General features: G+C 41.8%; 2 protein-coding genes across 2 annotated transcripts; both read right to left on the reverse strand.

The window, feature by feature from the left end:
• Nucleotides 1-20978: 20978 nt before the first annotated feature.
• LOC148836625 (alkaline phosphatase-like) lies at nucleotides 20979-44593 on the reverse strand. The gene is made up of 11 exons (XM_088914423.1): nucleotides 43417-44593; nucleotides 42532-42648; nucleotides 41780-41895; nucleotides 37289-37463; nucleotides 35564-35736; nucleotides 32991-33131; nucleotides 32243-32312; nucleotides 30724-30858; nucleotides 29595-29786; nucleotides 24032-24148; nucleotides 20979-21642 (listed from the first exon to the last, which is right to left on the reverse strand). The coding sequence occupies exons 1-11, from the start codon at nucleotides 43493-43495 to the stop codon at nucleotides 21347-21349; spliced, it is 1611 nt and encodes a 536-aa protein (XP_088770549.1). The 5' UTR covers nucleotides 43496-44593; the 3' UTR covers nucleotides 20979-21346.
• An 823-nt stretch (nucleotides 44594-45416) lies between these two features.
• Nucleotides 45417-60472, reverse strand: LOC148836626 (alkaline phosphatase-like). The gene is made up of 11 exons (XM_088914424.1): nucleotides 60394-60472; nucleotides 58508-58624; nucleotides 57256-57371; nucleotides 56061-56235; nucleotides 54569-54744; nucleotides 53811-53951; nucleotides 53639-53708; nucleotides 52521-52655; nucleotides 51384-51575; nucleotides 50272-50391; nucleotides 45417-48451 (listed from the first exon to the last, which is right to left on the reverse strand). The coding sequence occupies exons 1-11, from the start codon at nucleotides 60470-60472 to the stop codon at nucleotides 48132-48134; spliced, it is 1641 nt and encodes a 546-aa protein (XP_088770550.1). The 3' UTR covers nucleotides 45417-48131.
• Nucleotides 60473-60948: the final 476 nt, after the last annotated feature.

Genomic DNA, 60948 nt, shown 5'->3' on the forward strand with positions numbered 1-60948 from the left:
CATATGACAGGGTCGCCTGTGGCTCGGTGTTTAGTGTAGACTACTCACATGATTGAGATGGCAGTGATTTAACGATAAAAACAATTTACATCGAATTGGGATCCATCGATCACAGAGAGGAATATATTTATGGGACCTGAAGAACAACAGAGACCACGTGGTACCCGAAGGTACCGTTTAAGGACAGTGAATCACAGCATAACATGTAATTGTTATGAAATAGTGTGGAATAATTCTCCGACCACTGTTTATTTCATGAAGTGGACCCCCTCCACCCTGCCTGCCGGTTCACACGGCCCGTTGCGAGGTACAGTATAAGGAGGAGAAGAGCCGCCTGTGCACAGCGAGAGCACACCGCACAACACAAACAACACCAGCTGCAACAGACAGGCAGGCAGGGCAAGAAGCGCCCCACGGTTCAGCACTTGGACAGCTCCGGGGGCTCCGATTACTCTTCTTCAGACAACTCGTACTGCTGACACGTTTTTTTTTTAAGCAGCATGCAAGCATTGTCAAGCACAAACATTCACCACAAACCAGTCTAACTCGGTATATACAGCACATTAGATAATGATGTAGTAATTTTGAGATACCCCAGTGACTTCTTCCGCAACCACACCACTGATTCGATCAGAAAACAGCAGCCTTTCCATAGACGAAACGCCGTAAGCACAGTCCCTCCTAGCGAACATGCCACGTAGCCGTATCGCCTGCTTTGCTGTCTCCCTCTCTCCCGGCTTCGCCGTGGAGCGGATGTCTGTGACTCCCAACTTTATGCGAAAGGTGTATTTCTATAGCAACCCGTCACCATGGAATGATTTCTCCCAGGATACGCGGAGTGATTTGCAGATGACGTAACATGCGGCACATTGGGTGGTTACTGCTGCCTGCTGCAACTCCCTTCGCATCTCCTCGGCAGTCTCTTTTTCCCCGAGCCGCCTGGACGTGAAGACCTGTGTGCTGTTACTAGGAGGTCTGCACGGTTCAGATACCGAACTAGTGGTAATTTGTGTATCAGTGCCTGTTCAACATATGAAGGAAGGTTTGCAGCAAGTACTGTACCACTGCTTCGCTTGTACTGCAGACGCCAGTCAGCCCCTCTAAGTCTTAGCTCCTAATCGTACAGGCTATGTTAAACTAAGTGGTAAGCAAGCATATGGCTAGCTCGATTTAAGCGGCTCCGGACTGCCGGACTGATGCACTTTTGTAGAAGATCCTCATTAGGTTTAACGCGCGAGCCGCCTAGTTGCCGTATGGTCCCCTCCAAGGCGATCTTATTTTCCCAGAAGGCTTTGTCGTACAACAAATGGACAACCCCACACACCTACAGTTTTGTCCTTTCATCGTATTATCTCACTTTGACCGCTTTGATTTATCTTGCTTTTTTATAGACAGAACGGATTTCATTCTTCCCTTAGCGCAAATTGTGTCTCTTCTTCTTTGATTCAAAATAAACTCCAGCCTAATTTCCCTGAAGGAAATACGAAAAAACGAAGACGAGTTTTTTTTTGTTCTCTGGAATAGCTACACCGTGTCATCCAACATTAGAAGACATTAGTTTAAATAAAATAACAGGAAGCAATAAGGGTTCAGAGGGGAGGAGAGAAATAGGAGGAGATGACGAACCTTTTCAATATATAGTAACTCTTCAAGGAAAACAATGTAATCTGCAGGCTAACTTCTCCCAAAGTCAGGAGAGCAAAGCGATGCAATAACCAACAGCACAAACCATCTTCTATTCAAGTCTATTTAAAATGTCAATCAAAAATGTTTGAATCCAAAGGAAATATGAGAATCTCACTCTTGTTCTTTTTGTTTTTGTTGTTGTTCAACGTGTTATGCCGAGTTTGACCCTTCTTCACTAGCATGCCAGACTGCGGGATCGGCGAGTCACGGTTTTCATCCTCTGTTACAAGCGTTTCGGAATACAGGAATCTGAAACATGTTGTTTTTTAAGGTGCAAACTTACATTATTTGCTTAAATAATATTTCCAATATTTCCATTTTTGTTGTTGTTATTATTATTATTAGTGGTGGTTATAGCACCTGTTGTAGTAGCAGCAGTAGCTGCAGCAGTAGTTCTTATTCATTTCAGTGCGTCTCTGTAAATATAAATTTGGCTTTAAAATGTACAGTATTCCGATGTTGTGGTTAGCTTCCCTGTCGAACCTGGAGTGCTACAGATATATTGCTTGCGAATTGTCTGTGCAGAAGCCGATACAGGCTGAGACTGGGTGACGAAAAACGCACCGTGATGAGGCCTGACAGTCTTTCAGCGCTTGTTTTCAGCGCCGGGCAGGGTTTTGAGCAGATATCCGCTTAAGAATATAAACGGCTTTATCAGGCACACGAAGTTGAGAAGCAGGTTTCACTGATGAGGCATAACGTGTTGCTGTGGTAGATGCTCCCATAATTGCTGTTAGCAACATTTGCGTGGCGGGTGATTTTTTTAATGCGCCTGTGCGATAAAAAGAAAATGCCATAAAATATGATTTCATCACGAGAAGCATCTGTTGTGAGTTCGGCAAGCCTTGCTGCATATCCACTTCGTTTTTCTTTTCTTTCTTTGTAATAATTTGTTCTAGCAAAATATACTGCAAATTGGATTCAACAGAAAATGTATTGAATTTCATAAAGGCTGTGAATGGAATGAGATAATCCATTAGGACAAGGGTGAACAACTGTATCTCCCATTCCACTGCAGTTCCAATCTTCTTAGTTATTGGCCGTCTACATAAGCGAAGTCTAGTGACTAAAAGCAGTACAGCAGAGGTTTTTGGTCAGGTTGAAGTTATACAGTGATCTGCCAATGTTCCTTACCTAGACATCAGAAGATGGCCACTTCTCTACAGCAAAAATCCTATTTGCGAACCACCACAATCTGGAGGATTACAATAGATCCATCCTTCTACAAGGAATCTCATACAGTAGGGTTTATTCTTCTTGAGAGGAGAGGGAGTGAGGTTGCAGATCTCATGTGTGCCTCCAGCTGTGGCTCTACACAGTACGATGTCTGGATTAACCCTCACAGTCATAGTCGGACACTATATCCTCTCACCGTTCATGTGCCACCTCTTTCTCTCCTTTATCCATTCTTGGAAAATGAAAACAAATAGACACTGGTCTAGTTACAAATCCAGGACATTTCAGTTGGCACTACCGCATTAGCATATCAAAAATATTTCCACCCTGTCTTATGTTAATGTGATGCTTCTAAATTAGAATAAAATATAAGAGAGTGTTAGGCTAATGTGGTGTCAGGAGTTTCATGAAAATGGTCTTCAGAGTTGGAGCTCAGGGATAGTGAGGGATTGATTAAATCTGACTAATGCATTCCGGAAATGGACTGGGGCTGATAAATCGTTATAATGTCCATTTAAGAGACTTCAAACATTGAAATTAACTTCCAGTTCAGCCAAATTCAAAAACCATATGCTGCATGTGCTCTCATCAACCAAGTGAAAACCAAAGATCACCAACTACAATTCCCAAATCTTTATATTAATGGTAGGAAATACTGTCCTTTGGGAAAACTTGTCCTCCTAGATCAGTTTTCATTGAATATCATATATATCACGATGACATTAAAATATGCCAAACTAGTCCTGTCATTACTGCAGAAAGCTAATTTTAATAAATTATGTCAAGGTAGTATCTAAATACACAAGCATATTTAAAGTAAAAAGAAAAATACTGTACTATCAGTTAGCTATTTCTACTGTATGTTCTATTGATAAAATATATGTTGTGAGGTGACATTAAGTTAAAAGGGCGTACTCTTATGAGTATTGCCCTAAACATAATGAGGTAGTAATTAGTTTCTAATGATAGTGTGGAACCCTCTGATCATAGTCATTTAATTACATCACTGTACAGTCTCTATGATTACAAGATAAAACAATCAGTTTACTAAAGTGATGTGAAGAAACGTCAACATCTTGATATCTGACAACTGGTCTTTTTGTTATTTTGGACTCTTATCATGTATCACTCTTATCTGGGACAAAACAAAATTGAGGTGTAACCCAAAAAGGGAATGTCTGGGTCTCAGCAGCAGAACTATGTAGCTGTTTTGCATTGGAAGCAAGAACCATTAAATGCAAAAACATTAAAACTTTGTTTTTTTATTTAAAACTTGAATGTTTATCAATTGGAGAAGAGATATGATTTAAAGGGTCCTGAACTGTTGACTGTTGACTTTTGAAGAAAACTGGAATTAGGAACCCATGCTGAATAACTCTTCAATAGCAATACTCCGTGGCTAAATTGGTCATTAGGAAAACATGAAAAACAAAAATATGGACTTATTCCTATCTTCTCTATGTTTCACTGCATACAGCCCTGCAAATTGTTTCGTTTTCTGTCTTTTAGTGTCACGTCTCTGAAGCAGGTACAGTATGCAAAAGATATGCCAAGAGCAGCATTTAGTTATTTTCCTACATGTTTACATTTTTCACAAGCCAAAACTTCCTTTCTGGTACTAGAACACACTGAAGCAAGGGCCCGGAAAACTGCCGTTCAGCAGCCCTGGTTGTGTTTCATTTCTGGGATTAAAAAAGTGTTAACAGATAACAAACGGTAGGTTGAGGGCTCATAAAAATCACAGCTGTTGGAAATAAAGTGAGGAAGCCTCTTCCTTTGTCTGTGCAGGACAGAAGAGATTTTATCACACTCATACTTACTCTCCACCACCATCACTATGATTTTAGATACTACATGTCTCTTGATAATTTATTTGATATAGTCGGTTAACATGTAAGACCCTGAGATCTAGTTGGCTAACTGTTATATCTGCAAGCCCTGTCCTTTGAACCCAGTGTGTTCTTTCCCTGCTCAGCAACTGCACACACCTTTTTTGCAAAAACCACAGTCAACACAAACAGAACACTTTCTCTGAGCAGGTCGGAGCAGCAATACACAGTCTCACTGGTCTCTCAGAAATTGTACAACAGGGAGAAGCGACTCAAAAGTAAAATCAGCACCTCAGCATGGTCCTGGCTGCCTAGTGATGTCTGGTGCAAAAGTCTCTGCATGACACAGGTCCGAGTGTTCCCCAAGAGAGAGAGGTCAGAGAAAGAGCTCGCTGGGCTCCAGTCCACACGCAAAGTACTGTCAACTGACACTGTAGGGGAAAGACAACGCAGTTCAGCTGCCACATGTAAACTCCATCTCCCTCCACACCCCCTCCAATACATAGTATACTGTATGTAACTGCTAATATATTATACATGTTTGTACGTCATTTAAATCAGCCCTTCCATAGAAGCCACACAATCTGTAATTCCCTGTTTCATGCAGGAAAAATGACTTTGATTTCCCATCCACCAAAATGAGTGAGGAGGCAATGAATTCCAGGTTTTTCTGAGAGAATTACAGTAAGAGGCGCTACGACAATGCTTCAGAAACAACTTCCTCGGTCTGGGCTTTGGGACTATAGTAAACCCTCGGTTAATAAACTGATGGGAGGAAGGGTGGAGGTCTGTTATTGAAGGATGTCTATTAAGTCACGAATTATAGTTTTTCTTTCCAAACGTAAACGCTTATATGAGAAAAATATTTCTGGATCTATTGGTTTATTTTTTAACAATTGTTTTTTTTAACAAGTGATTTTTTTAACACATCCAATGAAAATTGTTCCTGTGCCTTTTTATAATAAAATTACAAGCTATTTATTTCATATTTCATACATGTATTGTTTAAAATTCACAAAACAATATGAAACGCAAACAACACCGGCCAATGGACCCAGCCTTATGGGGCACCATTGATATTCATCTGTTTAAAATTATTTAATAGTAATTTTTATCTTGTTTTATTATTTGTGCTTTTTAAAGAGCTTTTTTCATATATTGTTAGTATTTTAGTGTATTTTTTCAAAATTCTTTTTATTGTTTTTTAAAAATCACTAAAGCATACGAAACACAAACAACACAGTAAGCAATTCTATCCTGACACTAATTTCATTGGACAGCATTGATTCATGCTTTGTAGACCTACTGTATTTAAAGGTATGTTGTACAAAAGACATTATTTATTGTTTTAGTTTTTATACTTTACTGAACTTTCTTACAGATTTGTCTCATTTTAGTGTACAATATTGCAATTCAATTATTTTTTGTAAATGTATAGAGTATTGTGTCATGTTATGTACACGCTTTTCCAATTTCAAACCAGGTAGTTTACTTAACAAGTACTTTAACAATATTGTACATTAAATGTATTTTACATCTCATTTATACTTTTATTTCTTCTGTTTTGCCCTATTTTAAAAAATAAACCAAGCCTGTTCTCTGGACTAGTTACTGCTTGTATAATGTAGTATAATTTCTGATTCCCTTCCCTTTAAAATTTCCTTTAGCAGATTTTGTCTTTTAAATTTGATGTCCGTTAAAGCAAAGTCTGTTAAACCGAGGGTTTACTGTACAGTGTCTCCTGGCTTTTATTCCAAGCGAGCTCTCAGTTATTACCATTAACTAAATATACTGTAAATTGCTTAATTAGATATTATTAACATGAACTGTATGGATACTGGAAGTCACTTGGGATAAAGGCATCTGCTAAGCAAACAAGTAAATAAATAATGATCTTTTTAGCCAAATAACAACTGGTACAGTTAAACAGTAAATGCAAAACAAAATGTTTTCATGAGCAAATCATAGGTTCAAACTAAAACCTTTGAGATCATTTTAGGCATCACCAGTGAAAATGGTACATATTTTTACGTTGCACAGGAAATTCCTGGAGTGTGGGCTATTATTGATTAGATAAGGTTTTCCAAGATGACGTAAAAGGGGTGTGCAAACTGAAAAACTTTGCAAAGCACACTCCTGTGGAAGGGGTCAGTGAAGAGGCTGACTCCGTGTGGGCAGAGCCAGAGGAAAGGTCAGTAGGACGGCGTGCTCTCTTGTGCTCAGTCATGCTTTGCCATGCAGGTGACTTGCAGTGGTGTGTGCCACAGGCTAGTTTAGGAATTACACCTTTACTGTTTGAATCTATTGTACTCAGACACCATGCCGCGCAGAGACATAACTGCTGCCGAACAGCCCCATGCTTTCCAAGATAGACCTAGAGATGAGTGGAATCTCTCAGCAAATAATCTAACATTCTTATTCCCATTTTGTTGCAACGTGCAAATGTTTGATAGTTTAAAAATGTCTGTCTACCATCACAAACAACCTATGTCTGGATATAACAAATATCCATGTCTGTAAGTCAGAGACAAATAGTCCTCAGTTACTTTATCTACCTCCTCTCAGTTACCTTTCTGTTTAACTACAATCAATTAAAAAAACAAAAATAAGGAATAGATTACACTTTTTCAAAAGGAGCTCCTGTTTGTTTTTTTTTAACACTTTCCTCCAACTCCCTGTCAAGTGTATTTTAAAACTGTAACAGCCTTTAAAATTCCAAGATGCTTTTTTACCACACCGCATACTGGTTCAGAAAGGCTAGGGCGCAATCCAATAAAATAATAGAATTATCCAGCTGTTTGGTGCCGGTGGCTGTGCTGTGACAGATGTTCCTAATAAAGATATGGCACAGTATATGATCTGTCTGGTTAGACATTAGGCTCTTCTTCTAATATGCAATCAATATGCACATTAAAGCAATTATCCACCCCCAACACTCGATTTGATAGGGTTTCTGTTGCCGAAAAAGGGGAACTATTGTATTTTCTAGTCCCACTAAAGGCATTTTTGGGATGATAACTAAACCAAATGCATGACAGCTTTCACACTGTTCACACAGTAAACAGTTTGTAAATGGTGTGTTGCAATGAGTCATTCTTTTACCCCATTACTTTGCGAGTAGACAATCTCCTTTGCTATATCACCCTGCAACTCACAACTGGCAACCCATTGAAGCTACACAGGTGTGAGCCTGGCCAGTAACTGGTCTGGAGACCCAATGGAAAAGCTAAAGCTGCTACTGGAAGTGGTGTTAGTGGGGCCAGTAGGGGGCACTTGCCCCCGCAGCCTGTGTGGGTCCTAATGCCCCAATATAGTGATGGGGACACTATTCCATTAAAAATGGAGCCATCCTTCAGATGAGATGTAAAACCATGATCACAAATCTCTGTGGTCATTAAAATCCCGGGGTGTTTCTTGAAAAGAGTAGTGGTGCCAAATTTCTCATTGGCCTTTACATATCATGGCCTCCCAATAGTCCCCATCTATAAAGTGGCTTCATTTCTCTGTTCTCCTCCCTGCTGAAAGCTGATGTGCGGTGGGCGTACTGGCGCACTATGGCTGCCATCGCATCATTCAGGTGGCGCTACACATTGATGGTGATGGAGGAGAGTCCCCGTCATGTGTAAAGTGCTTTGAGTGGAGTGTCCAAAAAAAAGCTGTACAAGTGTAAGAATTACCATTGTTGCTGTATTTCAAGATTGTACAATTGATTTTGCTAAGTAATTGTGAGCAATTTACAATGAATTATGGACTAATAAGGAAATAAAAGCTGTAGCTGTTATTGCAATGGACGAAAAGTATGTAAACAGCACACAGAGTGATGCAGAGCACCCTGTTAAAGTCTGTTTTATCACACAGCTTCATTCGTCGTTAAACGCTCAGCTGGAGGTTTTGCTGTTGTGCCCCGCGCCACGCCGGCAGGATTCGGAGTCATCCCGGCTCGCACGCTGAGACCCAGCGCATCGCTCCCACGTCCCCTTGCCTCCAATTCATGTCGCTATGGCAACACATCGATCTGCTGCTACGACTGTGTGGCTCAAAATTAGCAAGTCAGTAACACAAATATTAGCCCTTAACTACCGCCGAGCGCTACCAATATACATGCAAACATCCTTTTCTCTCTGAATTCCATTTATTAAATGCGTTTTAGAGTAAATAGTTGTATTATTGGTGGCATTTGACCCTATATAAAATAAGATTTTTAAAATAATCTGCTGGTGTTATTAAAAAAAATCCCCTATGAAATTAATTACCCGTGTCCATTGTCTGTATCCTGTATTTTTATTTGCATACATACAGTAGGACTATGTGTTTGAATATATGATTATTTATATATTATATGTGTATGTCTGTAATATGTATGAATACTATTTGGCGCAGACCGTTTCACAGTGCTGAAAAGCAAAACCGTCTTGTGCTTTGCGGCAACATATAAAAGTATAATATGTTATACTCAATGTATAAAATACCATGTATCGCGTATACTATATACAATATATCGACTCAGATGTTTGAGCAAAAAGAGATTCATTGTTCGTTTTCAATACATTTTTTTTTCTGTGTCCTATCAACAGGCGTGTAGTGTCAGAGAATTTCAGCAAAATACATTGTTTTCCTGTGGCGTGCTAAGTAAATAAGATAACATCACAAATATAATCCATTAGCTGCGCTCCTTTGTAGCAGTTCAGCTTCCTGCTCGCTGTTCAGACACATCTGCCGGGGGGCTGGGGCAGGTGCCGTTGTGCGAGATCACACCGCAGCGGCGAAAGGAGCGAGCGGCCGACGGGGAAGACGGGGACAAGGTAAACCATGCATGACGTCATGTAAAGGCAAGGAACGAGAAAGCGTTGCTAAACCGTTTAGTCAAGAAGGTTTGACATAATCCGAGCTGGTTCCTTTGTCAACCCTGCACGGCTTAATCCCCCCCGTTACCGGAGGCTTGGGTTCAGCGCTAACGAGTTTGGCGGACTCTCTCTGTGGCCGTAGCGCCCGGTGCGTCTGAGACTGCGGGGCGGCCGGGCATTAGATACCAGTAATTGGAGCGAGGTGTTTCCCTCTGTACTGGTCCAGATCGCTACAGTGACCTCATACGGAAGCCTAATGTTTCACGCTTGTAATTAACCCGTTTTCCTTTTAATCTATTGTACACTATATGATACCTAGCCATATTTTACGAACAGCATTTCTCTCATTTGCAGGGGTTCTTGATCGTGCTCCTGCTGTTGCCATGGTAATGGCAAAGGTCCTCCCTGAAAACTCCAATTTAACATCAGGTTAAAAAAAAGAGAAAAACCGGGTCACTCTGAACTGCCCCACACCTTTTAATGATGACTAAAAGACGGTAACAGGGTTTGAAACACTGTTAAATCTGTGTAGCGCTTCAACAGCATCAGCCTCATTTGAAACAAGAAAGTAAAGTCACTGTGCCACTGATAAGACCAGCACAGCTCACCAGTTGCTGCTCTTTTATGAAAGTGCGAAACTTGCCGAGCGCGCCAACGTGGCATTTTCACAATAACGGAGTATCGGGAGCCTGTAACGAAATAGTCATTGCACATTTAATCCAAGTAGTTTAACTACTTTGTTACTGTTGTTAACAACAACACGGATTATTTTTAGAAGTATATATTCAACATAACATTGTTTTGAAAAGAAGCCGAAAAGTTCACCTGTAACATTATGGACATATTTTGCTATTCTATAACAGACACTCGCAGCTGTAGTCTCCGGGCTCCTACGCAATTCAAAAGTGAGTACACGAGTTAGACATGGAGTTCACGCAGTATTTCTGCACTTTACACTTTAATCGGTATTTTCGTTAGATTTCGGCACACATTTAATCTTCATCCACTAAACTAAACAATAAAAATCAGTGAACGCATTGCGTATAATTGTTAATTACTATGGAAGTCTTAGGAATTGATTGGACGGCGTTTAGCATATTTTTACGTAACAAAGCTTTGTTCAACAGGAGCTGTTATAAATACAAGCTGTCATGATATGAACATTCCAGTACAAAATGATACTGCCCTGTACACACGCTGTACTACGTAGGCATAACTGTACTATTGTCCTGAAAATCAAGTCTGATTGTATTTTGTATTTCATCGTCTGTTATGAATCAATGTTTCATGTCAGTACTGAGGCGCCTGGCCACTAAAGACCGCCGCACACTCCAGAAGCTAAACTAATTGTACAATCTACTGTGTTATGATATTTAACACCATTGTCTCTTCTAAAGACTAGGAGAAAAAGGACTGTGTGGCGGGAGGTGGAGTAGGGGATAGGCTTTAATGGTCTCAGGAGCTCACATGCTCGTGCAATGCAAAACCCAGACACATGCACACGAATATTTGGACATTTTCTATTAACGTGGACATGCACAAGCCGATTGTTCACCCACAGGTGTTTAGGCATTGACACTTTCTCGGTGACCTGGCCACAAGCTTTGCTTGATTGGAAATGACAGACAGTCGAGAAGCATGCTTTCTGCAGAGAACCAGGTCCATTGTTGGTAATTCTAAGTCTTCATGTAAGAGTCTTAAAACGACGCAGTTTCAGGTCAAATAGACCATGCTGCCTTTCAGATGTCCTGCAATTCGACCGAAAGCACCATGTACAACCCTGATACATCATTCGTATTGAAATGAGTATATAAAGGTTAATGATTAAAGCAATAAAGGGAAGACATATGTGTGTGTTGACTTTGCAAATTGTATTGATGGCGGGTTTTATGTCTTGTTTAAATACTGCATGAAACCTGTGCTATTCGTTGTGTTTCTGTTTTTTCGTTTACATGCTCCTGCTGCCAAATAAATTACCCGTGATGGAGAAAAGACATATGCTGTCCTGATAGAATTCGGAACGGTGATATCATCTCACGATGAATGGAATGATAACTGACTCGAACGTAAAATAAGTCAAATCGACTTGGGCAGGCAATCATAGAACCTTGTATCTTGGCAACCGAAAACCACAGCTGCATAATAATGGACTGTGATTCACCCAGAACAAGCGATTCTATATCTGTCATTGCCCTCTTTCCATTCATCAACCAATGGCATTTAAGATGCACAGTAAAAATATCTGTGTTGGAATAATCGCACTAAAACATCGTAACGTTGATAAGACCCATACTTGCATTGAGCTATAGTCATGCTTAGCTTTCTTTTAATTTGGGATGGAGCAATTTAAAACATCATATTTGCAAAGCGCTGGACATACATACGGCATACGGTATTACTATGGCTCATGTCTTTGCCTTGATTAACTGTTGAAAGTACGTTTCACAAGCGCGGTTGTCCGCTATCGGCAAAAGAGTCGAACCCGTCTCGTTTTGCTTAACCCCCCCCCAACCTGTAGATGCTCCCGATAACCGACTCTGGCTGTTAGGATTAACAAAGCCGAACCTTCTAACCTCACGTCTGCCACAGCCGGTTCTCACACATGCTGCGTCTGGGTTTGTCTGAATTCCGCCCCAGGAGAGAGATTGTGAACAAACAGCCGCAGAGATGACATCCCTAAGCATAATACGTCGAGCTCCAAAAAGACATCTCTCCAATATAAATGTACAACTCTCTGAGACGAGTATAGTATACAGAGGACATAATTATTTGCTAAGTTAAAAAAGAACAAATTCATTCTTACCAATAGGCGTTTTCGAGCCAATACAGCCCATTATTGGATGGGATTTTATTTTTTACTTTTTTCTACTTGGAAACATTAACCCTTTTCCAGACTGGTAACAATTCCCAGCGTACCTCATGGACACGTAGTCTCTCTCTGCGTGTCTCTTTCTCTCCCCACAAGATCTTGCTGTGAGTTGTGAAGAGGAGGCGGCGTGTTCGCACGCTAGGAACCAGCTGAAGACGGGCTAAAAACTGTCCAGTCAGTCTCTCAGCTTTGTTGTTTATCTGAGGCGTAAGATTTTTAGTTCACCTTTTGGGGGGAGCTTCAACTGCCCTTTTCCTTCGCTTGTTTCTTCCTCAACCTCTTGTATGTCTTGCCGGAGTGTTAAAAAGCCGCTGCTCAGTCTTTGTAGCTACGTCACCCTGGGAAAGGTCGGCGCGGTGGTTTCAGCACCACGGCCGATAGACAGCGCTGGCAAAGACGGGTTCAGCAGCAGCATTGGCGGCGGCGCGCTGTGATCCCTGGGCTCGCTCCCTTGAAGGACTCCGGTGAACTCCACACACCAGCCGGGGGTCTCGCCTCTGACCGCCCCGCGTTCTCCGTGTGCGCTACAACAGCTGCTCTTGGAGAAGGAGACGGCACAGCGTTCGTCAGTCTAAAGCCATGGGAAACGGGTTTATAAATCACTATGAGGATTTTTCCTGGGAAAGGACTCGCTTCTGATTGGTCTGAGTCATTGCCTTGCTCTGCCCTTCATTGAAACAGAAGTAGAGGGGGAGAGAGGGAGAGAGACAGAGAAGCGAAAGAGGCAGGGAAAGAAAAATAACTGGGAAAGGAGGGGGGAAATGGTATGAAGTTATTTTATCCTTGATTTTGTCCCTTCGTGTGTCGTATTTTTTTGGTGTTTATGTCGGGGTGGATTAACATTGTGGATTACTACTGAATACATTGCGAAGTCACACTTTAAATATTTTTTTTAAATCCCACAACTAATATCTAAAACTGCTGTTAAGACCGATAAATCACAGTCTTAAGAGCAACTGGACTGGATTCATATGTAGTTTTGTGCTGTTAAATGAAACTCCAGTATCCGATATCGCAAGTGCACGTTTTATTTAACGGTTTGCGTGGTAATATGTAGGGCTGCATACTACGCGATAGAATTTCAACCGCTCTCTTGCAATAAATTAGAAAGTGTTGACATTTTTAAGTAGTGCTTACATTTACAAAAGTTAAAAACTTGAAATTCGGGAACTCCTGTAAATAGTTCGAACAGCATAAAAGTTACCCTGTATTCGTTTAAAAAATAGACGGTTGCTGATATTGCTTAGCGGTTTCCCCTTTTTGTCTTGGAGCGGGTGGGCCGTTTCCATATGCCGTGTTCCCACCTGTGGAGGTGGAGTACTGTATGCAAGAGGGAGTGCAAGAGACAGTCTGATATAGACAGATCGCAGGCTTGATTTGAAAACAGAAATCTTTGGGAGGCTTGTCACAATATGTTAAAAGCCAAGTGTTTCCTTCGAGAATAGAAAGATTGAGAATAATAGCATATTTTTTTTATCGCTGGGGCTTTGTTCCTGCCATCCCGTTGACTGAGAAAAGCACTATGCGCTGCATTGTATCACCTTGTATAGAAGAAAGGTCTAACTTAATTTACACGTTGTCAAAGCTGACACATCTTGTACCCATCTCCCTCCGTGATGATAATCCCGTAAAAAGAGCTCTTTAAACCAATCTATTTCACTTCGTCGTAAAACCACAGCCAAATACTTAACGTACTTTGCCATCTTCTTTTGTACCACATACTGTAGAAACACCATTATTAATATGTAGTGCCTCATTTAAACATTCCTGTTAGCTTGACGTCCAACTAGATAGAAGCAAAAAAAATCTTAACTGGAACAATGAACATAAATCATGAACAATTAATCACCAAGAAGCTGCGTTTTTTAATGCAAGATACTGTACAGAGGTTAAGAGCCTAAATATGGGCCTAATAAGTGAAGAATTGCTGGAAATAATATGATGGTTTTATGCCTCAGTCCAAAACGTTTCCGAATGAGGATAAGTGTTTCACTCAGATGGCCATACAGTGAGACTGTGGTTGAGTCAGGAGACTCCTGAGGATGTTTGGAATTTAAAAAAAAGACAAAGAATGCAGTTAAAAAATACAGGAGACAGTGATTGCTACAGTAGCTCCTACAGGTACAATATGCATTCTTCACATAGATAGGCTAAGGCTGGAATTGAACCCAAGACCCCAGAGTAATGAAAGAGCAATATTATCCACACCAACTCTGAGTTTCCAGCACAATTTTAGTTGCATCACCTAGTTATAGGGACTCTGTCTACTGTACTGAACTATGAGCTACAGAGCAGGCAAGAAGTGAGCTTCAATTCTAATGCTCCTGTATCCTCTGAATGTAATAGTCTTGGAGGATTTCAGTGTCCTGTGGTTTATGTTCCAGTCAAGTTCTTAATCGAAGGCAATTATCTGTTCAAGATCTACTTTAAGTTTGCAATCAGTTGGTAAAAAAAATAGATCAGGATTTGGAATTGGTATTCATCCTGAGATTAGAGAGTACATAAAGGTGTATATGCTAGTGTTGTTGAAAATGGCATGTTTCATATCAGGATGATATCGGTACATTTAAAGCCAAGAGTTAAATGTGGAAACAACCTCAAAGTCTAAAAAAGTAGGAAGATTAATTACATCTTAAGAGCCCAATGGAAGTAAAATCACATTAAAACATTTCAATAGCTGAAATATATGTATGGTTATTGTCCAGATAAAAACTAAGCAGCTGTGCAGTTTTTAGGTGTTAAGTGTCAAAAGGCAGTCCTCAAGGTTGGGCTTAGGTTATTTTTTGAGAATTTTTAATTCCCCTCCTCCCAACCTTTTTAAACGTTTTAATTTTAAACTTTGCACAGATCCCAAATCCCAATTAACTTCCTATTGAAAGGTAGGCTATTGTAATATTTACAAGAGTAGGTTTCTGGAGATACATTTCATACATCTTAAAACTTTTTTCTGCATCTCAGCACGGATCAATCGTACTCTGCATTAAAAATCCCTCATATTTGGAGTATGATCTTATATGCATTGGAAGAACAATCCAAACTCCATTTAAGGTTGTACAGAGCAAACAAGCGTGCTTCCAGACAAATCAACTCCAACCTCAACCTTCATTATAGCTCTTCAGATCTTTTCTCAATCCTCAATCTTGCATTAAACTCATAACTAAAATCCCTGATGTCTGTAAGAATACAATGAATATCCACGGACAAGGCGCTGTTGTGTCATTGTTTTCAAGGCGGAATATTCGTTTGGAAACTGGATTTTATCTGGTCTGGATAAAACACGGCGATTCCTTCTCATGACAACGAGAACACCCGTGGGAATGTCATAGCCAATGGAAACTGATTAGTGTGCTTGCCGTTAGAACACAGATTAGATATGTAAATCGTTATGTGGGCTCTTCAAAAAATACAGCAATAATCAGATAAACGGGGCGATGTTGTTTACCAAAACACTCTTCGTCGATTAAGGGGGAGCTATAACAGCTGTTCTTGGTAAGAGATACAGCAATGGGACATCCTCCTTGCGCTTTTGGTTTCAAGACCCTGGAGAGCGCAAGACGCTCAATGATCAATGATCCGCATGGATCTCCTTTCTAGCGTCCCTGACGAACTCTATAGATGCACCAGGTGTTCATTCATAAGGACGGTCATGTTACTCCCCATAAGCTATACGTGTGGGACCGAGACCAACAGGGCAGAAAACAAGAGAGAGATATTTTTCTTCCTTTCAGTCACACACACACAATGCCCCAACCGATAGAAGACGTTGTGTGTGTGTGACTGAAATGAGGCTTTGTGGCAGCATTAGGTGTGTTATAACACTGTCCACAGGTAATGTATGTAGGCAGGATTTAATTAAACTTGGCACTGCGATTTTCTGCGTCGATTTTTCTCGACCACTAGCGACCGCAGCCGAGGCAAACGACTGCTAGTACACAGTACAAAACAGTCGACACTGTCAGAGCTCGGCAAAATTGTCACGTTACCAGGTAAGACAGAAAGCGGTGGCAAAAAGGACAAGACTTGACCACGACTCGCTTATCAGAAACTTACACTAAGAACCAAGCATTAATCCCGCGTTGTGTGCCGAAACCCAGACGGATTTATCACCCTCTACTGTTTAATTCAGAAACAATTGTTTTGAGAGCACTGGAAGTCGTCTCTAGCAAAGGAAAATAATAAAATAACATATGACTTTTTAAGAGCTGTAATAGAATTTTTGATTCTATCCTTAACATATGGCTTTTGTGTGTTTGACCTACAATCAAACGTTAGAAACAAGCAGGACCGCAGGAATTGCACAATACGTCCCATTTTTGTTCAGTTTCTGCCATTTTCTGCTTTCATTCTCTTTCAGTCTGTCTCTTTTCTTATTTGTCTCTCCTTTTTTGCAAACCATATTTAGTGTTCCTGCGGAGGTCTCTTTATTTCTAAATAAATACGTAGCGGACGAGCGCTTGTGCCCAGTATGTCTATATGGCTGTGTTGCAGCGTCATCTGCTGGCTCTGTCTGTTACTTGATGTCATTTGTCGGACCGCAGATCTAGAGCTGTAGACGTTCGTTCAGATTAGCCTGGATGTGAAGAGAACATAATTAACCCTTTAAAGTGACTTCGCTTTGAGCTCAAAATAGAGACTTTGTCTCCTCAGAAAATGTTCCCTGCACTCTGGATTTCCTGCAAGCATTGTGTCACCTTCTATCACCGTCACTTTCGTCTAAATCAGTCTAAATAAGTCTTCTTTCATTTCATTTATTTTCTTAGTCTTTACATCTGTCCGGTTTCAGTTCCTCACGTTTAGCTGCGTTGTGTTGAAGGTCGCCGTCCGGTTGAAAACGTGAAATTCTACACAAGCTGCTTTTCTGGGAGCAATACAAGACTTTGCAGGCTGTTGTATCGTCTGTTCTCAGTGTCTTCCACGTTTCAGTATTGATTTTTCTAACCGCTTTATCCAGTGCAGTGTCACGAGGGAGCGGGAGTCTATGCCGACAAGCGACAATACAAGACCCTGAACGGGACGCCAGTCCATCGCACGGCGCAATAGACTCACAGACAGACACGCACTCATTCACACCATGTCTTTGAACTGTGGGTGGGAACCGGAGCGCCCGGCGAAAACCCGTGTGAACACGGGGAGAGCATACAGTCTCCACGCAGATGGGTCAAAATTGAACCCAGGGGCCCAGCGTTGAGAGGCGGAAACGCTAACCATCGCGCCACGGTGCCGCGCATGTACAACAGTCTAAAGCGAGGAACTTACTGCTCTCCCAGGAAGGGGATTGTCAAGTGACCCATTACAACTGTCCTCGACAGACAGAAGCGCTCTCTGTATTTGAGAGAAGAGTACTTTGCGCATATGACACACTGCCTGAATTTCTCTGCGGCAAGAAGAAAGAGCACGAGAGCAAAATCTCAAGCTGTCAAATGCCTGAGGTAGTGCTCTCTCTTTCTACAGGAGTCTTTGTCTCATTTGGGGTTGGTGGCTGGACAAATTCGCTGGGATTAAGGTTGAGAGGTTCCGCAGGCAAACCCATCTTGTCGACACCCTCTTCTTCCACACAGTACTTAGCCCAGTGAAGCAAGGACCTGCGGTATATGCAAAGGGATCACAGTGAAGCCACTGATGCTGTCGTCCTTGTGGACGTGATACACGATAACCAGACCCTTTCAATTTGCTAGATCTCACTCCAAACTGTAAACTTTCCAGGTGACAGCTGACGTAGAGTAAAGCGTATAAAGGCAAGTTATGTGGCCAGTTTCCATCCAAGTTTAAATGTTGTCGTCCCGACTCCATTGCGTCGTTTTGTCTATTTACATTAAACAGAATTTACCCGTGGGGCCAAGACAAATTCGTCTAAATTCGTACGCAGTACTGTCCAAAGGGGCTCATTAAAAAGACACATAGGAAAGAAAGTCTAAACTGTCGAGCTGCAGTAATTAATTAGGGAGAGAAAGCAAACCTATCAAGCCTTGTTGCAGTGTCGAGTACTCTGGTTTTCTCCGAGCAACACCTGGGTGAGATTCCTCGGATCACTTACGGTATCTACTAGCAACCGACCAAACCGGACTGGCCGACCGGCCTCAAGTCGTGCTTTCTTTCCCTTTCAAGAAATAAAGTACGGCTGATGAGACCTCGGCTCATTTTTAATAACTAAGAATTCTGTTATTCTTGTCAACGCATACAGGCTATCACATCTGACATTTTAATTTTGATTTTTAATTAAGAATAGGTGATCATAGCACGTAATGGCAGTTGCGGAAACGAAGAGGTGAACACAGACTTGTCGATCATCCCCACAGTAACAACATTACAATCTAAACTGAGCACGTCAGGTGTGTTAGGGGACATTGCGATATCCGTCGTGCTGGAAGTAATCTCTTAAGTAGTGTTTTGAAACATCTATGCGCATAGATACAAAATAATTATCGTAAAGCGCTTCACTATTATGATAAGAGTAAGCTACAGTTCTTAATATTGCTTTATGATTATTCAATACATATTTGGTTGTCTGAATTAAAAACACAACGGAAAAAACAAAACACGAAACAGAAGTCACCTCCCAAAGGACAGGAGCAATGAGTGAAATTAACATAATTCTTTACAAAGCAGAGAAAAACGGTCTGATCTTTTAAATGTTTTGCATTATTTATCAGCTGCTCACACAGGCTATCACACGCGCACCGCCTACAATTCTCAATTAGCGACGCGGATTCTGTGAATAAGAGATCAAACGGTGCGAAACGCACAAAGCCGAGTCAAGGGCGCTGTTCAACATTTCCAGTTAAAATCAATTAGCAGTTGCTGGGTCCTGAGGCAGTGTGCCGTTGTTTGCGCACTAAATACATAGGCTGTGAGCCAGCCTTAGGGTTGGTAAATATTAAGAGAATATTTATTGTCTTTGCTCCGCTGACAGGTGCAATGTATTCGTGTTTCTTCTCTTTTTATATTATTCATGAACTGTTTTAATTGGGTTCGAGATTTCGAGAGCTAAAATTCGTTTATTCGAGGGAGTCGTGATCAAACCCTTCTCAAGTATGTCCTATTCTGTTTTCTTTTTCTTACATCAATCTGAGTAATCTCATTAGCACACGCATTTTTATATAATGAGGAGCAACATTAATTAGCCCATACCGAGGAAGTGTGCGCTTCTTTTGCGCAAGGATAGACTGGTGTTTGTCCGTAAAGTGACAATGAAGACGGGATGCACTTGGTCGTTTCTGCTAGTGGGTCTTGTGTCATGGGCTCCATTCTGGACTCCTGTGTGAGATTTGTTCGTTCTGTATGTGTTACCTCCGGGTGTTCTGGTTTTCTCTCGCATTCCCAAGACATGTCGGTGAGGTAATACAGTTGGCGTCTGTTAAATCGTCGTTGTCAATGTAATCTATGATGGAGAGGTGGTCTGTGTCGTGAGGTTCTTACAACGAATAATTAGCTTTACGATGGCGGAACGTGGGATGCAGACATTATTAAAAAGGAAATAAGAGGGAAAACGACATAAATCTGAACTAGTTTTGTACAGTAGATCACTATTTTTAGAAACAACGTAAGACATCCAACCTTTTGTTGCAATTTCATAAGACGAGAAAACCAGAAAAAGTCCTTTGTCATTAGCAGCTTTCAGGCAGAGCTGTTAATACTGAGCTTCATTTTGATTTTGATTTCTTCAACGCCTGAATATCAGAAATCAGCAGTGTCTGAGTTATAAAGGTTTCAAAATACATATGAATTAAACTCATATGCAATCATTCACAGAAATAAGTTACAATGGTAATACAAAATCTAATTTAAAACACTGGAGCTACGAGGTTAATCACAGTAAGAAAGCTAATTTTAAAACTTTATAGTCAGACAACAGCAGACTTGTAAAATATATTTTCTTTAACCACAGTGCATCTCTTATGCCATCGTTTTCCTAATTCCAAAATAAACTGCAGATAATTTTCCGAAGGTAGTTTTATCACTTCCTCCCTAACTCAACAATATCTGGCACGACCTGCCTCTTTGACGTCAGAGATGCTGTACCAGAGCAATTGATGTGTCCACTCACTGTTTGTTTGTTATGCACTTCTGTCCGTTTGGTGATCAGGGTGTCCAGTGAATCTTGTCTCAGTCAGAAGATGAACCTGGCAACAGGAATTAGCTAGACAATGGACAATGAGCTGTCACACTCACTATGGACTGCTGTACATCCTAGAGATCATGATGAAGATATACAGGCAAGTCAACTTGTACAAGACCAAAGTGGAATTTAACCAGGACACTGTCACTAATATTACTCCTGTTGCATGTGTTGTCATGGGATCCTTAAGTACCAAGTAGTCAGTTCCTTTCAGGGGGGCTCAACCAGAGGACAGCACCCCGTACAACACCGATATGTATATGTCCAAGAAGAGCAACACCTAGTGGTCACCCAACACGACTTCAAGCAGCAGCCTTGTTTTCCTTGCAAGTCAGCACAATCACAATTACATACTCCAGCTCTAACTCCAGCTTTGTTGTCCATTTAAAAATATATATTTTCTTATTAATAGTACTAAAATGACTGTCATGAAAAACAGAAGTTTTAAAATTCAAGTAGAACTGTTTTCCGCAACTTTAATACAGAAATCACAACGAAGGCTCATCATCAGTTATAGATACATTAACACTCACTGACCTTTACTACTTGGAATGCCCTGGTGAATTGAATAGACTCTCTCAGTGGTAGACAATGTGTGGTTGCCTTGAGGAGCATGAGACAGACTTCTACTATCTCTCCCTGGCCAGAACAATGCCCAGTTCTCACTTCCTTCAAAATGAGAAGGGATTGGGGCTGCAAATATTTCAAAACTATTTGGAATGAGTGCACAGTCAGAACGTCTAGCATTAACATTTTACAACCTTTGTCGAAAGACAACAGGGCTAAGATTTTAGCTCTGTGGGTCTAACCACTGAGGAAGCCCCGGTCAGTGCAGAAGGGCCGTGGCCAGGATCCCCACAGTCAGCTGAGCGATGAGATGCGAGGGCAGGTGGGGAGCGGTGTTCATCACGTCTTGCTCAGTGGTGGAGGAGGGGGAAAGACAATGACCCAGGTTCTCTCCAAGGCAGGCCGCGTATGCCAGAGCATGAGGAATATAGTTCTGTTCCTGGACACCATGGAAGAGATGGGCCATGGGGCCGCGGGCGAACACAGCCACATCTTCCCCCCCATGCGTCTCTGTGTCCATGGGCACAGCCGACTGCTGCACATAAGTGTTGGAGGCTGCAAGACGGAGGAAACACACATCCGTTAGCCAACACTCTGGGTTCAGTCTGCTGTCATTTGTAAAAGACGGAATCACAGGAAACTCCCATGTTGAGACCATGACAGCTTGTCCATGGTTGGCATTTTCTTTACTGACTACAAAACAACAGCATCAAGGCCATGAAAGGACCTGAATAAGCAGGATTTTATAGGCTGCTTTCAAAATTGAAGGCTTAGCAAACCCTGTAGAAGCACTGAATGAAATTCATAGATTTCAATAAAATTAAAAACTGAGCAACCATCTGTCAGACAATGCTGAATATCATGATCGGGTAGCTAAAACAAACTATAAATGCAAAATCAGAATTATTGAATTTGAAGAGGCTCCTTCTTACTATGGTGTTTAATTCCACCTTTTTTGGAATGTGGAGTCGCGATAAAATGTTAGTATACTTAAAAGTGTAGAATTTGAATCAAGACAATGTCAGTACCGTACAAATCACTAGTAAGATTTAAAACTGTGTATGTTTTGGTCACCTGCTACAAAAAAAAGATATTGCTACTCTGGAATCACTTCTGGGCTGAAAAGATTGTCCTGCAGTGACAGGGTAAACTAACTACTAAACCTTTTTGGTATCGAACAGGAAAGATTATGAGGGCATTCAAAATTGCTCAAAGGCATTGACAAAGTATACCCAGTGGACTTATTCGGAATGAACAGTGAAACACACACCTCAGGATACAAGAGGAAACTACTTGGAAGTACTTTTAAAAGTGAGACCAGGAGGCACTTCTTCATGCGCAGGGTTGTGGTAATATGAAACAAGCTTCTCAGCTATGTTGTTGAAACTGATATCCGATTTGTTTCTCAAGAAACAGCTAGATGAGGTCCTTGGATCATTTAGCTACTAAATACCAATACATGGGCAGGTACAGTAGGCACAACTGTCGCTTCTCGTTTGTGACTTTCTTACGTTCTTATACATGAATGCTACGTGGCTAGCTCTTGCTGAGGTACAATGTCTATTTGACTAAGCCATTCACAAAATACTCAGGTGATGCATTCTCAACAGCAGATGTAAAGCAACTTTGAAATATAAGCAGATATAAATACAGGAGGAGATTAATGGTTCCAGAATTTGTAGTTTCAATTTTTGAAAACTGTTCTACTGTCACATTGCTTTGCAAGAACAAAGCAACATTAATTTATCTTGTTCTCTGCGTATGTGTTGAAATCGTTCCCATTTACTATACAGTAGGTCCAGCTTACAGTATATCTTTAATAAAGACACTAGCATGACACTGCATACAGCAAATAAAATTGTAGCGATGAGCCAAAAGTTACATTTACTCTCAGCACAGTCAGCTTTACATACACAATTTATAGTTTACCTGGAAGTAGATGGAGGGATTGTTTGCTTAATGTGTACAACCAGAATATCGTGCAGACTAAAGCCTCTGTTTATCTTTGGAGTCTGGGGATACAGTCCAATAAAAACCTTTAATTTAATTGAATCCCTGTAAATGCACATGTGTGTCAGTGTGCAATCTTCTCTCCCACAAAGAGACTTTATTTTGCTTGCTTGTAGCTGCAAAATCATACTTTAACATGCAACACTCTGACACAGGAACATGAGACGAAACAGTACCAGAGTGCAAATGGAAACTGGGGGATTGTTTGTCTAGAATGGTGACATTAGAGAAAAAAAACATTTCAACAGATTAAAGAAAGCTAATGAAAATATTTTATCGTTATTTGGTACTGTCTTGTTTATTAACAAAATGAGTATGCAGCGGTGGGCATGGTGGCACAATGGTTAACATAGCGCCTCACAGCATTGGGTCTGAGGTACTATCTGCACGGAGTTTGTATGTTCTACCTGTATTTGTCTGTGTTTTTACTGAGAGTGCTCCAGTTTACTCCCACAGTCGAAAATATACTGGTAGGTCAACTGGCTTCTGGGAAAATTGGTCCTGGTGTGAGTGTGTCTGTGTTTGCCCTGCAATAGACTGGTGTTCCATCCAGGGTGTATCCTGCCTTGTGCCCATTGTTTGCCAGGATAGGCTCTGGCACCCCCATGACCCTGAATTGAAAGAAGCAGTTAGAAAATGGATGGATGAGCATGCAGGTAAGACTCCCATTGCAGAACAGTTTGAACAAAATTCAGGTTTTCCCAGTTGCAAGCTGCTGGTGTTGATTAAAGCAATGTTGTGACAGTTAATTTAACCCCAATAGCTCCACATATATCTGATGAACAAAAGAAATAATATTGAAATATCCAGCCCAAGTAGAGGGCTTATGTAAGAGTCAGCAGCCCATGAAATCTGAAACAGACCAACCTGCTATGCAGTGGGAATCTGATGAGTTTTCTAACAGATATAAAAATGAGTTAGAATTTCCTCTTACTTGTGTCTACTCCTCTGATATCTGGCCGCTTGTTGTTCACAATTTTATGTCCTGGGCCATTCCCATACATCAGTGTTGTAAAGGGTAAGGAATCCTTCCCAAATAGTGGGGACTTTCCTATTGGGAACAAATACAGAGTTATCCAAACAATAAAGAAAGTCTATAAACATACAGTATATATTCTTACACTCAGTCGCATAAACACACATCAGACATCTTCGGATAACATACTAGTAGGCTTTCTGTTCATCAAAGATCATATCTAGCAGATAAACCACAGGCCCACTTTTTAACACTGCTGGTGTTAAAGAAAGTTCAACTACAACATCTTCCAAGCACTGTTTTATAAAAAACAAACCTTCTCAGGCTCCTTTCTTGTGCCAGTAAGTGAACTGGTACCTCATGACTCTTGGGTTCGATTCTGTCCTGGGCTACCTTCTTTCCCCCCAAAGACATGCTATCAAAGCTAATTGGTGACTCTGATTTGTTGTTAATAAGCTGTAGTCCTGCTTTGCACCCTATACTTCTGGGAAAAAAGAAAAAAGTGGCTTTCCGATAAAGGGTGATGAAGCATGGTGATCCACCCCAATTTTCCAGTACACTTCACCCCTCTCCCAGCTAATCTTGTTTGAAACTCTCAATGGGATCATGAAGGAGGCCACGTGCTCCAGTGGTAACAAATCAGAACCTACCATCCCTCAGATGACACAGGGAATCTCCTCAGTTCTGCTGAATCAAAAAAAGCAGTAATGGCTACCTAGTGATTTTGTCACCTCAGCTACAGTAAATTCAGTTATTCCAGGTAACTGTTAGATGAAAAGAAGGGACTGACTTCTTGTATTAATGGCAATTTATCTAACCATTAATTGTTACCTTATAGTTCTCCATGAATCTCTTTGTTCCTGTTTGTCCTATCTACAGTATACAGTAAATCATTATTCATACTGTTGACATATTGACTGAAGTAATATATGTTTTGATAGTTTTCCCTTCTAAGGGGATTAACTGAGGCTATTCTGAAGAGCAAGATGGAAATGTTCATAAGTGACATCTGTACACAAGCACATGTACACAAGGACAAGCAAACCTGAACTCATAGTGCAGCAAGCAATTGGAGATGGACAGTTTACTTTCTAGTTCCTGTAAGTCACTATATAAAAAGTGCCTAATGTTTGATACGTAGTATCACATCTTTACACATCTCTGGGACATAAGCTGTCTCTTCTCCATTTCTAGAACTGTACAGTATATTAGTGCTTACAAGTGAGAATACAATGACAATATCGTTTAACTATTTATTTCCATCACAACTACACTGAAAAAAAGAAACAACAGAAAGTGCTAAGAAGACTTTGGAGTGAAACATTGAGTAATCCAAAAAGAGTCTTTTAGAAGCAACCACGAGACTAGAATGTTAAAATAAAATATAGTAGGTTATTGGAGATAAATCACTCTCAGGCAAAATGTGTTTTTTTGAAAATAATTAATAATTCAGGATAACATGATTAAGTGATCCCTGTTTAGATCTGAATTAATCATGAGGCTCATTAATGAGGTAAATAGTCACTGCAGATAAATATAGAACAGGGTGGTTTTCCTCTAATTGTTCTGGTGGTAATTGCAGAGAGATAAATGTCAGGGCTGTTTGAAAGCTTAAAAATAAACCTCCACAGAAGTAGCCGGTTGAGCTCTAATTAGCTCTTCAATGTCGCAGCTCAAAGAGAATATTTGAAAGCGATCGCAAACTCATAAAAAACACAGGCTATAGAGTCAGCCCATTTTAAAATGAACTGTTTTTGTCTATGAGATAATACAGCTGTGACTCAATACCGTGTGCAAACTGCAGCAGACAAACAGATATCTGATATCACATGGTCCTTGTGTGTCATACAGGGCCTGACCTGGCAGCCACAGAGAAGGCTGATAATTATATCATGTGCTGATTTACCAATCCTTGTTTTTATTATGGGCAGGGTCATTAATTAAGCCATAAAGAGGTCAAAGCTCAGTAATTAAGTAAACCCCTAGCTCTCCATGACCAAGAGTGAGGATTGCTGACTCAAAGAGTCCTATAAACCCTGTTGGACTGGCCCTGAAGCATCCAAGTTTAATAACTCTCCCTCTTCCTTCTTAGGTGTAATATTAAAATACATTCTTAAAGCTTAGCAACTAACATGCATAGACTGAGACTATTCCACAAATCACATGTGTCATTGAAAGACCTGCTGAGATTACATGTCTGATTTCATGTCCTATCTTTGGAGCACTGATGATATACTGTTGTTTTCAAACACTTTTTAAGGTTTGAGCATTAGGGTTTTATACAAGGAAGGATGCACTGCAAAAAGAATTGCATGAGTTCAGGGCTGCTGTGTTATAGGAAGTTGCTACTCATTATCCCACAGCATTTAAGCATGGCAGACAACCCCATACCTGGTTGACCATTGGACACAGCAGCCTCGGTTGTGAAGTGATGGTTTCTATTCAGCCAACCAGTTTTGGCATTTTTCAGAGCCTGGTCCTTGAGGACTGGTATGGCTAAAGGTTTTCATTCCAGCTCAGCTCTTAATGACCCAAATCATCTCGAGATTAAATGACTTATCTGTGACTTAAATTTGATTGACTTAAACTCAGCAGCCATATCACCCTGCAACTCACAACTCACAACTGGCAACCCACTGAAGCTAAGCAGGTGTGAGCCTGGTCAGTACCTGGATGGGAGACCTCCTGGGAAAAACTAAGGTTGCTGTTAGAAGAGGTGTTAGTGGGGCCAGCAGGGGGTGCTTACCCTACGGTCCATGTGGGTCCTAATGCCCCAGTATAGTGACGGGGACACTATACTATAAACAGGCGCTGTCCTTCGGATGAGATGTAAAACCGAAGTCCTGACTCTCTGTGGTCATTAAAAATCCCAGGGCGTTTCTCAAAAAGACCAGGGATGTAACCCAGGCGTCCTGGCCAAATTTCCCGTTGGCTCTTACAAATCATGGCTTCCTAATAACCCCCATCTATGAACTGGCTTCTATACTCTGCTCTCCTCCCCACTAATAGCTGGTGTGTGGTGAGCGTTCTGGCACACTATGGCTGCCGTTGCATCATCCAGGTGGATGCTGCACATTGGTGGTGGTGGAGGGGAGTCCCCATTACCTGTAAAGCGCTTTGAGTGGAGTGTCCAGAAAAGCGCTATATAAGTGTAAGCAATTATTATTATTATTAAATCATTCCTGACATTTTGGTTTGTCAAATCTTTCTGTCGGATGAGTTCTCAAAAACCATAGCCACTAGAGATTCATGCCATGAAAATAGCTGTTGCAGTCCTTTGATTCTGACATACAGTAAAAGTTCAGAATCCACTTAATTACTAGTGATGATAAGACATAAGCACAGCACTTAGATGAAGAGCCAGTGTGCTGGAAGCATCCAGCATTTTAAAATTCTACACCATTGCCATTCCTGGCAAGGTTATGGACCGCATGATCTGGGGTACAAAGAGTAGTGCTCCTAATTCATTACATGTCACCCAAAGTATGACAAATGGCAAAGTAGTCATTTGTCATCATTCTGGTCACTTGCTAGTGGTAGTGTGATAATGACAGGGAAAATTAAACAGTTTTCCGCTACTGTGCAACCAACCAGTTCACAAACTGGGTAGATCCAGTTTAAGTCAGAAGGCTTATCATTAGTAAGGATATGAATAGCTGAACTGTCCTCTCTATTGTCCAGACATAGCCCTGAGTAGTTAAAGAAGAAGTCAGAAGCTTTCTGTTATTAGGAGTGCATTGAAGAAATATATGCTTACACTGAGCAACAATGTCAAGAAACTGATATAATGTTTCTGTATATTTTAGTTACAAAACCTTTTAAATAACATTTCATCTATCTTATGATATGCTGTGTAACCAAATGAGATACAGTAGCTGGGCTGAATGGCCTCCTCACATTCGGGACCTTTTGTATGTTCTTATGTTACTTGTTTGATTTTTCATAAACCATTAACCAGGTGGATGTGTACCCATGGAGCCCTTACTGAGCTCAGCATAAGTGATCCGAATCTAGCTTCTGGGGATGCATGTTAGTGATTAGGTAACTAAGGCAAATTCCGGTGAAACAGCAGGTTTTCCATGGCCTGTCTGGTGTGATTGTGAAATCCACTCGAATGCAGCAGGGATTTAAAGCACGAGTTACCCCAGACACCACACAGATAGATTATGCAGACAGACATTACACAATGTTCAGGATGTGCATTATTCTTAAAATGAATGGGCTTTACACCTGGAGATTTTTTATTCTGCTGTGCATGCACAAATTGATCAGACCCCCTGGCTCCCACTGTGAAGATAAAGGGCAAAGTAATTCGATCTAAATGATTAAGAAAGGAGATGGGTCTTTCCCTAGAGCTGAAAATTAGGTGCTGGAAGATTTTCATTCACCTGATTACTTGTGTGGCCTTGAGGCATGTTCAGCCTGTATCTCTGCTGCACACAGAAAAGAAATATACAATGAAATGCCAAGAGACATGCAGCAGAGAAAAGCCAAATTCAGGAATGTCTTGTGAAGTCGAGCAGGAAGTCTTTTCAAAGACCTTTTCTGCACTACATAGCTCCCCCAGAGAATTGGACCTCATCCCGTACTCATCTCCTGTCATTTGTTTGATACTTGCACAGTTGGGCAGTATGTGATGCACAATCATCTGCAGGAAGTGCAGTTCTTGTCTTGCATTACTATGTTCGTTGCCACAAAATCACCCTTGAAAGTGAATGTTGTTTCTCCTACTTGATATTGGAAATGCACAATGAATTTTTTTATGTTTTCAGGCAGGAGAGGATTGAGAATAACAATGATTGTACTTTCATTAGAAACACAGCTGGGAAATATGGTATGCAATGTTTCCTAATTCCAGTTCCAGGGTCCTAAATCAGATGCACAGCATCTACTGTAAATCTCTGACATGCCCCTATTTGTCTTAAAATCTGTTGTTTATTTTTCATTTAAGTTCAGAATATCCTTGCAGCTCTTAGGACCTGGGTTCAATTCTGGCCTGAATTGCACTCCAAGTGGAGTCTGCACAGTCCTCCCACATTCCCAAAAACATGCCGTATAGATTAGATTGGTCTCTACAAATTGCCTTGTGTGGAAGTGTGTGAGCCCTGTTCCAGACTGGTATCTCATCTATGTGTATTCTGCCTTGCACTCCCTGTCTACTGAATTAGGATCCCGTTCACCATTACCCTCTACTGGATTAAGTGGTTATTGGAAACTGATGAACGGATGATGGTCTTCATTGTGAGTGAATGTTTTACTGTATGTCTGGAGCAAAGAAAAAATGGATTTCAAAACCTTTTTTAATTGGCTTAATTAGGTAGCCTGATAGGTTTGATCCTATTTAAAAGGAAGGAGCTTCACTATCCTGCTAAGAAAGATGCACAGTGAGTTGGTGAAAAAGTGTGGGGTTTGGTGCTTGCATTGGAGCACCAGATAACAAACTCATTTACCTTGACCACTGGACTGCCTATCTCACTTAGCTAAAGAACTCCCTGTGTATGACCAGAGTGAATTGGCCTACCAAGGATGGGGTTCCCTCTGAAGGGATATCCATTGAAGCTGAAGGCATGGGAATGGTCCGCAGTGACAAGGGTCAGGGTGTCATTCTCATTGGTTATCTCCAGCGCACGTGCCACTGCTCTGTCCAGTGCGACAGCCTCATGCAGTGCCATGGACGCCCTGCTGGCATGGTGCCCCTGGTCAATACGCCCACCTGAGGAGGGACACAGGAAAAGTGCACATGTTTGTTGAGTGAAGAAGACACCTCCCACCAATCACAACACTCGTGTCACCCTATGACACTCACTGGCCCAGCAGTCCCCTGGGCCAGGGCAGGTTTCTTATTGACAATTTAGGTTTCTGATTCTGGGAGGTCCCCTGCTTCTTAAAGAATTAAAAATTCCATTTTATGTTGTGTCCAAAATAATTGCACGTTATGAAATTTCATCATGTACTACCACTGCAAAAAAATAAATACATACAGTAAAAAGAATAGTAACAGTTAAAAATACTTAGAAGCTGTAGTGGATATCAGAAATCTGGGCTCTTTTAGATCACAAGGCCTGGGATTAGAGAAATCTTGTTGCTCTTCTAGCAAAAATGACTAAAAACCGTACAGCAAGTGTGATGTCCTACTTGAAACCAATCTCACTTTCCAATCACAATTCGCAAGAGGTGCTCAGCGGTCAAAACAGGCATACCTATGACCAAGCACAACACAGAAAAAATGCAGACATATTGGAAGACCATTTCCATCTATCATCCAGTTCATCCAATAAGGAATTGCAGTGTACAATATACTGTATACAGCAGCTAACATTGATGCCTTGTGGTGAAACTGAAAGAAAGTGATGCACCCAGTGACTGAAGAAAGCAAACTTCACATCTCCAGGACAATCACATTCTCAGACTTGTTGGTCATATCATCCATCAACCGCCTTTTAATTAGTGAAATTGCTTTCATTGGATTGCACAGTTGGGATAACCTGACAGCTAACAAACAGAAAAGCTTGTGCTTGCTACCAAGCTACCATATATAAAACGTCTGCTTTTAATTTCTGCATAAAAGCATGATGTGAATGATTTAAAGTTAGTCCCCTGCATTTTCAATGGGACGAGCACGGCCAGTGGGGATCCACAAGGACTATCACCTTCCACCAGCAGGAAGAAGCCCTTGGGGTTTTTCTGCAGGATCTGGATAGCCTTCTCAGTGGTCTCGATGACCGATGGGTCCTTAACAGGGTCTCTCTCCAGCTCAAACCTCAGGTCCCCAGGTTCAAAAAGAGCTGCAGGGATGAAGAGTGTAGACAAGCATAAGTGACACAGAACTACAGGCAATGCACTGAGAATTTAGTGGGGGGAATTGTGTCGGTGTGCGCAGGCTGCTAAGGAACAAGTGAAGGTCAAGTGCACACTGAAAAAGTGAAACATGAAGAAACATGTTTCAGTTGTTGAGCCTTCTTCGGGCCTTCTTCTTCAGCTCAATATCCAAAATGTTATTTTTTAAAAAACTTTTCAGTATGGAATTGACCTTCACTTGTTCCTTTGTAGTATAATATTTGTGCCTTGCCTTACACATACATCTCTCCAACCAATAGATTTGGAATAAATTACAAAAAAAACCCCAAAAGACTGCAGTTCACCGTTGATCTTATAGGGCGCAGGGCTGCCAGTGTCATCACTGAATGCTGCAGTCCACAGCACATTTCCCAGACAGTGAATTCTGGTTTTCCAGTTCCTCTCCAAAATGTACGTAAGTCAAATAACAGACCTTTGTATTCATGCTGTAGCAGCATTTTCTCTCAGTAGAGCCTTGATCAGTTGAGAATTTGTTCAGTCATGTATTTAAGGAGTTATCTGACTATGCTCAATCTGTGAGGTGCATCCACCCCTTTTGCATGCAACTGGCTTTCACACAGAAGACCGTCCAAAGTAGTTGCTGAACTCCTGGGCAATGCTTTTTAGAACAGAAATAGAATTTGTTTCACTTTTCACTTCAATGACATGTTATAATTCCTACCCTTCCTCGTCTGGGTCCCAACTCTGGTATGTCTCAAGGTGTACATTGCAAAGTCAAGTTTGGCGAGACATAAAATTTCCTTAAAGTTAAAGGTGGACAAACATATAATGTGGTAAAGAGTGCAGTTCAATGCTGAAAAACAGAGGTCTGGTCCAGACTGGCAGGAATTGGCTGCGGAAGGTACAGATTGGCATGACATACCAGTAGTCTACCACACATGCCCTTTATGGAGTGCAAGCCCTGTGGTACTAACCATTACAGGTACAGTATAAGGAAGCTTGTACCAATACATTTGGCAATATATCAATTTGCTCACAAACACTGGTACCACATGTTTTAAATTAATGCACTGGAACATCTACTATTTTCTGGAACAAGTTCAATAGTCTTACAAGAGAAATTGCTGTCAACTAAATGCAGTTTAATAAGCCATATTTGTGTATGTAATGAACTGTGTTATCACTAAATCTTATTCAGCTTTCTATGCTCTATATGTCTATCCAGAGCAAATTTACTTAAAATTAAGTATAAAAAATGGTTACTCTTTCATATGACTGAGAAATTCTCAGATCTATTAGACATGTTTGAGTAAGAATTAACAAAGACCGAGGGCTTCATTGCTAGGACTCAGTACAGGGGTCCTGACTTACCCATCAGGTAGTCTGTGGTGTTAGAGTCAATAGCATCAAAGTCTTTCTTGTTCCAAACGTAGTGAGCAACCTGTCCAAACAGACACCAGTTTAGAGGTCAGAGCATTGACCAAGATGTCTTGTTTCAGCTGATGTTTGGTTGGGAAGCTACTTGCAATCTGAGGACATGATGGAGCCAATGTGATCAAGTACTGCATGAGAGCCAGTTCTTGATACCTGGGGGAACAAACTTATGTTCAATAAGCACTATTTAACCTCAAGCAGAGAAACAACATTAAGATCCATATCATGTAATACATCCATTCAACCATCCAACTATTTTCTAACCGCTTCTTCCAAAACTGGGTTGCAACTTCCCCTGCAAGCAATGAGCACAAGTAAGAGTACACATGGGACAGGACACTGGTCAATCACAGGGCACACCAGACATAAACACAGATACACTCACTCACGTCAGGGCCAATTTTCCCAGAAGCCAACCATACCTACCAGTATGTCTTTGGACTGTGGGAGGAAATGAGAGCACCCGGAGGAAACACACACCAAAACAGGGAGAACATACAAACTGCACACTGATAGCACACTAGGGATTGAACCCAGGGAACCCCTAGAGCTTTGAGGCAGCAATGCTAACCACTGTGCTATTCTGCCGCTCACATATGACAGAATTAAAGGATAATTTGACAAAGGGGAAGTGAAATAACAGGAGCTGTGTTGACGGGAGATTCTCATGCGTCCTGCCTCTTACTTTTCCAGCTTTGCTCTTCTGCCATTCAGCAATCAGGTCCCGCCCGTCTGCACGTTTCCCCGCTGCTGCCAGGTCATAAGGATATTCGGGGTCCTTGGTGCCGCGGGGGGTCATGTACTTCCGGCCTCCTCCGATGATCACCTGCAGTGCAAGAACAACATAAGGAACAGCACTGACCACAGGAGGACGCCCAGTCCAGGCACTGCAAATATCCCTACTGCCGTACTGCTTTGAATCATTTACCCTTTAACAAGACGCAGCCTTTTGTACCAACAGTGCGGGAAAGCAAGTTTGGTGTTTTGAAACACTTGACCTCTCTCTCCTAGCAATAAGCCTGCGGGAAATGTTAGATCTGTCAGCCACTTTTTCACTCTTCATTAATTGCCTCCTGAGTATAAAATGACTGAAAATGTCACAGAACGTGTGTGGAAGGAAATATGTTCTTGGGAGTTACTGTAGGTGCACAATTTAAAATGGTCATTGGTTTGCCAGGTTTATTCAAAATGCTACAAGGCCATGGTTCAGAAATGAGAGAGGAAACACTCCCTGTGACGGGGGCTGGCAGGAATTTTGTGAAATGGAACCAGCAGGGTTTTCAGTCAACCACCATTGATGGACTAATGTGTGCAACCAGCTGACAGGAGGAAAAACCTACATACAAAAACTGACAATAAAATTAGACATCAAGATTTAAAAAATAGATAGCATCATGATTCAGTACTGTCTGGTAGCACTAATGGAGTTACGCATCAACTTGTTTAACAACCTCTTGGATCCTGTGAAGTGTGATGTCCCAGATCTGTGTCACGTGTGACGATAGCAGAGACAGAAACAACAAAAGCTTTTGCAGAGGTACCTTTAAGGAAATTTTTCCACAGTAATGGCAATGTAAGCCCTGGATATTCCAAAATGATGTTACAAATTCCCTGTATGGCAAGGACCACTGAAAATTTTCTGTGTCACCGACACACAGTGTCAATGGATCTGTACCCAATCATGCAGCTGTGGGATGAGTAGAGCAGATGTGTACTTCAATACTAACATCAGTAGTCTATTTCCAGATTGAATGAAAGAATATTCCCTATGGTCCATTCAAAGCACCACTGCCAGTTCTCTGTATGCCATTTGCTATGTGATCTAAACTGCACATCACTGTTGAACATCCATCCATTTTCTAACTGCCTCTTGCAGTTCAGGGTCATGGGGGAGCTGGAACCTATCCCGGCAAGCAATGGACACAAGGCAGGGTACACCCCAGAAGGGGTTCCAGTCCATTGCAAGGAAGACACAGATATGAACACAGTTTTTCCAGAAGCCAACTAGCTTACTAGTCTTCCAACTGTGGGATGAAATCAGAGCACACACAGGAATTCCACATGTACACTGGGAGAACACACAAACTCCACACAGATAGCACCCCAGGTCTGAAATTGACCCCAGGTCCCCAGTGCTGCAAGGCCGCAATGCTAACCTCTGTGCCACTATGCCATCCTACTTTTGAACATCCTTGCAAGAAATCTTTTTATAATTTCTGATGAGGTCACAACCAAAATGCAATCTAACTTTATTGAAAATTATTATCATATTATTTCTTTTAATTTAAGGTGAAGTTTCAGTATATATTTAATTCATGCAATGGTTCATAAGAAATAGATGACAAAAGGGTTTTTTGAATATGTAGGTCAAGACACCATCTTGGTTGAAACAGAACCACAATTTTTGGCACTAACTGTTATCTGTCCCAGTTTAGTTGCCTGGTAATAAGTTAAAAGGCCCTCAGATTTTTATACATAAGCAACCTCTAAAGTAAAAAAAACTACTTACGATTGCTAATTAGAAGTAGTGATTTATTTAAAAATAGCTAATCTAATTAGGTTTTCTAAATAAAAATGTAGACCGACCAGTAAACACTTATTATTTGAAATCCCATTCTCCCTTTAGTTGAAGTTCATGTTTATTATTTTCCCCAAAAGGGAGAAAGGCAGTTATGCAATGATTGCAAATTTTTTTCTCCCTATGAGAAATTGTTCTATCTATAAAAAGAAATGTAACAGGAATCACTTCAGATCATCATCATACCAACAGGTGGTGGTGTAGAAGAAAACACTTAACATAGGTCTAAGAGGAAATGTTGAGACTAGCTTGTCATTTGGACCTGTAAACAGTCCATCACAAGACACACTCACACTCTCTACACTCTACACTCTACACTCTACACTCTACACTCTACACTCTACACTCACACCAGGGGTAATTTTCCCAGAAGCCAAAGTCTTTGGACTGTGGGAGGAATCCAGAACACCCAGAGGAAACCCATGTGAACACAGGGAGAACACACAGTGCAAACTCCACACAGGCAGCACCTCCGGTCCAGCATTGACTCCAGGGCCCCTGCAACGTGAGGCAGCAATACTAACTGCTGCGCCACTGTGCCACCCACTTAGGGCATCCTGTCTCTAAAAACAAGAAGCCTGGCAGCTAGCTCTTTCTGGAATAAGATCTAAGCAAAGGAGACCACTTGATTTATATGTAGTCCTATGTAGTCCTAGGGGATGATGTACATAAACACTCACATCAATGTCAATGTTGTTGATCAGCTGGTGGGCAATATCCCTGCAGCCCCCTTCCTTGGCACTGGCTGGCATGTCTGAGTCTGCGTACCACTTGCGGCTGGCACTATGCGCGTAGGCCGCAGCTGGGGTGGCATGTTGAACCCGCGTCGTTGTCACGATCCCTACCGACTTGCCTGCCGGGGGAGGAACAGAGGGTTTTGACAGAACAGACAGAAACATGACGTGGAGTTTTAAAACATAAGTTTGGGAGGAGTCCAGACCTAAACCTACTATACCTATGTATCAATATCACACTGCTTGCTTTCACAATGTACATTTTTGAAACCTCCTCCGTTTCACCCTGTTTTTACCCTTTGGAGCAGTTCATCTCACCCCACCCTAATCTGTTTGACTGAACTGCTGAATTTTCCTTTTCTTAGAAAAAGCATTAGGGGTTAGAAGCAAAACACTAATATCACAGGTATTCATTTTATTCCGGTACTCAAGCCACTCCACTGTTTACGAGTAAAATAAAGAACAGCTTTTAGGATTTTACTCCTAATCCATAAAGCTTCAAACAGCCTTGCTGCACTGTGTCTGTGGAATTTTCTGGAACACAAAAAAAACCTGTTTGTGTCACATGCTTAGCGGATGCTACATAAATTCAAGTAACTAACTATTGGACTAAGATAGTTTAAGAACTAAGAACTCTACAAAGACTGAAATGTGATATAAACCATGGGTGCTGATGATATCTTGTTGTATGAAGATTCTTCATAATAATGGACGGTTGAAAAGATGATCTTATCCCTCTTTCTCATGACGTGGCTGAATTTCGATCCATGCTGTAAATGTACAGGGCAGTATTGCTCCTGCTGGTCACTGTGTTGTCCCCTCCTGTCTTCCCATTGCAGAAAGACCAGATATCTAGAAACTGCACCATCTTTGACCACCTTCCAGTGCAACCTTACGGCCCATCTGTTCAGACTGCTCCAATGATTGAGCCCTGTGATTTAATGCCCTTCTATTGCATCACTTTCATTTCACCTTTAAAATACATACGTTCAAAGTCCACAATTCATAACACTAAAGCAGTCATTTCTTTATCTTGTTCTGTTATCCTTGATGTATTAGGTGCAATTGTTACAGTATATTAATATGCTAAATCTCTGTCCATACAACCTCACCACATGTATTTTAGAGCTTTTAAGTATTTACACATTGTTGATTGTTTTGTGGCCTTATATAATGGTGTGGGTTAGGAAAATTAATTAATACATTACTTATTGCCTGTATGTTATTCTTCCATTAAGTAACAAACTTAGGAAAAAAATGCAAAACACAGAAAAGGTCTACACAGAGACTCAGACTTTAGCAAAACTCGGGAACCCTGGTGTATCTTCATTGAACTATTCATTTAGAATCTAAGCAGTTGGGAATGTAAAGGTACGACTTCATATACACTGCAAAACGATTTACAAAAGTAGCTTTCTTAATAATAAGCCCTCATATGAAAACACGTGGTGAGATTGTTCAGTTTTTCCACAAAACCGGAATAAGCATCTTCATCAAACAAGCATCTGCATCAGACCCTGCACAATGCTCAAGTCCAACATGCCTTAAGTATGTGTGCCTTAGCTGCTCATTCTCTTGTGACAGGACCTCTAGAGTCCTGCAGATCTTCTCTGAAAGTTGGAGCAGGATGAGATTGTGGGATGGCAGGGATGGTGGCTTGGTTCTCAGTACCTGCATCTTTGGCCCATCTGAGGATGGAGGTGACCTCATTTCCCTTCTGTGAACGACACACCCCATTGCGGCCAGCAGCGCTCAGTCCCACAGTGTTCAGGTTAGACTTCACCCCGCACAGGTAGGCTGTGGCTGTACTGGCGCTGTCTGGGATCTGGAAGTCCACGCTGTAGGTCTGCAAGAAAGTGAGAGGACTTCAGTTACGTTAGCTGTTGCAGCCAGAGCCAAAATCGGCAATTGAGAAATTCATATTGAGGAGACGCTTTGAGAGGTATGTCTGTGTACATTAGCAAACTGCTATTTAAATTAAGCATCTTCTTTTAATAAGATTAGATTATAATCTGGCTGTTATCACAATTTTCCACTGCTTTGACTAAATATGCAAGTAGGGAGCTGTTTTAATAAATTGGGAATCCAAACAAATGATGGATACATCCAAATTATATTGCTTCAGTTGAAGATTAAATTAGAATAAAAGCAAGGGCAGGACAGTGGTTAGCTTTGCCATCTCACAGACCTGGGGTACGATCTGCGTGGAGTTTCTATGTTTACCCCATATTTCTGATTCCTCTGTGTGCTCTGGTGTGTTCCCACAATCCAAAGACATACTGATGGGTTAATTGGCTTCTGGGAAAACTGTCCCTGGTGTGAATGTGTGTTTCTATTTTTGTGTGTCAGTCCTGCAACGGATTGGTGTCCTGCCCAGGGTGTACCCTGCCTTGTTTCCATTGGTTGCCAAGAGCGGCTCCGGCTCCCCTATGACCCTGTATTGGATGAAGTGGTTAAAAAAAGGATGGATGGATAAAATCCTCCTTAATAATTACATTGCTGTGCACTTATGTCTTTACGTAGGTACATACCACTGCTGACGTAAGTGCTTCACCCTGTTAATTTGGGCTGTACAGAAGATTAGGTGGTCTGGTGGTTAAGGTCAAGGGTTCATTATCAGTCCATTCCCAGTTTAGGCATTAGTATTGGCACTAACTCCCTATGTCACACTTTAAAACTTGTGGCATTTTTTTATGTTCTGTCTTTCAGATGAGATGTACAGTATACCTGAGAGGCCTATTTTGCTGTCTCTGCAGATGCTGTTAATTCCATAGATTACCCCTAGGCTATGTATGTCCTATAAGTCCAACAAAAAAACTTAAAGTGAATATGTTTTATGTTTTATTATCATGCAGATCATTTTACCTGTGTAAAGGCTGACCTTCAAGAAAACAACACAGATGAAGTGTCTGCATGAGCATTTGTTAGTGGCACCACAAGTGCGTTCATTTATTCATCCCCTGACATTTTGTGATGGCTCCTTGCCATTCCTGAGGAGGAAAAAAACAGCCCTGTTGTCACTGCAACATCTTCCCACAGTCTCCATTAGCTCTCTTTCATCTCCTGCGTGGAGGGCACTCTGGGGAGACTGGAGAGTGAGTGGAGGATAAAGACCCTTTTAGATATGCTCAGAACATCGGCGACACTGCTGAACAAGGGATATTATGAAGTACTCTGCCAGCCTTATGTTTGATCTGCTGTTCTATTTACAGACTCCACTAACCCTTCAGGGTCGCTCTCTCACTCCACCTGGTAACAAAGTGCCTGATTGTACAACAAAAGAAGCAGCTCAGCTTAAGGACCATTACTGTCTCTGCTATAAATCCATGAATGGAGTGCAACATCAATCCGTGATTCTCTGCTGTAAATAACACAGAAGGTTTTGTTGTGAAATCAGATATCTTACAAGGAACACTTTTCAGAGTTATAGTGTCTTTAAAGAGCACACAGTCAATATTAATATTCACATTTTCATAAATCACATCAACCACTGTGGGCTCCTAAGTTGCTCGGCCAGTAGAGGTGTTTGCCAAGATGCAGTGTAACACTATGATTCACACACCACAGTTTCAGGCTCGGGCCAAGTCACTAGCAGACTGTGACTATGATTCCCCAAGAGAAGGCACAAATCGGGGGTGTACTACAAAAGATAATTGAAGATGCCAAATTGGATAAGTTTATAACAATCAATACTTTTCTACTCTAAAAAAATCATTTTTTTAAACCTGGTCTGTATTCCTGGTTTGTAGTCATGATTATCTGTGCTGCACTGATGATCTCTAATATGGGCAAAGGAGCCCTGCATGACAGTTAACTCTGACATAACATGAATTCAAAGTCTGTTTAGATTATTATTAACCTTCAGATACCCATGGTAGACTGATATCCACAGACTAGAGGGTGTGGTATCTGAATTCCACCATACACATGAAGGTGAGGCTGTTGTAAAAGTGAAGAAATACAAGTTAAAGCTGCTGGTCATGTGATTAGTTTGCGTTGACTGTCCCTGTGGCTCTGTTCTGCTCTTGTGGTTCATTACTCTTGATTAGCTCCCAGAATTTACATGGTGTTCTCCCAGTAACAATTACATCAGTCAGCAGAAATCAAGAAGAATCAATGCCAGGCAGGAAAACAACTTCTCACACGTTCTCATAATTTTCTTGTCTGTCTCTGGACTTGTGTGACTTCATACAATACACAGATATCGACTTCTCTGCAGTAATATGTCACAGAATTCTGGATTGTTTTTTTCTTGTGTCTCATTCACACATATTATAAAACAAAAACATTTTATTTTTTTCCCCAATATGCACATGTGCAATGAAAATGCAGTGCTTTATATTCAAAACCAGAAGGTCAGCAGACACACCCTCAATTTGCTGTAAAAAATAACTAACGAGACCTAATTGCATCTTTGTGCTATTGGCAATGTTTTTTTTCCAATTGTTTTTTCCTAGGAAAAACTTTGCTCAAGAAATACCAACCCCACCACCAACAGGACCATTACCAGAACTATTTGTTAACAGCAGTGGCACCAGCACAATATGAGGAAGCAATGACAAATGAACAGAATGATCGCAGAATGCAGCCTGTACGAAAATCATTTGTCCGTCCTTGCTGAATGACAAAACTGCCATCTTTTGAGGACTCAGGCAGCTCTTGAAGTGGCAACAAAAAGACTGTTGTAGTAGATAATGTGTGGATGACTGTGGCTGTGCCCTTGATTGACCTGGTGGAAGGCAAGCTGTTGACCTTTCCAAACCAATCATTGGGGTGGTGGATGTGCAACCGCTTGGTATCACATTTAACCCAAGAACATCCATGATGACAACCTAAGATCACACCATACAGAGGCTGTCTTCCTTTCCATTGGAAAAGTCATGTCTTCAATGACTCTGAAATTTCCATACACATAACTGTTAGGTCCATGTCAGTTTTGCTCCACAGGAATATTAGTCTATTTGCACAAGACATACAAGGACCAAACAGAAATTGGGATTCATAAGACTTGTCCTCTGGTTGCGTTCAGCAAAACAGCTGGATAAAATATTAGATTCACTTAGCTACTAAACTACCCAGTGGGCAAGACAGGCCAAATGGCCTCCTGTCCTTTGTAGATGTTCTTATGTTTTGCATACTCCTTTCCTTACAAAAGTGCCCAGAGATGCATGTGTGTCACAGGAAACTAAAGGCAGTAAAACATGATGATATAAATGATGGTAAAGCAGAGTATACCTGGGCAAAACATGATATAAAGTCTGGTTAAACTAAGCAAAATATAGGCTACAGCCATGGGAAATTTGCAAGAATGTAATTTATTTTAGTAAAATTTCATCAGGGCTGGCTCAAGCTGATGTCTGTATTATAAATATATTATATGCAGAGGGTCATTAAAATTTTAACAAAAGATTGTTGCATTTTTAATGCCTCTCAGTATATTTCTATAGACTGTATACAGTCTAAGCAGAATCACTCTTTAAAAGCAAAGTGTTGTAAGTAAAGGATTACATTCCAAAAATCAATAAACAGTAGAACTAGTATCAAACAAATGTCTGAAAGGAAAATAAAGTGTGCCTGTGCTGTACACAATGTTTCAATGATCAAAAACGTGTTACAGGATGTTGCGGAAAAAAGCTCATCTTCACCTGTGTAGAAACAAATGTTGGCAGTGCATTCAGATTACTGTAGTAGTACAGATGAATTAGCATTCTGTAACAGAAAGCTGATTGTCAAACAATCATACAATATCTACTAAGTTTAATAAACAGGATACTATCATTGTTGGAGACCTCAACTGTGCATAAGACCCATGTTTCCAAAACCAGGCTCTGTGGTTATGCAAATGCCATAAATTTATAAGACCATAAATATAGAAGTAATAAAGATAAACATAATAGCTTCCCTGAAGCTTTTGTCAGAGAGATGAATGCATCAATATCATGAATTAACCCTGAAGAGGCTGGCTGTGGCAGATGAGTTTTCAGATAATATTAAAAACAGTTGTGTTTGATCGGCAATCCTGTCAATGTATCCTGTAGACAGTGTTAGTACACATTGCCTTATATGCACTCTTTATAGGAATGCTTATCAGGAAGTTGTCTTGGATATTAAGTTTGTCTAGACAGGTATGCAGTGTGGGCTGAGTGCTCAGGAGCTCCTCACCTTGGCCAGACCCACATATGGGAAAGTGTCCATGGTCATCACTGTCTCTTCCCCACTCCTGTTCTGTAGCTGTCCCTTCAGAATCCGGGCTGCTGTTAGGGTGGTGATGCCCATTCCTGTTGGCACAGCAGAGGGACACAGTGAGCAACAAGACCTAAAGCATGGTGTGAAGAGCATTTCTTAAAATGTTGTTTTTCTGTAGGACCTCCTAACATTCCAACTCCTGAATAATGCTTAAAATTAAATAAATTATAGGATTACTAAAATAACACACTTAGAAACTCAATATATCAGCTGAGAGTGATGCCAAAGATAATCCATTAAGATAGGAAACTGACCACTGCACAGCAGTGTTAATTTGACGCAAGATTAGTTTTAGATTGGATTGAAATGTTTTATTGTTGTTTTTTTAAATCCCCCTGGGCAGTCTGACTAAAGTAATTGCAATATGCAACATAATTTGTTTTGCAACATCTACAGTATTTCCTTATTTCTGACACTCTCAAATAGTAACACAATAATATCAGAACAGGACAACTTTCACAATTTCTTTGATCCATGCTGTGTTTACTGCACTGTCAGAATGTAATCCAATTTTCCAAAATTACATTAAAGTAAAAACTTTAAACTTTTACAACAGAAAAAAACTATTGCAGATTTTCCTGTGAGTGCTTCTGAAGAGGAGGAGATTTGGAATGTTGTTTTCCTCAGGAAGTACAGTATGTGGAAGTCTCTCTGTGAAGGCCACTCACCATCTCCGAGGAAGAGAAGGATGTTTTTGGCCACGTTGGTGTTGTGACGAAGGCTGAGGGCAGCTTGGAGTGACTCCTGAGCCTGACGTCTCCAGAAGGCAGGATCTTCCTCATCAGCTGTGCACCATGATTGCCCAGGATATGAAGAAACACACAACTGGACTGAGCAATACAGTATCTCGCTCACTAACTGACCAAAACACATGCTAAATCACTCATGAAAAAGTATACCTTGGAAATTTACCATCATATTTTAACCCTATCATAGTTGTCTTAGAATCAAATAGGAGTTTGAAAATTGGCAGGCAGCAGTGTGGAGATGTAGCTGTGGTTCTGGAGACATAACTAGAAGGTTGTGGGATCAACTCTTGGGCAGAAAACTGCTGCTGTACCCTAAAACAAGGCACTTCATTCAAATTGATCCAGTAAAACACCCAAATGTGGAAGTGGCTAACAATGTAAGTTGCTTTGGATAAATCAGCTAAATTAATATTAAGATCAATTGTCAAACAGAATGCCTCAATTAGCTTGTGTTCTATTTTCAAACAATTTACATGATGAATTGTCTTAAACAGTAGTGTCCCTAGTTTTTCAGCATTGATGGCTTAAAGACATTCTGTGCTGGGCTGATGCTCTCCAGGGGACAGACACTTCACTACCACACAGTGGAAAATACCCACACTCTTTAGAAGAGCAAAAAACAAACAAATTATTAAAGTTCTGTATTATAAAATGTTTGCTTTCCTTTTCCCAGATAATCAACTCCTTTACAGAAGTGTCCTTTAAATGCCGTATTGAAGATGATTGAATATGAACAGCCTTCATCAGCCTAGAAAAGAAGGCTGCTGTGCTGTGCAGGTGCGGGACGGGTGCTGGATTGCCTACCTGGAGCAGCAGCCCCTGTCGCAGACAGGGCCCTCAGCAGACACAGGCACAGGGCACAGAAGAAGCTGTAGGACTCCATGCTCTCAGCGAGGACAGTCCTACTGGCTTCCTGGTTGGAGAGTACATATATACCTCTTTGACATTATCACCCAGGCTATTTATCAGGGCACAATCATGGAGCCATAAACACAGTGTACAGTACAGCAGATAGCAACAGGCAGGAGGAGGCAAAGCTCTGTCAGAACACTTTCACCTGGACTTTCCACTGCACTAACTCTTTATCGGACTCTTCCGAAACACACTTTTTAAAACAAGAACAATAGCAGGAACTTTTCCACACTGACGCAATACTTGGGGCAGATGAATACAGAGCCGGGCACAAAGACACTGCAGTACGACGATGCACAGCCAAGCAACAAAACACACACACACAAATTCTCTTGTCGGCTTGGTCTTTACATCCTGCTGGACTTGACACATGCTCAGGCAAAAGGCTGGGATTCAGCAGAAGCACATAAGTGTTGTGGGAGTAACTGGACAGTTTCACTATTTTTCACAGAAGATGTTTCTTGTTAATATTAGATTACATGTTACAGAAGCATAATCTTCTCAGTCAGCCTATGCAGACACAAGATAAGGGATGCAAATTTCCTTTCTAAATTATTAACTGTGCTGCTTTTTACTAATACAGCACGACTCCTTGATATAAACCAAAACTAATTAATATAATCATTGATCAATAATGAATAACGTGAATGAAGAACAGAAATCAGAAGGCTGAAGTTGAAATCATAAATCGTGTAGCTGAAACATTGAGCCTGTGTTGAAACAAAAACTAAAAGCTAGACCAGCTGGTTTCTGTGTGCGTTAGAGGCAGTGACTACAAAAAGATCATTCTGAATAATTATGAAAACATCACCAAGATACACAAAACACTCCAAACTCAAACTCTAAACCCAGTTAAATTGAGGCTGCCTTTTTAAAGGTTGAAAGTTGCTCCTTGGTAGCCTAATCAGTGATTTTCCAGCCACTGAAAACCAGACATGCACCTTTATTCTCCTTCCTCTCCATTAGCTAATTAACAGCCCCAGGTGACCACAAATCAATGATCAAACATACAATCTTGAGGAGGTGTCAAAATGTAGTCAGAGATAAAAGAAGTCTTTTTGCCATGTCTGAGGTCTGCAGTTAAATAGCAATGAGCCTTCTGCAGATGATGATGTCACCCCCTAGGAACCCACTTAAAGCTGAATTTTTCTGAGGCAGGATGTCAGGCCTTTTGGTATAGGGGAATTTTCTGCTTTCAGGGAATCAATGCTATGTGGCTCTGAAATCTGGGTGCCTTTGAGCAGCTGTGATCAAATCCCAGTGAGGGCTAAGAGCTGCACACTGATGTCACATTGGCACCATGCCGTGGACAACAGGAAGTGAAACCAATCAGTCGCTGAGGAGGAGATTAGAAGAGGAGAGTGGCACTGAGCCTGTTACAGAAGTTGGTGTCACTCCCTTGGAACCTGGATGGCACCAAAGTCTCACATGTTGGCAGGCCTTGCTGTCTAGAAAGAGGAAGCGTTCTAAGGGCTGGAGAGCTACGAAAAAGTCCTCAGTGCAGGTACCACACTTGTCATTCATGGAGTTCAGTAACAGAGTGTCATCCCACACTGCCGCTTCTGGCCCTTCTCCCAGCCATGCAGATCATGACTTGATTCCTCCCAGGAGAAGCACCAGCAGCTGTGGTCTGTGTGAAAAGGCTGCATGGGATGATGCTATATACAGGCTGTAAATAGAGATATCAAAGAACGCCTAACAGAACTCTGCTGGTCACACCCCAGCCTTGTTAAACCAACATTGGATGAATGGCTTAATATTATCATCATAATTAATATTTTTAATTAGTCTGCCCAGGAGATCAGAGGGCTATGTTCTCCTGAGTTTGCACAGCCTGTTCAATTCAAGCCGAATGAAAAAAGAAATGAAAGCAAACGCAGCTGTCAGGTGTCTGATGGCAACGGTTAATCTTTATTCATTGGCGCTAATTACCAAGCGGCTCCTCGGCATGTTCTGGTGCAGTTACACAGGGGTAAGGGCGCTGAATGAAGCAAATCATAAGCGCAAGGGGAAAACTGCCGACATTGCGGTTTAACATTGCGATGTGTCTCCACATGGTCTTTCAGATCTTGAAATGTGCAGCCCCCCCTGGAAGATGCGACAGCAGTCATAATGCGCCGGCCTGCTCACCACACACCAGCCATCAGCTGGGAGGAGAACAGAGTGAAAAGGCTAATTCATCGATGGGGATTATTATGATAGGCAAAGGCCAATGGGAAATTTGGCCAAAACACCAGGGTAACACCCCCACTCTTTTCGAGGAACACCCTGGGATTTTTAATGATTATGGAGCAACAGGACCTTGGTTTTATGTCTCAAAGGACAGCACCATTTTGTACAGTATAGTGTCCCTGTCACTATACTGGGGCATTAGGACTGACACAGACAGCATGGTCCCATTAACACCTCTTCCAGCAAGAACCTTGGATTTCCCAGGAGGTCTCCCGTCCAGATACTGGCCAGGTTCAGACCTGCATAGCTTCAGTGAGTTGCCAGTTGCAGGATTATATAGCAAGGGACATTATTGTCTACTCGCAATCTTTTTATCCATTTGAAGCACTGTGTGCCCTATTAAATACACCCTATACACAATACAATAATAAAGACTGATTGAATGAAGCTACTGAACTTTGTGCTTTGTCATTCAGGAGGGCTGTGAAACTGGGGCCGTGTTGCATGCGACTGCAGCAGCAACTATTCCTGTCCCTGGTCCCCATACATTTCTCTTTAGAAAAGTATCTGCTGAACAAAATGCAGATGAAAATGGTCAACATCCTAGTTGGGATAAATAGTATGTTGGACTGATCACCCATTAACTCACAGACCTGAAAGGAGTAATATGTTCCACTACAATTGTCTGGAAAAGCCTCTGATTGAGGCCTCAACCACCAGCCAGACAACAAAGGGTTAATTCATATCTGTGTAGTTTAAAACTTGAAGGACAAGGGTTTCGTAAGAGGCAGAGCAGATCACCAAGGAAGCAACAGGAAAGAAATTTCTTGTTTCTCAAGACGGTTATTACGATCTTCTAGTTCCCTAACTTATTATTACAGGTAACTAGTGCCTACCACTGCACATTTAATTTTTTTTTAAATACACAAACCTTAAATATTTCATAAGGTTTTATTATTTTTCTATTTCGTTTAAGCCACAGAAAAGAAAGCCTGAAAAGGCCTTTTAATAGCTTTTAAGAAAACCACAGTGAAAAGAATGTAATAGAATGAGATCTGGACACACACCTGATCGCTTTATGATCTCTTTGTCTTGTGGGTTTCATTCCAGCAGAAACTGAATCTTTAACAGACCAATTTGCTTTATCAGACCTTCTTAGGTGAATATGTCAGGTTATCTGAGGAACTTTAGTTATGTGCAATCAGAAACTTTCTAGACCTACAAACTAAATGTAACAGGTCTGGAAATTCCCTGTTAACACAACATGATTTATCACCTGTTTTATTTATAGATTTGAGTGTGACGGGTTTTAATTATTAATACTTAAGCTTAAAATTGCTTCTCCACTCTGTCATCAATAAGCAACAGCTGACATTTAATTAGCTGGATTATTGATAGACACTCCCCTATAAAACAATTGATGGGGGTTACCCATTTGAGGTTTCCTTAACTGCAACCAGGAAGCTTCAATGCCCACAGGGGAAGAGTGTTATTATTTGGAGCTACTGCATCTGCTTCTCCAGTCCTCCCCTTCCAGACTGTGTTTGTGCAGTTTAATTTAATGTTCATTCCATTCAGCATCAGAAAGCTGTTATCACCGGTAAGGGGGCAGTACCCCAGAGACCGTCTGGGAAGAAGGCAGGAGCACAAGCTGGACCCAACACTGGTCCATACACCGCCCAGGCCAGAATTACATCCAGGACCCAAAAGCAATGAGGCAGCAGCACCACACCACCACACTCTCATGTCTTTTCACATCTACTGTATTCTCATTTGTAATGATTTGTAATTCTGCTTTTGGCATTTACTGGGTTCGGTAATTGTGAGCACCAAGTGTTCTTACGAAACCTTGTATTTTGCTTCTGTTGAAATATTTTTACATAAAGAAAATCTTAAACCCTGTGTTTCCTTTTTGGGTCCTTATTAATAAACACCTGATTTTTTTTTTATTTATAGGGACCCAAAACCTGTTTAACCTGATTTTTTAAATGTAGTGGTCGAGTTCTCCTTGTTCCTTGTCTAAGATCTGCTTTGTGAATACATTAACATGACTAGCTGTGATGTGTAGACTTTATGCAATGTGTGAAGCATTGGATTGGTATGCTCAGGGGACAATATATATTGAATAAGTGAATAAAAGTTTAATGTTATTAAAGTTATTGAAGGCGCAGATGGAATGAAAACCATGAGACACCAGAGTCCATGGAAATGGCTTTTGGAAGCCAGGAAAGTGATTTACACCAAATCCTAGACCTGAGGAAACACGATCAAGCTGTGTTTCTACGTCATACCCCCACAAAAAATCAGCAATTGTGTAAGAATGTGAAACAAGCATATGGCTTTTGATCAATTTCACTAAGAAAGGCTGTTCTGGGATCAGACTGCTCCCCTGGCCTAGAATGGGGTTATCCCAAGGCTCAGGAAGCAGAGGGAATTCACAGCAGCAACAGGAAGACAAGAATGAAGTGGACCCAGGCGAGTGATGGGACTAGTCGGGGACAGGTGTTGACAGAGGGCCAAGAGGGCATGTTGGGTAAGGATGGCACAGCCGGCACTTTGGGGAGGTCCGCTATGCAACGGGAGGCATAGCGCCCCAGGCAAGCAGCATACGCCATGGCATGGGCGATGAAGGTGTCCTCATTGGTGCCCCGGAAGAGGTGCGCCCAGGGCCCGCGGGCAAACACTGGCACGTCCTCGCCGCTGTGGGTCTCCTCTATCAGCGGTACTGCACTCTGCTGCTGGTAATGATGGTCACCTGATAACAGTGGATTTGCCAGAGGAAAAAAGAGGCTCAGCAATATTCTGGAACTAATGAAGAAGAAAAACCTTTAGGCCTCTGTCATCAGCAGTAAAACACCCTATTTTCCCCAATGACTTTAATAACATACTGTGCTTTCAATATAATAGAGGACATTTTGCATATATTCCCATTACACCACTGAATACATTTTGTTAAGCTGTCATTGTGCTACTTTAAATTAATGTACAGTGATATTTCCATTGCAAATCTTCATAAAGGAATGCACAACTCAGAATTTGTTTTTTTTTCCATCGTACAAGATTTGAAGTTGCTGTTTAACGTTCGTACTTTATGTAAGCCTTTATGTTCTCTTAATGTTTTTATAATGTTCTTTTAAATAACTATTTCAGCAGGATACTTGAGCAAGCTCTGTTAACTACTGTAATTTCCAGAGCCAGAGATAGCTGATTCTCTAAGTGCTTTTCGAAATGTCCTTGGAATGGCAATTATATCCAATTAATCCAAGAGGAAGGCAGGCCAATAGCTGGCATTTTCAGTGCACAAAACCACTTCTAAAACCTAAAAGGAACACAAAAATGTACCACTGGCGTGGGGGTTGGACTTAGTCTGCCAGGGCTCTTGACTCTTGGCCAACTGCTAGAACTTCCCAGGAGCCACCAGGCTTGCTTTGTGATGTCAGCAAGACATATGGTGTTCCTCCAATCAGAAATTTCTCTTCTGTTCAGCCCTGTTGAGGGCACAGTTTGCACAGGGGAGCACATTTGCCTTTTCTCATTCTCCCTATGTAGTACTGGTGTCACTGCTGTGAGCAGAGAAACATCTCGCATTTCATGGTGTCCATATTGGGGCTGACATAGTAGAATGATGTGTGTTTAGTCGAGTCCGACTCTTCATGACCTCCTGGACTTGAGCATGCCAGGCCTGTCAACAACTGCTTCCTTGAGCTCTTGCAAATTCATATTCATTATTTCACTAATACTATCTATCCATCTTAACCTCTGCCACCTCCTTCTTCTTTTCCCTTCAGTATTTCCCAACATCAGTGTCATTTCCAGTGAATCCGGTCTTCACATTATATGGCCAAAGTATCTGAGTTTTAGTTTTACTATCAATAGAATGATGATCACATTGCAAAAGCCTGTCACTAGTAAATTGTAAATATTATATTTTGTCATAGGTATACCATAGTTTTATTGTGGCTTCCTGGGTTTTCATTGTGTTTTAATGCATTTATATAGTGAACATTATTGTGTTGTGAAGCACAAGGAAGACATGCTCAAACCACAGGAAAACCTTGTAAAACCATTATGCAAACATGCCCTGGTACATTTATCAGGGTAAACCGTCATGCGGGCTGTTTCAAATTCAGCTCAGCTTTTGCAAACTTGAGACAGGAAGACAGCGAGCAAAACTCTTTGATTTGAACACAAATGTACTTCTGAAAGAATCATGACATGTGCAGATTGCAGGTCTTGAAGAAATGGCTGTGCTGTAATTACAGCCCTTTCTGCAGTGCTGCAGTACTGTGTGTCAACCCAGCTGAGCTTGAAGCTGGGCGGATGGAGGCGATGTCAGTGTCATTTGAAGAAAAGCTGAGCAGCAGCCATCAGCTGTGTGGCTTCCAGAGTGATGCTCTAATAGTTTTTGTCCTCATCCTGACAACCTGTCACAACAGGAAAGGTTCTCAGGTTCTCCTGCTACAGACCCATGTTTGCACTGTGAGGTTTTGTCATGCCAAAATGCTGAATTGGAGAAGGGATCTGTCCCATTAACTCCTTTGGGTTAGTTCTGTTGTTTAAAGAAATGACACTTACTGGTATTGTACATCTGTGGGTTTCGTCGACTGCCATTGACCAGACTGAAGCCCGGACCATTCCCATAGCTCAGAGCTGTGTAGGGCATCCCATCAACATCACTCACCTGGTATCCAAACCCTAGAGGAAGGAGAGGGAAAGAGAGGGGGAAATTCCAGTAAGGGAGGGTTAGACAAGGTGAGAACAGGAAGAAGGAATGGAAAAAAGCAGTAGCAGAGGAAGAGAGAGACATAGATGGAAGAAAATGAGGGAAAAAGAGGGAAGACAGTGAGAAAGGGGAGAGAGGGAGTGAGACAGTAAAGGGAAAAAGTGGTTACAGAAAGAAGAGAGTGAGAAAGAAGCAGAGGAGGAAAGGGGAGTGTGGGGGGAGGTGTTAGGGAAAAGGAATAAGATTCCACTGACACTGTCCATGTCAAGGTTTGTCAATAGCCTGACGATGTGTTCACAATGAAAAGAATTTCATGTTTAATATTTTTCTATTTACTGTTCTCCTTTCCCAAACTTTCATTTAAGCCTTTCATTGAAAAATACTGCAGCCACGAATGTAGGTCAGGTCAAACAAACAGAGACAGTGACAAAGTTCTGTAACACTGGTAAGGGCAATACAAAGTTCACCCATTACTCTCCAGTGCAAGTCTGTTCGAACAAGCTCTTATTTACCTAAGAGATATACAGCTACAAGGTCAATTCAACAGTTAAGAGACCATTAAATAATCAAAGTCCTAGACTGGGACAGTCAAGGGTGCTGACCCACTTCCTATAAAATACTGCAGACATGGAGGCCTGAGATTTAAAGTTTAGCTATTCATTGAAACATGTTTAATGTGACTCATTTTTGGATTCTAAAAATTCCTAATTTGCAGTTCAAAGCATAACTCAAGTTTTTACTTAAATTTTTTGTTAGTTACTCTTTAAAAGTTTATTCTTTCTTTAATCTTGCATTAAAAGCAACATAAAATAATTCAAATTACTAATAACTTCAGTATTAACTGAAGTAACTATTTGACAAGTAAAACAATTAAAAATTGGGTTCTTTATTAGGTCAATTAAGGGTTTAGTTAGTTAATTGTTCTGGACCGAAGTTAGTCTGCTGGTGGTTGCAATCACTGTACCGAAAATGGGGTTCCCTCGGTCAGTGTACCCCCCCAGGCTGAGGGTGTGGGAGTGGTCAGCAGACACCACCGTCAGCGTGTTGCTCTCACTGGTCAGCAGAGCCGCCCGCTCCACAGCCTCATCAAGCAGCATTGTCTCATACAAAGCCAGCTTGGCCTTCCCTTGGTGATGACCTGGGTCAATCTGCCCACCTGGAGGGGTGGCAGGGGGAGAGAAGGAAGAGGGTCTGTAGAGAGACTACGCTCAAACATAACATACTGCACCTAACAGCTCTGCAATCAAACTACACCTGCACAAAGCACAGTGTGATCAGGACTTTCCTCTTGATCAGTACAAACACAAGGGATTCCAGACCTCGGGGTCCAGTTACTGACATTTCAGAGAACAAGCATGCCTACAGATCTCACAGAAAATAATGGTTGGAGGACTAATATTAAAATTAGGAATACATCAACCCTCAAGAATACATTAGCCTGCTGGAGGCAGGAAAATTATTTATCTCTATCATCAACAAGCCTGCTTTACTTAGTCTGTGAAAAAGACAGAGCCTTGGTGTCTGTCTCCATTTAGTTAACTCAATTGTTGCACACTGAGCCATGAAGTGCCTTCAGTGTAGATGAGGTTGCTTGAGTGAACTGTATACCCAACTTCACCCAGGGGGAACTGCACTTCACTAGTCATTGAATTGAGCTGACCACTATTCCATTAAAGTGCTTTGCGAGCCTTTGCAATAAAAAAATACCTTTATAAATGTGATCAGTATTAATTATTATAATTATTAAAGACGGACAGAAAAGGGGGACCCATTCTGCACTTGAATTAAACTGGATTAAAAAGAAAGCCATTCTTCAGTAAACTGTTTACCATTTTTACCTGTGGGTCCGAAACTACTGCAAAACCAGTTTTAATTAGTAATGACTCTCATTTGAGTGTGCAACATTTCAACCACTAATACACAAGAAAATCACTGCAGAAATTATCTTCCAGTCCATCATCTAGGCAACTCCTAGGAAATCCAAACAGAGTAATCAAGCAAATGGTTACTTGTCACTCTGCAATGCTGACAGCTTTTCAAGCCACCCTGATAGCTCAGGCCCTTGTGGGCATTCCATGAGGGTCCCAGGGGTGACACCCACCTTCAACAAGCAAGAAGAAGCCTTTGGGGTTTTTGCGAAGGATTTTCAGTGCCACATCTGTCATGTCTGGGAGGGATGGGTCAGTGTTGTTATTGCGTTCCAGTTCAAAGGACATGTCCCCTGGCTCAAACAGAGCTGCAGACGCAGAAACAGGACAATACAGCACAGACTGCAACAGCCATTACAGTACAGCCTCACTAACACTCTACACTAGAAGAAGACAGAGGACTATTGGCACGTCTTTACACCAAGGTAGTGTGTGTCTGGAGCAAGCTGTTCAACAATGTTGCAGAAACTCATTCAATCCGATCCTTCGAGACACTGCTGCATAGATCCTCATATCGATAAACTACTAGAAGCTAAATTATATTCTCTAATTTGTGCATTTCTTTACAGTAAATGACTCAATACCCTTCTGTGTTAATTTTTGGACAGTAAATGGATTCAGAAACAGACATTTTATTAAATTTATCACAATATATTATTACCCAAACAAGCGGAAAATACCTCCTGAGCTATAATACATAACGTTGGAGCATGCTTTTAAAAGCCAAGCGAGAACTGTATTCAGTTGCTCAGGTTTCTTGAGCACATTGACTGTACAATATCTCCCTCTTGTGCTCAGTTGATGGAAATGCAATTATCTGAAATAGAGGCTGGTCTTGACACCTGTGCATGTAAACCTTCTTCCAATTTGAATATACAAGCTGGGGGACTGAAGTGATCTTTGAAGGAAATAAGAAATCACTCTCTTTTCCCCTTCTCAGAGCTTCTGTTTTCTGGCAGGGGTGGGTAAGGGAGTGAGGTCTCACCCCCTGTTTTGGAGAAAGGACCTACACAATCTGGCCAATGGTGAATGTGTTCTAAATTGCATCATCTAAATTCAAACTGAAGGGGCTTGTGCCTCCTTCAAGTCTTCCAGTAGAAACTCCCTTGTCTGCAAGTCATGTCCCTTGTCTGTGAGCATCCCAGTACAGAAGCATGAAATAGGCCGTACTCAATGAAACCAGTTCTAGAGTCTGGACACTCCAGTCTTTCACACCTGAATTCTGAAGTACAGACTATGAGAATTACTTTCATACCATTTCTTTTAAATTCATTTCAAATAAAGCCCCCACCTAGCAAATAATCTGTCTTGTCTGGGTCCACTCTGCCTAGGTCAGCCTTGTTCCACACATAAGTGGCATTCTGGAAGACAGAGACATGAACGTGAGCAGCACGTATGCACACAAAGGAGCAAGCACAAAAACGCTCAGACATGTATACACACAGAAACACTTACTCTCTCACCTTGCCCGGTTTTAGATCCTTCCATTTTTGGATCAGATTCACACCATCTAACCGGAGGCCTTGGGACCTGGAATCACTGGGATATTCAGGGTCAGGGGTTGTAGCGGGGGTCATGTACTTGCGCCCACCCCCCATGATGACCTGGACAAGAAGCACCCTTGATTACAAAGTGACAACTTTTACTCTGTGTGGGACAGAGAGGCCCACTTGTCTCATTACTGACTTTTTTCAGTGTTCTCGCTTGGACTTATTTAACTCATTAAAACTAATTTAACTTGCCTATGACATACAGTAAGTTGCTGGTCATTTCACGAGAGCTAGAATTTGTGCTTCGGGTGGAAGTCTGGGCTATCTTCATGTGAGTCTACAGATCAGCTCGCTCTTTTTCTGTCTCCCAAACTCCTTCACCATTCCTGCAGCCTACCCTTCACTCTTCCTCCTTCTCCTCTGTCACTCTCCCTTCTCACACTCCTGCCCTTTACTCTGCTCTACCCTTCATCAGCAATGATGTGTATTAACACAGGAGCAAAGTCTGGGATGCCATCCTCTCTGTGGCCCTTTCTCCTTCATCTGTCTCTCCCTCTTCTACTTCCTCTCTCCCTATGCTCTCTTCTTCCCACTTCCTCCCCCCAAACCCTAGTTCCATGTCAGGGATGCTGTGTGTAAGTGAGTGCCCCTGTTTCTTTCAATGTCTTCTTTTGTATTCCCTCTCTTCCCAACTCTATCCCTTCTTCCATCCCCCCTCTGTTTCATACTACCTCTATATCTGGAATGTTGTGCACGAGCTGGTGGGCGATGTCCTTGCAGCCCTGCTGCCTCTGTTCCTCTGGCATGTTGGCATCGCTGTACCAGTAGCGGTTGGGGGTGTGTGCATAGGCAGGGGCCAGAGTGGCGTGCTGCACCCGCATGGTGGTCACGAAACCTACAGACTTGCCTGCAGAGCGAACAAGGAGGGAGACAGAGAGACAGTGGGAGAGAAGGGATGAGAGTGAAGGATAAGTCAGTTGAGAACAAATTCTTATTAACAGTGACACGTGTTAAACTGTTCACCCAAGAGGTTCACATGACTATTGAAACCTGTCAAGAGCAAACATCAGGTGGCAGTGTGGAGGTGTGGAGGACTGGTTAGGGCTCTTGACTGATCCTTCGTGGGTGTAAATACCAGGATGGCACCGTTCTTGTAACCTCAAGAAAGATACTTTTCTCAAATTGTTCAGCCCCATATATATGGGCATCAATGTCAAACGCTCAGAATATAAGTGTTAGACAGATAAATGAATAAAGCTGCTAATTCTCATGACGGCAAATTATGTCAATGTTCTTGCATGAAAACACCTGGCAGACCCGTCTGAGGTGTACAGATAGATCTAGGAAATCCACCAACTGACAAACTTGAATTCAGGAGGGACAAAACCATCAAAGAATCGGATGTTTTTTGAATGTCTATTGGGTGTTGAGGTGTAACGAGTCGTGCCTGAATCCACTTGGTAAAGGGGTAGCCTCCTGGCCATAGGACTAGGAAGCACAAAGGAGTTAAACAAGTGGTATCTGCGAGGTGGAGATGGATGGGGTGCAGGAGGGATGCCTGAGACAAATCCGAAAGGAGGTAAATCAGGTGTAAGGTGCCTTTCACAAAAGTCCATCACAGGAGCCTTTATTGAATAATAGAGCAGTAGAGAATATTGTACAGGAACTATAGACCATGTGGACAAGGAGGAGAGGAAACCAAAGACTCCAATTAGGAGTTTTCCATTCTTCCAGATGGGTGGTGAAACTGGAAATCGTAAACACCTTGCTATTTATTTGCTTTTTCTAAATACTTTTTGCCTGCTCTTCTCATTTGTTGATTGTGTTTTTTTATTTTTTCTGATTTATTTCTTGCTACCATTTTTAGTCTGTTCACTTTAGGATGTTTTATCATGAAAAGCTCCATATACATTAACGTAAATTGTATTTACGTTATTATTTAACAATTACAATATTATTGTAATTATTAATTTCCAGTTGTGTGACCAGGTACTTGTTTCATTGTTGATCCTCAACAGACTATTTCAGGATCAGCACGGATGAGCAGGTGAGAGAAACAAGATGACAGTGTTCATTGAACCCTGAAGAATCAACAATCAAGAATGTTTTAAGGTGCTGTACACAATAACCCATGGAATAACCTGATTTCACATTTTCACATTTTTTTCAGAGCAACACTGCTTTTTTGTCTGTAAGCACAGCAGGGCCTCCTGTTCTGTGTACCTGCGTCCTTGGCCCACCGCAGGATGGAGGTAACGTGCTGCCCGTCGGAGGCATTACAGCGGTCGTAGGTGGCGCCAGCGCTCAGTCCTGCCGTGAACTTGTTGGTCTTGACTCCACACAGGAAGGCTGTGGCAGCGCAGGTGCTGTCAGCGATCTGGGCATCTGTACAGTACGTCTGCACTCAGGCAATAACACACCACTTTACCATATTTATCAATTGAAAAGAAAACTGACAAACTTCATTCCTATACAGACACATCCTGCAAATCATGAAAAATTTTTGTACTTTGATAAGTTTGATAAGATGTAAGTTTGATAAATCTTAACCTCTGTCTTAGTCTCAGGTTACAGGAGCAGGAATGCTTGACATTACCATGGCTGCAGCATTTTTAACCATCTAAGTAAGGAGAAGTCTGGGTTTTCAATACTGCCATGGTGAGGGTTCGGTTTCACGCTGGGATTTTGTGGCAGACCTCACACAAGGTTTGTTCTATTACTCTATTTTAAATCTATACCTTTATCATTCAGCAACACAGCTCAGAGAGTGAGCTGGCCTGATGAAGAGAAACACTTCTCTTGTGAACTCAGAAATAAAAAAACAAGGCTGTAAAACATGCTAGATTTATGATTAAAAAGTAGCCAAAGTGAGTCTCTCCTTTTGCTGTGGCATAGTTGAATACTTCTGAGCTAGTGTGTGAGCTTGACTAGGCAGCTCATAACAATGGGGGGGATCATATATTTGAGGTTCTGCTGCAACTTAAATGCACCACAGAAACTGACACATTGCTTATAATTCATTAGAAGTGAGTCATTACAACTATCTGTTCAAACATATGGTCTGTGAATCTTTTTTGCTCCAAGGGGAGCTGACTGAGATCCTTAAAGGGTAAGCTATACTACTGAATACTAACTAGCTCTTTCCTTCTCCAACTCGTTTGAGCCAATCCCCACACCACACCAATGGACAGGCACAACCAACAGGGAAAAACCAAAAAACCACACAACTACTCCAAGCCCATCTTGAGACTAACTCTCCTCTCCTAAAGCACTATATCCTTCCAAAGGTCAGGAGAATATTCCCCCTTTCCCTGTCACTGGCAGTCCACCACCCACCTGAATTGGAGAGAGGATAATGAAGAAAGGGGACAAAAGAGAGTATTTCTGCCAGCTGGCTCAGCGGTGGTGAGGATCTCACCTTGGAAAGGGCTGTGTAGGGGAAAGTGTCCATGGCCAGTGTGAACTCCTCACCGGTGCCGCCCCTCAGCTGACCTTTCAAGATCCGGGTGGCAGTGATGGTGTTCAGGCCCATCCCTGCAACAGCCATCCCCACACTGTGAAGGCTAATATGTGACTGTTAATGCCACTTCTTTCAGTCCAATTCCAGCTATGATCTAACAGCAACAAGGTAAGTCAGAAGAATTCTTTGCACACATGAAGCCCTGCTTCCAAATGGATTCATCCCGAGACTTTACACTTATTACACTTACTATTATTTTAATAATACTGATATTCTTCTGTCTGCATGCAAGCTGACAAGCCTGCCAGGAGTATCCGTTTGCCTGTGGAGACACCTGATACAACATTTGTCTTACTGGACTCCTGAGTGTCTCAACCAGTCAAGGGACCTGCACTGAGTCAAATAGAGCCCTGTGGTCCTGGTGTGACCAGTTCATGCCTATGGGGACTGTAACTGGTTCAGGAGTGGTGTTGGAACTACTACACTTCAAACAGGGCTGCGGCCCCTGCAGGCTGTGATGTCAGAAAAAGATTTGTCAGCCACTCCTCCAATCAGTACTAGCTTTTGTCTAAGGTGTCGTGGAGCTAGAAAAGTGAAGTGACAAATGGCTCCTCAGTCGGGCATATCAACATGTTTCTTTCTCTTGCATGTGGCTTAGGAGTTGCTGTCACATACAACTGCATACTTAAATTGTAGCAAAATGCATTCTCAATCCTCAAGACTCATCAGGCTGGAGTATATTAAGCAGAAGGAGGGTATGGGACTCCCCCTGGGATGGGGGTTTACTCCATCACAGGGTTATCCATGAGCCATGTTGATATCCGTTGGTAGAGTTGTGTGGACAGATGTCAGTTGTGCATCTGTGCAGAGATTGTGGTAAAATACTTTGCTCAGAAGGTACAACAGCAGTGTTCATAACTGGGCTTGAACACAATATTTCAGTCGTGAGTCTAATCAAATAACCATTGCTAGATATTGCACCCTATTCTAAACTGGCTGAATGTGGAAATGAAAATAGTGATTCTAAATGAAAAGTAAATTCTGTATTTCTGTGCACACTCAAGCACGTGAAGTAGTTTGATTTGGATCAACACTATTGGGAACTGAAAGTAAAAAAAAGTATAAAAGTCATCTTCTCCTGGACAGCTTCTTTCCACCACCTAGGGGACACCAGCCCTGGCCTGTGCTGTTCCTGAGAGGCTGTCCTCACCGTCTCCGATGAAGAGCAGCAGGTTTCTGGCTGTGCTGGTGGAGTCTCTCTGGGACAGCCTGCTCTGGAGGCGCCGCTGAGCCAGATCAAACCAAAACTGGGGCTGCCGCTCCTCGTCTGATCCCCACAAGACAGAGACACACATACAGATGCTGACAACACTGAGCGCACAACCACCCCCACATCCACAAGAGCCCTGACACAGTCACAAACCAACAAGGAGTGCGCAGAGAAAGACAGAGAAACAGACTTTCAGAAATGCAGTCAGGACAGTACTTAGAGTCACAGAACGTGCCGATGCATTGTAAAATTCATTCTAAAGAAATTGCATGAATAAATCCAGACAGAAACAAAGTAGGCATGAAAAGACTTAATATTTAACCAGATTAATTGCATTTACATAGTGCTTTTCAACAGACTGGTGTCCATCCACAGTGAAGCCCTGCTCTGTGCCCTCTGCTTCGAGGTTAGGCTCTGGGCTGCCACAACTCTTACCACAAACCACTGGCTTTCTGGTAATGAAAGCATGATTATCATCTAATTTGATTAAAATAATAGAAATTTCCACTAGTGTGTATAGAGTTAAAACATTGGAGCAAATGTTTGTATCTGCAGCTAAAGACTTTGAATCAAAATGTTCCAAACAGCCTTCTTTTCATTTGTAACCTTCCTTGTGTTCTGGAAGCTCTGGGAGTGCCCTGTGTTCATCCTTCCCTGTCAGGACCTGCACTGCACACAGCAGGCAGACAGTCTCATGGCCCTCAGGGATGCTGGATCTTCTGCTGCTCCATTTCAGCTTCAGCCCTCAATTAACAGATCTCATTACTGGCCTGGCTGGACATGTTTAATCATTTTTCAAGGTCTTAGAAAGTTGCCCATTTCTAAGAGTCAAAGACTACAAGGTAGAGTAGCTGTAAAACTTTCAGGCTTGGATCAAAGCCTTGGATCAAAGAGACAAGTTCACGCAGAGCATGAAATAATTTAGACCTCTACTATACTCCAACCAGAGGCAGCTGCCCAGAAGAGACAGGGAGTATCTCCTCAACTGTAATAGAAGAAATGGAGTGTATTGTGTTTGACACACAAAATGTTATACGTCTGCCATCAGGGATGTGTGCGTCATGGCTTTTTGTTTCAGTTCTTCCAATAGTGTTTAGACCAAACTCTTAACTTAGTTATCTTTCTTCATGTTAAAGAAAGATGATAGACCACCTTCTGTGTGGATTTTTTATTTAGCTGACTTGCAACAAAAGCCAGGAGACACAGTGGCTCCCCGGGTGAGGGGAAGACAGATTCCTGCTGGACTCCCCCAGCTCAGGTTGCTCAGACTTAGCTCCTGGTGATCAGCAGGACTTTTCACCCTCCAGCACACCCCGATTCCCCACTCAGTTAGCTGGTCTGCTTATTTGAACAATTGGAAAAAACATTCCCATAAAAGTCCGTATTGAAAAAAAAACTATGGAGCTTCTGTACCCAGAATTAACAATACCTTCTAGGCCATCTGGTTTAAGAGGGTAAAAAATGAATGTCTGTCTAGTCCAATTGTCACTAATGCAGTTCAATAAAAGCTGAAACCCTCTGAAGCACTGTTCTAAATTCTGAGTGCAGTGCCCTGGCCACTGAATGGCAATGAGAGTTCGGCTCTCAGCTGTGCTCTGACAGCACTGTCACACCTGCTTTCCATTGCATCAAGGCAGATCCAAGTGGGAAGCTTGATCCTAGAAATAGCCCAGACCGGGAGAAAGCAGCTTTATCAAGACACATCTGAATGGACAGCCCTGACCTGGAAACAAGTGTCATACCAAATCAGATCGGGGTGGACATCCCGATCTTGCAAACGGTCGTCTCCCAGAAACACAGACCAGTCCCGACAACCGCAGTCTTACCTGGGAAGAACACCGTAGCCGCAAAGGAAAGAAAGATGCAGCAGCAGAGGCAAAGGACGAGCGTCAAGACTGGCCGCATGACTCCCGACGGGCACCTGGACTGCACTGGCACCCCCCAGGGGCTCCCTCTTATGGCCTCCTGAGAAAGCTGTAGCGTGACAACCCGAATGAAGCAATCGGCATAGTTGGGATGCAGAGCACAATGAGGCCACTGCTATCAAATAGCGTGTCCGAGTAATTCCATTAGCCCGCTTACAAAAACAAGTGGCACAGGGAAGTATCCCCTGTCATGCCATTGATGCTTGAGAGTAGACTGCACATTCCCCATGGGCTAGAGTTTCAAGACCATGCCTAGCTGTTTGTTCGTTACCCACACAATTATTAACTACCCCCAGCAATGACCGGGAACCTGTGGTGAGAATCCCACTTTCACACTCCCTTTCCTCTAACCCCAACACCACCTTTCTTTCTTACTCCTTTTTTTTATATTTGAAGACTTTGTGACAGATAAATGGTCACTCTGTATGTGTTCTTGAGCACTGCACCATTACAGCA

Source organism: Atractosteus spatula, chromosome 4 (genome assembly GCF_055471065.1).
Source record: "Atractosteus spatula isolate fAtrSpa1 chromosome 4, fAtrSpa1.hap1, whole genome shotgun sequence".
In the NCBI taxonomy this organism is placed as follows: domain Eukaryota; kingdom Metazoa; phylum Chordata; class Actinopteri; order Semionotiformes; family Lepisosteidae; genus Atractosteus; species Atractosteus spatula.

Coding starts and splice junctions, on each gene's coding strand:
- LOC148836625 (XM_088914423.1), bottom strand. CDS start 43,495: ATGGAGTCCTACAGCTTCTTCTGTGCCCTGTGCCTGTGTCTGCTGAGG. Junction 32,313..32,990: donor AGAAGAGCAAAGCTGGAAAA/GTAAGAGGCAGG, acceptor CTGTTTGGACAG/GTTGCTCACTACGTTTGGAA. Junction 24,149..29,594: donor CAGAGGGAACCCCATCCTTG/GTAGGCCAATTC, acceptor TGTTCCCAATAG/GAAAGTCCCCACTATTTGGG.
- LOC148836626 (XM_088914424.1), bottom strand. CDS start 60,472: ATGCGGCCAGTCTTGACGCTCGTCCTTTGCCTCTGCTGCTGCATCTTT. Junction 51,576..52,520: donor CTTCTTCTTGCTTGTTGAAG/GTGGGTGTCACC, acceptor CCACCCCTCCAG/GTGGGCAGATTGACCCAGGT. Junction 48,452..50,271: donor CCCACAGATGTACAATACCA/GTAAGTGTCATT, acceptor CACTGTTATCAG/GTGACCATCATTACCAGCAG.